Genomic DNA, 72,089 nt, shown 5'->3' with positions numbered 1-72,089 from the left:
AGTGTCGTGCCCCGAGATCGTGGGGGCCCTGTGCGGCCCGGCATTCTTGGGGAGCGAGAGACATTATCGACCCCCTGGGGCCAGTGAGGCGCGATTTCGCCGGGCTCTGCCCTCCCCCTCACCAACACCAGAAGAGGCCTGCGGCAAGGATTGCGGGGGGTCCTGGACACGGCTCCCCCATCACCACGGGACCCTGGGCATACAGGTGCCCATCGATTGTACACACGCCGGCACCTGAGTTGGGGTCCCTGAAGGGTGGCCGCACGACGCTGTTGGCGACAAGGGCCCACTGCAGAAAGCAGCCCACGAGCCTAGGAGCAACTGGAGCACGAACCCGCAACCAGGGGCCCACGCGTTCGGGGCCGACGCAGTGCGGACACAGGGTCTGCCCGACTTACCGACGGAGGAGGTGGATCGGCGACGCAGAGAGCCACGGCTGTGTCTTACGAGTGAGTCAGCACTGCGGCAGCAAGAGCAGCGAGCCCCCCGGCGTGGGGCTTAGGGCGGCCCGTTGGACCGCAGCGACGACCCTGGTGTGTGACAAAGCGCAGGACGGGAAGTCAGCGCCACTGTCTGTTCGCCCAATCCCGAGACAGGGCGCGCGGAGGGAGTTGCATGGGTCTGGGCTGAGAAGCTAATACACTGCACGCAGCCAACTGCTACCAGAATCACCGGGGGCCCGAAGGGACGAGGGACACTAGGCCCGACTTGTGCTGCAGGCCGGGATGGTGGAGCAGCGACAGGCTTAAGGATCCGCACTAGCAGACACAGAGGGGTCCAGCCACCGACTGGTCTGACCAGGACATCGAGTGACCACCCCCTGGCCAGCGATCTCCTGCCTGGGTGGGCCCGAGACAGGCCAGTGGACACGACATGGCTAACTCGAACAGAAGGGGCAGCCGCACCATCACCGAAATGCTAGCCAAGGGGGCCGCCAAAGGGGAGAAAGCCCGTCCCCACCAACAACAACAACAGACCCTCCGGGACTGGAGGATGGAAGGGCCCCCATTACTAAAGCCTTTCTGGAGTCCCTCTTCAACTCCCTAAGAGATGACCCTCAAACAGGACATGGCAGGAGAACACAGAGAATTAAGGCACGATGTGGATGGCCTGGGAGAACGGGTAGCGGCAATAGAAGAAATGGACCACGCCAGGAGCGAAGAGGTGGAGCAACTGCAACAAGAAGTGGTCCGCCTTCGGGAGCAGCAAGTGGACTTACAGGCGCACGCGGAGGATCTTGAAAACCGCTCTCGCCAAAACAACATTCGGGTGCGGGGAGTGCCATCGAAATCGGAAGGGACTAGCGTGGCCGGCTTCCTACAGCAGTTATTCCGAGAGATCCTGGGGGAGCAGGAAGACTTCGAGATACACATCGACAGAGCCCCCGTGGTAGGCCTGGCACGCCGGGCACCAGCCCCCCCACCCCGCCTGACATCCTAGCCTTCCTTTCTGACTTTCTCCTGAAAGAAAGAATCCTGCGAGAAGCCCGCCGAAAGCAACCCCTGCGGTTTCAGGCCACCCGGTGGCGTAATATCAGGACCTCTCTGCCATCACTTTGCAGAAAAGGAAAGCTTTCAGAGTAGCAACGAAGTTCCTCCGGGTTAACGAGATCCCTTACTCGTGGGGTCACCCTTTCCGACTCTTTTTTAAATGGAAGGGGGCTCTACACCAACTTCGCTCCCTATGGGACACATGCGCTCTATTAGGCATTGACCCTGAGGATGATTAGTACACGGAGGGGGCATTAACACAACCGTCTCAGGACAAGCCTCCAAACACCGCCCGCCTGGGGTGGTAAAGAGTGGGGCGCCACCGCTCGCCCAAAACAGTCCTCCGACCGGAGCCAACAACGATGGCGCAAGAACAGGCGGCAGCCGTCCAGGAAGTGTCCAGGGACACAGCTCAACCGAACTGATATACCACAGTCAGAAGGGGTTTTCATTATTGCATTGCCTCTTAGTGGGCACAATGGGGGAAGGGCGGGGGGCCAGCGGGTCGCCATTGCCACAGACTCCTCTACTTCTATGGTAACACTACCACAGGCCTGGACTGAGTTTGTATAGGCCTGGGACTATGACTACTAGTTGGGAATTCACAGTTGGGGTCAGGGAGGGGGGTTGTTGGGAGTTGGGAGTTGGGGGGATGGATGGGAAAGGGGGAGGGGGACATCCAGTGCTCTTACGTTTACGATTGGTCCCTCTATGGCCCTAATGAGGGCCAGGAACAATTTCTCCACTCAGTCCTTACAGACATCACAGACACATCGGATAGGTATATTATACTGGCGGGGATTTCAACATGGTCTTCGACACGGTTCTGGATAGGTCCGCCCAAAGCACTCACCAAACCGGAGCATTTTCATCCAGTTGCACTGACCGGATGACAGAGCTGGATCTTCATGATCTTTGGAGCCGCACACATCAACACGATAGGGAATACTCTTACTATTCCAATGCACACAAAACCTATGCCAGGCTGGACCATCTCTTAGTCTCTAGTCCAGTTTGCGCGTTGTCCACCTCAACAGAGATAGGGGTAATCTCACTCTCGGACCATGCACCAGTCACTACCACACTCACTTTGCCACCGGCGTCATATCCTCCCAGGGTCTGGCGTCTTCGAGACACGTTACTACACAGGAAAGATGTGGTGAAACACATTCAGGACACTATCCAAGACTACCTGTCTCACAACGCAAACTCTGACACGACTCTGGCGATACAATGGGTGGCCATGAAGGCGGTCATCCGGGGGGAATTTTTGACTCTTTCCTCCGCTGTGAATAGGGACCGGCAAAACAAGCGTGATGAGCTCACGCAGCGTGTGGATGAGCTTGAGCAAATGCACCAATGAACTGGGGCACCCAGAATTTGGAAGAAACTCAAAGTCGAACGGCAACTTCTGGGAGCTCTGTACACAGACCGGGCGGAGTTCGCAGCCCTGCGGCTGCAACATGCCTATTACACTGGCGGGGACAGATGTGGCCGCCTCCTGGCGAATCGACTCAGAGTTGCGCCAACAACAGAGGGTTAAAGAGCTCTCCCGCCCCGATGGGTCCGCAGTCACAGAGGACGCCCAGATCGCGGAGGCTTTCTGCAGCTTTTACGCTACTCTTCTTACAAGCAGCCCATTGGCCGAGTCGGCAGCGGCTAAATACCTGGACTCAGTCACACTCCTCTCTCTTGCACCTTCACAATCGGAATATCTTGAAAGTGATATCCGCATTGAAGAAGTGATTTCCGCCATTGCCAAACTCAAACCGAGGAAAGGTCCGGGTCCGGATGGCTTTACAGCCATCTTTTACAAAACGTTTTGCACTACGCTAGTACCGATTCTCACCTGCCTTTTTAACACCTTTTCTGAACCCGGCGCCATCCCGCCTGACCTCCTGCGTGCGTCCCTTACGGTCATCCCCAAACCAGGGAAAGATAGTGCCAAATGCGGCTCCTACAGGCCGATATCGTTACTAAATGTGGACCTTAAATTATACACGGGAATTCTAGTGGCCCGGTTGGACCCCCACCTGCCAGGCCTTATAGACCCAGACCAAGCGGGCTTCATCCCCGAATGCCAGACAGTAGATAACACCAAAAGTATCGTCCACCTCATAGAAAAAGCCTCCCGAATCCCTGGGGAGAGAATGATGCTGGCGGTAGACGCCGAAAAGGTGTTTGACCAAGTTCACTGGCCTTTCCTAGAACTGGTCCTGGCGAAGGTCAGAATTGGGGAAAAGTTCAGCACTCTCATTTTTAATTGTTAGAAATTCCCCACGGCAGTGGTGCGAGTGAATGGTTATAGCTCGGAGAGTCACGATATCGAGAGGGGCACGAGGTAGGGATGCCGGATATCACCACTATTATTTGCCCTATATATGGAACCATTCGCTCAGAGGATTCGCCAAAACCGTGTAGCAACGGGGATAGTGTTAGGTGGCTTTGCACACACCATCAGTCTCTATGCGGACGATGTCCTGCTTTCACTAGAGAATCCGCGGAAGGCCCTACCGGCTTGCATAGCGGAGGTGGATACCTTTGTTGGCGTGGCCGGGTTCAAAATGAATGCAGACAAGTCAATAGCCCTCGATTTGTCCCTAGCCCCCTCCACAAAAGCCTATTTACAACACCTCTTCCCCCTCCAATGGTCACCTGGCACAGTGCTGTATCTGTCCCCCACATTTTCAACTATGACGACGGCCAACTATGCTACACTCCAAGGGAAGATACGTGAGGAGTTAGGACGCTGGAAACACTTCCCCCTCTCTTGGTTGGGCAGGATCGCAGCGGTCAAAATGACCGTCTTGCCCCAAATCCTTTACCTCTTCCGGGCGTTACCGCTGCAGCCACCAGCAGGGTGGATCCAGCAAGCACAGGCGGACCTCTCCCACTTTATTTGGCGAGGCTGGAAGCCAAGAATGAAGAAGGCACTGGCCATGTTGGGCCCAAAAGCTGGGGGCTTGGGGATACCGGATTTGCGCAAATACTTTCAGGCGGCGCAACTGCGCTACTTAGTGGAATGGAGTAAGTGAGAGTCGGAGAGGCACTGGCTCTTTCAGGACCAGGCAGTTGCAGGGCCCACTTCAGGAAATCCCCTTTCTTCGTAAGGCCCACCGGCCCGCTAACCTTTACACCTCGTTTGTCACACGGGTCTCCCTGAAACTGTGGGACGCCACTACCATCACTCACGAACTTACCACTTTCCCCTCGCCACTTACGTCATTGGTCGACAATCCAGACTTCACTCCAGGCCCACTCTTTAAACAGGAATATAAACTCCCTGAGACTCCCTGAGGCGGAATAGATGCGTTACATGCAAGTCCGACACAGGGCACTCCAGCCACAAGTGAGGGAGACAGCAGATAGGAAACTCCAGCCGTATGAAAGGTAGCTTCTATTCCACACCAAATTAATATCCGACCTTTACAAATTTTTACAACCACCAACAACACATCTCTACAATCCAGGCAGGGAACGCTTGGAACGTGAACTAGGCAGGACCCTGAGCCATAAAGAATGGGCCACTCGGCATACCATACCGGGCTTACGGAGACACTAAGCGATACAAAGCGATACAAAAGGGGATGATGGACGGAGCGTTTGAGCAAATCAAACAATCACCCCCAGTCAACTGATCTGGGTTTAATCCATCACCATTCTTTAGCCCACGGAGGAGACACTAACCAAGATATCCACATATTGGTATAACACCCCATAACGGATACATGAGATGGACCGCAGCCAAGCCATGTCTTTCCTGGACCGGAATCAAGCATCCTAGGACCGGTTTCGGGGTTTCACTCCTCTTCAGCCAGGATAGCTTGACTCCAGTGGTGTGGAGAGCATGGGACTCACGTCTGAGCATACCCATCCCACTCGGGGTGACAAATGCAAAACAACAGTTAAAGGACAGAATGCAGAACAATGTCATACATTCACCCCAGTACAGGTTGGGTTGCGAACACGATCCACAAACTGGCATGTAGACACTAACTTCGGGATTCTTGCTGCCTGGCAGCTCCTGCCACCCAACGAGCAGGACTTTTATAGCTGAGATGTGTGCGCCCTGCCAGGCTGTTCCAGTTGTGCTGGCATCACCGAGCTGCACTAGATGAGTGCGGGCAATGGAGCAGACCACCTGAGAGAGCGACAAACCTGGAGGTTCACGGTGACAAAGAGTAAATCTTTTTAAGATTACTGTGAGAGTGTTACCAGTACTTCTTTAAAGCGGTATTTTCAGGGAAACCTTAAAAAAAGGTTAACACTAGCTACAGTATGATTGCGGTTACTAAAAATGTAACATCTGATAGCACAGTAAGAATTTACACGTTTTCTCTATTTGCAAATTATGCTCGACTGATCTTATACTCATCCTATAATTTGTGTAGCCTATTTTATATTTTGTTTAATTCTTTCTTTAAACTATTGGCTTTCCTATTCAAAGTGCTGTCTCTCATGGGCAGACGTCACAGCACTGTGAAAATATACAAGTCACTATTCCCTAGTGCAACAACCAGGATTCAATTTAGCGGCCCTCCAGTTTGAGACAAAGACATCAGAAATTATAACACTAAGCCCAGTGCCCCAGGCGATCTGAATGGCGTCTGAGTTGAGCCCATTTACATAAACGCAGGCTATAGGATGTGTGTCCAGCAGCTTCAAACGTGATCTCAAACTCCCTGACATACCAAGCCGCCTAAACGTCTCGATCATAAAAGGCTACTCCAGGGAGTCAAACGCCTTATCAGCATCAGCTGACTTCATGTTTGGGTTTACCTGAAGCAGCACTGCGAATACTGCAAATACCGTCTGTAAATGAACCGTTGTGGAATTATGTGGGACAGATCCCAACTGTACAGGGGAGACTATTTTCTCTAGTAGGAGGGATGGCCGAGTCGCATCACCTCAGGCAGGAATTTATTATCACTGTTACGCAGTGGCAGAGGGCGATAAGATGTACACTTACAGGGTCTTTTCCAGGCTTAGGGGGCACTGATATGACTGCATCACTTATAGACGCCAGCGACACACCGTCCTTTAATGCCTCAGCATAGACCTCCTGGATAGGCCGCACCTACACTGCACCCCCGGCCCAGGACAGGCCTCAACTTCTCTGCACCCCCTGAACAGGTCTCACCTCCTCAGCACAGTACACGCCTCACCTCTTCTGCACCCCCTGGACATGTGTCAGGGTGCAGGAAAAAGGAATCAAAGCTCTTCTTTGTCTCGCAGTATTTGCCATTGAACCGGCATTGCAAAGATCACGCGCTCGCAAAAGGTCGCGGGTGATTATAGCACGGAACCGGGCATTCTCCCCTGTACTACCAACAGGGAGCACCGTGGTGGAAGTTGCCGGTCTAGTCCTGAGTTCCTGGACATGGGCGTGAGGTCTAGACCAGCTGTGAAGTGCGCCGGTTGATTTTAGAACCAAGGCACTTCACCAACGGATTTTCAGAGATTAGTCACGTTCTTTCAGTAGTCTAGTTAGATAGAAAGAGTGCAATTTTGTGCCAGGTTTAGGCGCAGGTTAGAGCACTTCGGTGCATCGGTTAGTTAGTTCGGTAATTTAGAACTAGAGAGAAATACCAATTTAAAGTAAATAGGAAAAAAGAAATATAAAGAGAAGAATTAATACTTACCCATTGAATACTTCAGTTCCTGATTTCTTCGTTGCTTGGTTGATGCCGGAGGCTCCAGAAGGTTTCTAAGGGAGAAGTAAGAAGAATTCAGAAGATAAGAAAGAAAGGCAGAGAGTGAATGAACGAATGAGTGAAAAAGAATAAATGAACTCACAGAGTTAAAGGGTGCGAAAATGTTGTTTATAATGCAGGTTACCAATGAATAAAATACTTATATTGAAGAATAGATGAGGAGCAAAAGCCATAGGCACTCTGGGTACGGAAATAGAGAGAAAGAGAGTAAGAAAGTGGAGAAGGAATTGAAGGAAATTAGTAAGGTGTGCTTTTCTTTTACAGCGATTTCCACTCATACTTGAAGATAGAGAGGGAGTAAGAAAGGAATAAAACGGAGTAAGGCAGAAAGGAAGAGTAGAGTGGAAGAGCCAGAAGGTCAGGCAGTCTCTTCTCTGTCCCATTACCCTTTCCCCCGGCTGGGTTCGCACGGCCACTAGTTAACTCTTCAGTTGGTGGCTATGGGAAAACCAGTGGTGGAATTTGAAAAATCTCATCATTCTGCTCCTGGGATTGTCGGCACTGTCAGTAAACACAACCCTTGACAACAGGCCTCACCTCCTCTGCACCCCCTGGACAGGCCTCACCTCCTCTGCACCCCTTTGGACAGGACTCATCTCCTCTGCACCCCCTTGGACAGGACTCACCTCCTCTGCACCCCTAGACAGGCCTCTCCTGCTCTGCACCTCTGGACAGGCCTCACTTTTTTTTTTTTTTTTGCAGAGTTTTATATAGCGCGAACTAGACCCGAACCGAATCAGGTGTCAGAGCGCTTTACACATTTTCCAGTTACGTTACATTTTAGGCACGGGGAGATTAAGTGATTTGCCCAGAATCACAGGAGTTTTTGGCGTTGTTACCGAGACTCGAACCCAGTTCCTCCAGGTCCGAGGTCGAGCGCCCTAGCCGTTAGGCCAACTCCTCTCCCCCGCTTCTGCTGCACCCCTGGACAAGCCTCTCCTCCTCTGCACCCCTGGACAGGCCTTACCTCCTCTGCCCCTCCCCTTTACAGGCCTCTCGGTGAAGGATTCTCTTTAAGGACAGATGAGCCCAGAGTTCATTCCACCCCATACAGCGCCTCTGACTTTACCCCGAGCCTAGGGGCGCTATGCACAGGCCCCGAAGAGAAACACTGCTCCTCTGGACAGGCCTCACCTCCTCTGCATCCCTGGACAGGTCTCACCTCCTCTGCACCCCTGGACAGGCCTCACCACCTCAGGACAGACCTCAACTCCTCTGACCCCTGTACAGGCCTTACCAACTCTGACCCCTGGACAGGCCTCTCTTGCTCTGCACCCCTGGACAGGCCTCTCCTCCTCTACCCCCCTGAACAGGCCCTCTCCTCCTCTGCCCCCTGGACAGGCCTCTTCTCCTCTCCTCCTCTGGACAGGCCTCTCCTCCTCTGCACCGCTGGACAGGCCTCACCTTCTCTGCCCAGTGGACAGGCCTCACCTCCTCTGCACCCCTGGACAGGCCTCACCTACTCCTCCTCTGACCCCTGGACAGGCCTCTTCTCCTCTGACCCCCGGACAGGCCTCACCTCCTCTGCACCCCTGGACAGGCCTCACCTCTGCTGCACCCCTGGACAGGCCTCTCCTCCTCTCCTCCTCTGGACAGGCCTTTCCTCTTCTGCACCCCTGGACAGGCCTCTCCTCCTCTCCTCCTCTGGACAGGCCTCACCTCCTCTGCACCCATGGACAGGCCTTTCCTCCTCTCCTCCTCTGGACAGGCCTCTCCTCCTCTCCCCCTTCTCTGGACAGGCCTCTCGGTGAAGGATTCTCATGAAGGACAGAGGAGCCCAGAGTTCTTTCCACCACATACAGCGCCTCTGACTCCACCCTAAGCCTCGGGGCGCTAATCACAGGCCCCGAAGAGAGACACTGCTCCCCTGGACCTGCCCAGAGACGCCCCCCGGGGGCAGGACTGTGGCTCGGACTGAGGCGCTTTAATCCCACTCCCCAGAATCGAGGCGCTACACACGAGGCACGTGTTCATATTCAGAATGAGGGAATGAGGGGAATGTCCTGATCCATTTCCATCTTTCAGCCCCTTTAATGTATGGAATAGCGTCACTTGACCAGGTGAATCTATAATCTATAATCATTTTGCATTTTTCACCCCTCCCCTCCACCACACAGACAGGAGTAAGAGTTCATACATCACCTACTTCCCAAAGTTCTCTACATTATTTCATGTAAGGCAATAAACTGCTTCCATCTCAAATTTCGAATTACAATAGAATTGACTAAAAAAGACTAAAATAATCCCGGAAAAAGATTTATCCTAATGTGATTTGTGCAGATTCAATAAAGTGCAAATTCTTACTCCATTTTCAATCTCTACTTTGAGTGTGAATCCAGACACGTAGAGGGTCCCAGATTTTCATACCTTTATTACACTGATTCCTCCCTTTTCGCCTATATATGGCTGTTTCTAGACACTGCTACTTACCAAGCCATTGTTGAAAAGTCGGTGCATTAGCATCCACCCAGGCAGCCGCAATACACATTCGTAAAACCGCCATAGAAATAAAAATCAGTTCATGCCCTGCCCTACGCCGATTAGTCTCAAAAGTCCCGAGCAGGATTACACACTCAGGGGCTGATTCTGATGCGGGTTGGAAATGCTTCCCGACCGAATCGGGTTGGAAATGGTTTCTGACCCACTCGGATCGGGAGAGTCCGACCGACCAAGTACGATGCATCCGGATGCCTACAGATACGATTTGGTAGGACTCCCATTGACTTCAATGGGAGCACATGTTCCTAACCGCATTATAATTGGGCACTGGGTCGCTCCCGATACTTTTTGGAAGGAGCAAATGTCATTGACCGCTGAGCCTGTTCAGTGACCGCTGAGCCTGTTCAGGCGAGGTCACCCCCATCCCGCTGCTCCTGCCCGCTACTCTGCTGCCTCGCTGCCGCCTCCTGGGACTTCCCCTCTCGGCTGCCTCGTTGCTGGCTCCAGTACCACCTCAGTGTTTTTCCCCGTGTTAGCCTTTTGTCCTGTGTGTTGCCTTTTGCCTTCTGCCTCCTGTACTGCCCTTCCTCTGTGTTGCCGTTTTTCCTTTTTCCTTTTGCCTCTGCACTAGCCTTGCCCCTCTGCCCCCTGCTTCCCCCCCCTGCTCACCTCCCCCTTCCTTGGGTGCCGCTCCCTGCCGCCAAGCCGCCCCAGTCCCCCCTTCCCGCCACAGACCTCCGTCAAACCCGCCCCCCCCTGCTCATTGGTCGCCCCGCTCCCGCCACCCAGCTGACCCGCCCTCCCGGCTCCTTCTTAAGGGGACCGTGCACAGGGACAGGGAGTGACCGCTGAGCCTGTTCAGGCGAGGTCACCCCCATCCCGCTGCTCCTGCCCGCTACTCTGCTGCCTCGCTGCCGCCTCCTGGGACTTCCCCTCTCGGCTGCCTCGTTGCTGGCTCCAGTACCACCTCTGTGTTTTTCCCCGTGTTAGCCTTTTGTCCTGTGTGTTGCCTTTTGCCTTCTGCCTCCTGTACTACCCTTCCTCTGTGTTGCCGTTTTTCCTTTTTCCTTTTGCCTCTGCACTAGCCTTGCCCCTCTGCCCCCTGCTCCCCCGCCTGCTCACCTCCCCCTTCCTTGGGTGCTGCTCCCTGCCGCCGAGCCGCCCCAGTCCCCCCATCCCGCCACAGACCTCCGTCGAACCCGCCCCCCCCCTGCTCATTGGCCGCCCCGCTCCCGCCACCCAGCTGACCCGCCCTCCCGGCTCCTTCTTATGACGCCCCCAGAGCGACCGCGCAGCGGACGCGCGCAGCGGGAGCACCGAATGAGCACCGAAGGTGCGCCAAAGGTAAGCCCGTCTGTGCCCGTCCGCGCCCAGTGCCAGGACCCCTGGCCCCCGCAGACACCAGCCCACCCGCCGAACCTACGACGCCGCCGAACTCCGTGCACTGAACGCTGGTCGAAGCCCGGCCTGCTATCGAGCCACCCCGAGACGCACCCACGGACCCTTCTGCTGCCACTCCTGCAAGTTCACCTGCATCCGGACCTGCACTACACCAGCACCGAGCACCAAGACGAACAACAGCAGCAGCCACCTGAAGTGCATCCTGCTCAACACCCGCTCCGTCCACAGACACGTCGTTGAACTCTGGAACCTGCTCGACACCACAGCCCCAGACGTCGCCTTCCTCATGGAAACCTGGATGAACGCCTCCTCAGCGCCCGACATCGCCATCGCCGTCCCAGACGGCTACAAGATCATCCGGAGGGACCGCATCAACCAGACTGGAGGAGGCCTCGCCATCATCCACAGGAACACCATCCGCATCACGACCAACACCGACGACACCCTCGCACCCGCCGAGCACCTGCACTTCCAGATCCACACCAACCCCAAGACCACCCTCAGAGGCACCCTCATCTACAGGCCCCCGGGACCATGCACACAATTCAGCGAGGACATCACAGACTTCGTCAGCCCGCACGCCCTCCCCTCCGCTGACTACATCCTCCTCGGGGACCTCAACTTCCACCTGGAGAACAACAACGACCGCAACACCACCACCCTGCTGGACAACCTCGCCAACCTCGGACTCAAGCAACTGGTGACCATCCCCACCCACTACGCCGGCCACACGTTTGATCCCGTCTTCTCTTCCAGCAAGGACATCGCCTTCAGTCACGCCACGGGACTCCACTGGACGGACCACAGCTGCGTCCACTTCAGCTTCAGAAGGACCACGATCCACCTCCACCAGCAACATGTCGCACGCAGAAGCTGGAACAAGATCACAGCCGACCAGCTCGCGACTTCCCTGAGCAAGAACCCACCCACCAGCACAACGAACCCCAGCCAAGCGGCCACCAACCTCACGAAGTGGATCAGCAACTGCGCAGACGACCTCGCCCCTCTGAAGACCCCGCCAAGCAGACCCGGCAGCAAGAAAGCCCCATGGTTTAACGACGAACTCAAGAGCTCCAAGAAGAACGGCAGAGCACTCGAGAAAGCCTGGCGCAGAAACCCAACACGGGACAACATGACTGCCCTCAAGCTCGCTACCCGAAAACACCACCAACTAATCCACGCCACCAAGAAAACTACATTCAAGGAACGACTGGACAACAACGCACACAACAGCAAGGAACTCTTCAACATCGTTAAAGAGCTCTCCAACCCCAACGCCGGAAACAACGACGTCACCCCTTCTCAAGGCCTCTGCAACTCCCTCGCCTCCTACTTCCACAACAAGATCGTGGACATACACAACAGCTTCAGCATTCAACCAACGCACGCCACGACCGAACCACCGCCCCCCTCCACCACCCTCCACGCCTGGACCCCGGTCAGCACCGAAGACACCATCCGTACGATGAACTCCATCCACTCCGGATCTCCGACCGACCTCTGCCCTCACCACATCTTCAACAAGGCCGACGTGGTCATCGCACCCCACCTGTGGGACATCATCAACACCTCCTTCGACACCGCCACCTTCCCGGAGAGCTGGAAGCACGCCAAACTCAGCGCTCTACTAAAGAAGCCATCAGCCCACCCCACCGACCTCAGGAACTACCGCCCCATCTCGCTGCTCCCGTTCCCAGCAAAAGTCATCGAGAAGACCGTCAACAAGCAGCTGGCCGCCTTCCTCGAGACGAACGGATCCCTCGACCCCTCGCAGTCTGGCTTCCGGGCCAACCACAGCACCGAGACCGCCTTGATTGCAGCAACCGATGACATCCGAGCCCTGCTCGACAACGGAGAAACAGCGGCCCTCATCCTCCTCGACCTCTCCGCGGCCTTCGACACCGTCTGCCACCGTACCCTAGTGCAGCGCCTCAGCAACGTCGGAATCCGGGAAAAGGCACTGGAGTGGATCTTCTCCTTCCTCGCCGGAAGGTCACAGAGAGTCCGCCTCCCCCCGTTCAGATCAGAAGCCACCGAAGTCATCTGCGGCGTTCCTCAAGGCTCCTCGCTCAGCCCAACCCTCTTCAACATCTACATGAGCCCCCTCGCAGCCATCGCACGCCAGCACAACCTCAACATCATCTCCTACGCCGACGACACCCAGCTGATCCTCTCCCTCACCAACGACCCCGCCACCGCCACAGCCAACCTTCACGAAGGGATGAAAGACGTAGCCGAATGGATGAAGAACAGCCGCCTGAAACTGAACTCGGACAAGACAGAAGTCCTCATCCTGGGATCCTCACCCTCCGCTTGGGACGACTCCTGGTGGCCCCCCGCCCTAGGCAGCGCACCCAAACTAACAGACCACGCACGCAACCTGGGCTTCATCCTGGACTCCTCCCTCTCCATGACCAGACAAGTCAACGCAGTCTCCTCGTCGTGCTTCAACATCCTGCGCATGCTACGTAAGATCTTCCGGTGGATCCCCACCGAGACAAGGAAGACGGTCACCCAGGCCCTCGTCACCAGCCGTCTGGACTACGGCAACTCCCTCTACGCCGGAACCACCGCCAAACTCCAGAAGAGACTCCAGCGGATCCAGAACGCCTCAGCACGACTCATCCTGGACATCCCCCGTCGCAACCACATCTCCAGACACCTGAGAGACCTGCACTGGCTCCCGGTCAACAAGAGAATCACCTTCCGTCTCCTCACCCACGCACACAAAGCCATACACAACCAAGGCCCAGGATACCTCAACAACCGCCTCAACTTCTACGCTCCCAAACGCCAGCTTCGGTCGACCGGCCACGCCCTCGCCGCCGTCCCCCGCATCCGTAGAGCCACCACAGGGGGAAGGTCCTTCTCCTACCTCGCCGCCAAGACCTGGAACTCCCTCCCGACCCACCTCCGCCTGACCCAGGACCACCTCGCCTTCAGGAAGCAGCTCAAGACCTGGCTGTTCGAGCAGTAGCAGTCCCCCCACCCCTAGCGCCTTGAGACCCCCCCTGGTGAGTAGTGCGCTATACAAATGCTCTGATTGATTGATTGATTGATTGATTCCTAACCGCATCAGAATAAGGCCCTGGGTGGGAATGCTTTCCAACCCGCATCAGAACCAGCCCCTATGTGTTATTTCAGTTTTTAACGCTTCTGATAAAAACTTTGTGATATCTTTATAACATTTCTGCAAAACCTGACATGATGCAAAAATATGAACACTATCTGCATTACAGACTGCACAGCGAGGACAACATGTTCCCTTCCCTCAAACCCATTTCGAGATTTTGTCAGGTGTATCATACAAAAAGAAACACGTTTTATAAAACTGTGCCTGTGACCTAGCAGATATCAAAACCGTATGCAATAACTCATGAGCATAAAAAATGTCTCGTCGGACACTCCTACCTTCACCTTTCATTTTTTGGAGGTTTGTCCATATCATCCGGGATAGCTGCTTACTTTATTTTAGATTATCCTTTCAATAATTTGAACTTTCCTAAATTTAGCCTGTCCCCTCCTTTCCGTTCAAGAAGATCTCTAATTTGTAGACATTTTAAAAAATCCCACCATTTCAAAGTAAAATCTTCTTTCAGTTCTTCGAAGGATCGAAGACCAGTGGGGGAAAAGGAACAGACAATTCTATTTACTCCCACTCTCTTGCATTTTCCCATACAAGTGTCTCTAAATACTTCTGGGAGAGTAAAGTTATTATTTACGGGTGTGTGGAATGATAATCTACCAATGCCACATGCTCTCCGTGAAGCACTCCATGCTTTAAAAACACTAAAGATGGTCTTGAGCCGGACTGTCTTGCAGTAGCTGTCATGCAACTGATGCCACCGACAGCCACTGGTTTCTTTCCTTAATATAAGTTTAAAGGGGGAGGGGATCTCATGCATCTTACCATTGTCCATCATCATTCTTTAGCTCACTCCGCCACCCCAGTGCAGACATGGCCATATGCAAATCAGTCTGACCCTGTGCCTCATGGGAACAGTCCAGCCCGAACTGCAAAGCCATGTCTTCCCTGGACCGGAAGCAAGCATCCTGGGACCGGTTTCTGGCTAATCAGCCGTCATCAGCCAGGCTATCTTGAATTCAGTGGCAAAGTGAGCACGGGACCCACGTCTGGGCATACCCTGCCAACTTAGGGCCAACAAAGCGATACCAAAGGGGATGATGGACGGAGTGTTGAACATTGCAAGCACTCAGCCCCAGTAAACTGATCTGGGTTTATTCCATCATCATTCTTTAGCTAACTCCGCCACCCCAGTTCAGACATGGCCATATGCCCTGAAGGCATGCCAAAGGCAAGTCAGTCTGCGCCCATCCATGTATGGACGATGCCCAGTGACAGGAACCCTGGTCCCTCCACTCTCACTACTACCTACTGCGACCCTCCGCAACCTCAATCCCAGCCACCCTTCCACATGCTGGTGCCTCACTGCCCCACACAACATCGAGGGAGCGTTCTCTTGCGCTTCCTGCAAGTTTTCATGCACTTACCCACACCCAACACTCACCGCATCCGCACCAGCAGCAACAAACATCCCACTCTCTCGCACACACAGTCTCCCAACTAGTCACACAACACTCCGCACTCAAATGCAAGTTCATCAACATCCACTCACTCACTCACCAAGCCACAGAGATCTGGGACCTACTGCACAACAAAACACTGACCTACTTTTCCTCACGGAAACCTGGCTGAACCCTGCATCGGCACCTGGCATCTCCACAGCCACCTCCCCCCCAGGTGTAAGATCACCAGGAAAGACAGACTTCACAAGCTCAGAGACGGAATCCCCATCATCCACAAGAACTCCATTAGCGGCACCACCTCCAAAGACACAACATCACAGCCAACTTCACCCTAAGCGGCATTTTCATCTGCAGACCACCTGGACCGCACACAAACTTCATTGGCTCCATAACGGACATCGTCACACCACTAGCCCTGGACACTAGCAATATCATCCAACTCGGAGATGAGAAGTTCTATCTGGAAGGCTAAGACAACTCCAACTAAAAATAAGACTTTGCAAACATGGGTCTAACCCAAAGAGTACAGGGACCAAACCAAGTCGCTGGACACCTCCTGAATCCTATTTTCACCACCTTTAACAACATCAGATTCGAGGAGCCCTCACCAGTCTCCTGGACAGACCAAACCCTCATCAAGTTCAGCATCCTGGTCCAACACACACACCCCCACCAGACCAGCCCGCAAAAACAAGAACAGCCTCACTGACAAGGACTGGAACAGTGCTCTCACTTACAATTACTATTCCAGGAAATGATCGGAGTAAGCCCTTCTTTCCTGAGCTCCCGAGTTAAACTGGATTACTCAGTTTTGTTGACGGAGTTTGTTGGCCAACGTTTCTTCAGCTGAGCTCTTTGGTGGTGAGTACGCTCACGCTGTGAGTGATCCAGCCTTCACTTGGGACAGAGTGGATGCCCCCTAGTACGGCTGAGAGAGGCAGAGAGAGCTGATTCCTTGGCGTTTCAAGCCTCGTCATAGTTTTGGTTCTTACTCGAAGTAAGAGACTAAATGTAACCTAATTTCTTGTGCTACCACTAAAGACCATTAGCAGTCGAAACAATTCTAGGGAAGGCAGCTCCATAGAGACAAACCCGTTTGACTGAAGAGTAAGGAACATGATTCATGAATATTATTGTTCAGTTCATATAACTATCTTTCGCAGCCAGATGACTTAAGTTAAATATTCATACACTTCACTTTTTATCACCATCTGATTAAATCCATTACGATTCATAACAAGAAAACACTATGTTCACCCGAGATACTTTGTTGAAGCAAGAAAACACACCTGAAACAAAAGAAATTTTCTCCAAAAGTGTAACCTTCCTAACGTCTCGGGGTTGTATAAAGACACTAACAAAGTACGAAATAGGGAGATACACAGGTAATCCGAGAATACGGCTTTATTTAGTCTGAGGATTGTAAATAATAAGGCAAAAAGAACACAATAAAAATCCGCTAATTCGCGGCAGTATTTCAGTCTTGAACACAAACAATAAGGAAAGTTATAACGATACCCATAAGCAGGCAGCTACGCAAGTCTTGTGCGTTCCAACCATCCTCCGCATGAATACCGGTCCAGTTATCCGCCAACGGAGGGCACCGTGCTGAGTAACGGCCGAAAATGCAGTTTGAAAGCTGTAACCACTATGGTGCATTGTATTGCCTAAGGCGTATCCCCCAATGCAAAAGCGGACACAAGAATGCCCAGCAGGAATTAAGGCTGCTTGACTAGGGAGCCGCCGCTCTACCCAGGAAAAAGGAACCTCAGGACAATGCTCCTCTTGCGTTTGTCTAGTGCCTAATAAACAAAGGGTATAGGGCATAGACGCTGCAGACACCCCCTTGGTGTGCGTCTAAACTTCTGAGCAATTGCCCAAAACATCTTTGCAGACGCGGAAACACCTCCTCGGTGTGCGTCTGTACGTTGCGGGAAACTGCTTCCGCGATACTGGACCAAGACGCTGCTTTCACCTCTGTGGTGAGCGTCGAAGCAATGCAGAGTTTCAGTGTTGAGAGAGTGCTTTCACCTCCGTGGTGAGCGTCGGAGCAATGCAGGGTTTCAGCGTAGAGAGAGCAGCCGCTTCTCGTCTACCAGGTTCCGCACAAGGATTACAGGAAACGCGGCGCTCAACGGACGGCGTGGAGTCAAAATATCCGACGCCTTTCCTCCATCGGCCATTCTCTTTATGGGCGGGTCAGTGAGCGTCCTAGCGCTATGCATGCTGGTACATGTGGTCCAGCGCGCCGCTTGTGCTTTCTTCGCGGTGCTCTCACGCGCTCCGGGAGGCGAGGAGATCATGACAAAAAGCTAGTAGATTCTCTTATTCACTATACATTTACAAAAAGCATTGAATTTTGTACAATGTAAGAAAACACAATTATTTACAAGACGGGGTTCATTTGTCACAAAGGACCTGCACAGATGAGAAAGAAAGTACGTGCTTGTGTGTGAGAAAGCGACCAAAGAGGTCCGTGAAAAAATAAAATACAGTAGAGTACTTTACACCACGTTTTAGGTTTAAGTCCTTGAACTGGTGGACATGGGTCTGCCCTCGATGTTAATTTTAGCAAAAAAATGCAATTCTTTCTTGCTGGTGATTGATTGAAATATCCTCCGTATTCAAATCAATGTTTTGGAGATAAGGGCGTGGGAAAAAAGGGCAATACAGGTACAGGCTCCAGGAGAATATGTCGACGTTTCGACCCTAAGACAAACAGGGTTGCTGACTTCCTCAAGAGTGGGTCTTCATCAGGACGGGGGAAAGGGTGGGAACTCAATATGCACGAAAACAAAGTGACCCCAAAGGTGGGCACCTGCAACAACAAATAAATATCCGGGCTAAGTATTTTCACAAGTGACACATATCTAGTGTCAAACAACCATCAAAAAGGTGCATTAACGGCACTCACCCAACAATGGTGTGCCCCTTGGTGTGTAATCAGTCAGCACCACACAGCTTGGTAAGGCTTAAGTAATTCAGATGTGCTCCATCCGCACTGTGAATGCAGAGGAAAAATAGCCATAAATTAAAAACCAGCCATACACATATGCCAATTATTACTCTAGAAAGATACTATTAAACAGAATGCACAACCGCAATGTTAATTTGCGGCGTGTGAGTAGTACACTTAAGAACCAGCCATATATACATGGCAATCATTGCTCTAGAAAGATACTATTAATCAAAATGCACAACCGCAATGTTAATTCACGGCGTTTGAGTAGTGTATACGCATCTTCTATTGCTTAACCTAGAATGATACATAAAAGACATAACAGCAAATGTTGTAGCGACCACAACATAGACCAACATTCTCTCTATCAGCTTCATTGATACCAAAAATACGAGTGTTACTCACCCATGATTAAAGTCACTTGCATTACTCCGGTAGTAGATTTTAAAACGATGTGGCTGTAATTAAAAATGTACTCATGTCAGAACACAGGAAACGACGTGCACGCTGCAGATAAGGAAACCTGTCAGCGCAGTCATCTACGTCACTGCGGTTCGTGGATACTACGTAGGTTGCCTAGCAACCACAACGCATCCACCATCTTAAAAAACAGGGTGAATCACGTCCAAGGCCTACGTCGTCTTTGGCTGTAAATAGCCCCTCCTTTTTCAGATCGGACTCAGATAGTTGTAGCCATTCCTCTAAATTAAAGTCCCTACTCTTCAGTGAATGATCGGGAAACGTCAGCGGTCACCATATTGAAAGGAGAAATCATCCGGTCAGGTTACTGTTAAAAACATCCCGGGCAGTGTTAAGTGCACAGAAAATGTAGGGAAATGTGATATTTAAGAAGGTGCAAATATGAATAACAACAGCATAAATCATTATTACAGGTGCATATATCGTTATCTAATCCATTGCCAAACATATGTGTTTCACAATAGACATCAGGTAATTAGAAATGAGTCACATTCGTGTTTCACAATTTACATCAGGTAATTGGAAATGAATCACATTCCATGTATAAAACATATATACACATATAAGTGCACTAGGTTGTATCAGATTATACAAAAGAAACCAAAAGGGATTACATTCCATGTAAATAGTACGTCAATAGTGTCGTGAAACAGAAGCATTGCAGTTACCATATTGCCTGACGGTAATGGATTAGCATGTATGTCTAGACATTTTAATTTGGAAATTCCAGGTCAACCATTATGCAAGCTTGCCATTTGTCTTGTGGTTTCCTCATACTCGTTGAGGCCCCTATTGACAGTGTCATATATGTGCATCCATTCGCATTCTTGCACACTTAATGTGCTTGCAAAATCGCCACCCCTCACATTCATAGTGACGTTTTCAAGAACCCATCATCTCAGGCTTTCTGGTGGGTGGCCGAATTTCAAAAAATGTTCAACCATCGGAGCTCCCTGGACCCCACAAAGGATCCTGCTGCAGTGTTGCAGGATCCTGCTCTACACCCTTTGTATGGTTTGGCCTAAGTACATGAATCCACAAGGGCATTAGATGGCATATATCACACCAACCGAATTACAATTGGTGTGTTGGCTCATTGTGTGCTTATAGTTATTTTGTGTGCAGTGTTTCAGCTCCAACGTTAAAGGGCACGCTTTACGTGTGCCGCATTTAAAGTGGCCTAACACGGGTGGAATATTCCAGAGAGTGGTCTGAGTATCTTTAGGTTTGCTTGGAAGTAGTGATTGGACTACATAATCCCTGATGCTTCTTCCTTTTTTGAATACATGCATCAGTGGATCAGGGATTCCTACCTCATCCGCCACTAGATGCCAATGGCTGTTAATTACTTTTTTAATGTCACTGCTCCTAGTGTTAAAAGTAGTGACCCATGTCATACGTTCATTGTTTCAACAAAAGAGAGGGGGGGGCCGAGGAGCCAATAAAGGCCCAGTGTCCATGCTCCTAAACCAAATCTGTTCGCAAAAAGAAGACAAAGTTCCTATACCAGGGTGCTGATGTCTTTGCAGGTCTGATAATTGACTAATGCTCTTCCCATAATCATTGCAATTGAATGGTTTTTCCCCTGTGTGTGTTCGCTGATGATACCTTAATGCTGAAGAGCTGCAAAAACTACTGTCACATTCACTACAATGATAGGGTTTTTCCCCCGTGTGGGTTCGCTGATGACTTTTTAGGTCTGATAACTGACTAAAGCTCTTTACACATTAATTGCACTTGAATAGTTTTCCCCCTGTGTGTGTTCGCTGATGTCTTTGAAGGTGTGATAACAGACTAAAGCTCTTTACACATTCATTGCACTTGAATGGTTTTTCCCCTGTGTGTGTTCGCTGATGTATTTGAAGGTGTGATAACCGACTAAAGCACTTTGCACATTCACTGCACTTGAATGGTTTTTCCCCGGTGTGTGTTCGCTGATGTCTTTGAAGGTGTGATAACAGACTAAAGCACTTTGCACATTCAGTGCACTTGAACGGTTTTTCCCCTGTGTGTGCTCTCTGATGTTGTTGGAGGCTTGATAAGTGACTAAAGCACTTTGCACATTCATTGCACTTGAATGGTTTTTCCCCTGTGTGTATTCGCTGATGTTTTTGGAGGGTTGATAAGTGACTAAAGCACTTTGCACATTCACTGCACTTGAATGGTTTTTCCCCTGTGTGTGTTCGCTGATGTCTTTGAAGGTGTGATAACCGACTGAAGCACTTTGAACATTCACTGCACTTGAATGGTTTTTCCCCGGTGTGTGTTCGCTGATGTCTTTGAAGGTGTGATAACAGACTAAAGCACTTTGCACATTCAGTGCACGTGAATGGTTTTTCCCCTGTGTGTGCTCTCTGATGTTGTTGGAGGCTTGATAAGTGACTAAAGCACTTTGCACATTCACTGCACTTGAATGGTTTTTCCCCTGTGTGTGTTCGCTGATGTCTTTCAAGGTCTGATAACTGACTAAAGCTCTTTACACATTCATTGCACTTGAATGGTTTTTCCCCTGTGTGTGTTCGCTGATGTATTTGAAGGTGTGATAACCGACTAAAGCACTTTGCACATTCACTGCACTTGAATGGTTTTTCTCCTGTGTGAGTTCGCTGATGAACCCTTAATGCTGAAGAGTCACGAAAACTACTGTCACATTCACCACAATGATACGGTTTTTCCCCCGTGTGTGTTAGTTGATGACGTTTTAGGACTGATAACTGACTAAATCTCTTCCCACATTCAATGCACTTGAATGGCTTTTCCCCTGTGTGTGTTCGCTGGTGTATTTGCAGTTCTGATAACCTACTAAAGCTCTTGACACATTCACTGCACTTGAATGGCTTTTCCCCTGTGTATGTGTGCTGATGAAGCTTGAGTAGTGATGTTAAACTAAAGCTCTTGCTGTATGTGTATGATTCTTCTTTCTTGGTTAGTGTCTGTGGGTCGGGTATATATTTGTCTACATCCCATGACTGCATTTCCTGATGGGCCGACATGGCTGATAAAGCACTTGTGTTTTTCTCCCACACTTTATATGTGTGCAGTACTTTGCACCTTTGATTTCTGTTTTAACAATAAAATGCGATAGCCACCAAAAATTTGCCACACTCCTAATATGTGGAAGGTGTCTTTGTAGGCGATTGTGCCTTTAGATTTGCGGGTAAAGATGTATCTTCCTTCTGACCGGTGCAAATCGGGACAGTCTGTTGTATTGTAGATACAAGAACTCCTCTTTCCTTTACCCGTCAGTTGTCTGGCTCTGCTCTGTTGTGCTCTTCTCTGGTTACTGTGGTTTGGCCAGAAAGAGTTTACAATTCTCCTAGAGCACGGAGTGATGGTTTGTCATCATTTTATAAAACAGAGCACTGTGGTTATCACATCATACCGATCCGATGATCCAAGCTGGTGTTGGACACTTGTTTATACAGGAGGCGGTTTGTTATTGTTGTTGCCTTAATTTTCCTAAGGTCATTTCTTCGTCTTGTGGCGTGGAGGTGCAGAGCTCAGCCTCTTACAATCACTGAACTGCCCTTGATGCTTGATCCGGGATCTGTCAGTGTGTGTGCAGGTTCCTCTGTCGCCGACTGCTCTGATGTTTTTCTGAATACTGTAGCTCAATATTTCTGCTATTATTGAAGATTTACCGCATTAGCTTCATTATTGATGTTCATTTCACACATTCAAGGCTTGTTTTCTGTTGGATGTAAAGATATTTAAAATTACTAAATGGAAACATAATTGAATGAGAATTCACAATGTTTAACTGGTTGTAAAAGAGATTTCAGGGGAGATTTACCAAATCTCCACACAATGCAGCGCAGCCCTCCCCCGCGAGGCTACGCTGCGTGGCGCGACAGGAAGGGAACAGGAGAGCACCATATTTTCAGAGATATTGCTCTCTCCTTCCCTTTCCCTTGCGTCGGCACTGATTACAGAGGGCCTGCGCCATGCACACACCTTAGCACCAGAGCGCTAGGGTGTGTGTGTGAGTCCAGCATCGGTTTTGTACAGGAAGGACACCCTTCCTGTACAAATTACTAGGCCTCGACACGAGGGAAAGCTTTTACCATTTTGTATACGTGTTGCACAGTTCAGCACACATGCAAAGTCAGAAAAGGAAGGAGAAATGAAAGCATTTCTCCTTCCTTGCACCTTGTTTTGTGGTTAAACAGGAACGCCCATGCACCACCCTTGGCAGGTCCCATGGCACAAAGTAATGCGAAACAATGCTCACATTACTTTATTGTTATTTCGAAAGTAAATTAGGAAAAAAGATTTTGCGCCATTTTGTGCCACTTTTGTGACGCAAACAGTGCAAAATCTTAGTAAATCTCCCCCTTCTTCTTTATCGCTTTTGAAACTTAGCAAGGAATATTTCATCATACACAGATATTTAACTAAAAGTTCTGTTGCTCAGGTGACATCTAATTACTGTCTGAAAAGGAGGTGATTTACCAGTGTTTACACAGTAACTTAGCAAAGTAAGGGCGCTCACAGAGCACCCAAGTGCTAGAGGTATAGCTTAAGATAGACGCATATGGTCAAGATTTCATTTAAACAACAATAGAGTTTAGAAAAAGAGCTGGATCAGGCTGGGCTGTCAAATTTCCAGTAACTCTTTACGAAGTATACAACAAAAGTAACTCCATTTACACACTTTTTCTCAATCTTTCCGATTCATTCAAGATCATCTCAAATACCAACTCCTGTCTTTACCTCACCGTTCATAGGTCACCTTTGACACTTTCAACAGCTCCCTTGGTTCAAGCATTTCTGGTTTCTTTGTACTTGGAAGATTGGAACATTATTGTGAGCTGAGGGGGGTTTCCTATCACCATAGCATCTGTCCATCTCCCTGAAACTAGTGCCGCTTACAGAGCCTGGTTCTGGCCCTGGAAGACAACTTTAAAAAGCAAGTCTTTAGTTCTTCCTAAAGTAGATAAAGTTCTGTAAGATGCAGCTCCGTCCGGGGCTTTTGTGTAAAACAGAACGAGGGGTTCAATGTAAGCCCCATCCTTTACATTATAGGCGCAGATCAGGCAAACAAACGTTGATTCGTATAATTTAATATTCAATGAGATCAGTCATTTAGTACTTATAGAGAATCCATCGCAACCAATAATTTACCTGATATAACCCTGCATCAGATGTGTGCATATTACTCTTTTCCCCCCTTTTCCAACATTACATGGCATCTGGCATGACGTTGTCCTTTTGGGGCCCAGGATGCCATTTGTGACCAGATGGGCATTTGGAAGAGCGGGAGGAGGTGTCAGTTATCCACAGGTGATGCAGCATTTCTACCTTTCCATATTTCTCATATTCAAGTTGACCTAATTTCATGTCCTTCAGCCCCCCCTACTGCCCTCTGGCTGCGCACTCACTCTGTGGGGTTCATCAGAAGTCAGATAATTGCCTCATACTCACAAGGCCATGGATCTCACTTCTTCTACAGCATTTATTGCAGACAAAGGGCCTAGTTAGGAGTTTGTCCAACAGATTATTGCCTCAAAACTAGGGGTGGGTGAAGAATTCCGCTCTGCCAGCGGAGCTCACGAAGGTTGCCCACTGGTCCAAAAAACTCCATGTAGAACGGAGTTCTTTTCTCAAGCGGTTCGCCAACAGTACCGTGACGAGCGCTTGTGAGAAAATAGAATACGCTAGACCTCCTCCTGGCGAGATTTCTCATTGCGGGAGGTCACGGCAGGTCGAGACAACTCGAGTGTTAAAATCTGCCATTCTTGTTGATGAAGCTGCCATTCGATTAGAATATCAATTAGAGCGGCAGACAGCAGCAGTGCCCACTGGCACGATGCGTAGTGCTGTTCGTGCTGATTTTACAGCGGGGGTTAAATTCCTGGCACTAAAAATCTGTACGAGCAGTGCAACTCAACAAACTCTGCCACTAGCAGAAGTCTGCAGAGTGCGACGGAGTTTCCCTGACACTTCATGGAGTTCCGCGGGGTAAACTCTGCAAACTACACCAAGGCATTATCAAAACGTGACAGATATCCTGTCTGCCTTATTATAATTGCCACAGGATGTAATGCATTTTTAATGGGGCGGTCAGGATACCTGTCACATTTGTGATGGAATAAACCATCCGCTGAAATCTAAATCAGGCCTTTGGTGTACATTGCGTCCAGTGTGGCTAGCTGGGCTTGAAGGATCTTGTGATTTGTGGGTCTCACACTGCGTTGAGGTCACCGCCAGGCAGACCTTCCATCAGCTACGTCCTGTGCAGATCTTCCTTCCAGGCAGGACGTCTGTCAGCTGACCCTTGTGCAGATCTTGCATCCAGGCAGGACCTCCGTCAGCCGCGCCTTGTGCAGTTCTTCCTTCCAGTCAGGACTTCGGTCAGCTGATGTAAACAATGCAATAACACCGGCCCGGCACAAGGAAAATCTGATGTAAACAATGCAATAACAGGCCAGGTGTTGGGAAAATCTGATGTAAACAATGCAATAACACAGGCCAGGCTTGAGGAGAATCTGATGCAAACAATGCAATAACACAGTCCAGGCACTAGGTGAATCTGACACAAACACTGCAATAACACAGTCCAGGCACAAGGAAAATCTGATGTAAACAATGCAATAACACGGGCCAGGCGTTGGGAAAATCTGATGTAAACAATGCAATAACACAGGCCAGGCACAAGGAGAATCTGATGTAAACAATGCAAATACACAGGCCAGGCAGGAAGGAGAATCTGATGTAAACAATGCAAAAACACAGGCCAGGCGTTGGGAGAATCTGACGCAAACAATGCTAATAACACAGGCCAGGCACGAGGAGAATCTGACGCAAACAATGCAATAACACAGGCCAGGCACAAGGAAAATCTGGTGTAAACTATGCAATAACACTGGCCAGGCGTTGGGAGAATCTGACGCAAACAATGCAACAACACGGGCCAGACACTAGGAGAATCTGATGTAAACAATGCATTAACAGAGGCCAGGCACAAGGAGAATCTGATGTAAACAATGCAAAAACACAGGCCAGGCGTTGGGAGAATCTGACGCAAACAATGCTAATAACACAGGCCAGGCACGAGGAGATTCTGACGCAAACAATGCAATAACACAGGCCAGGCACTAAAAGAATCTCCCACAAACAAAGCAATAACACAGGCCAGGCACGAGGAGAATCTGATGCAAACAATGCAATAACACAGGCCAGGCATAAGGAAAATCTGATATAAACAATGCAATAACACAGACCAGGGGTTGGGAGAATCTGACGCAAACAATGCAATAACGCGGGCCAGACACTAGGAGAATCTGATGTAAACAATGCAATAACACAGGCCAGGCACTAGAAGACCTACTTTTCCTCACGGAAACCTGGCTGAACCCTGCATCGGCACCTGGCATCTCCACAGCCACCTCCCCCCCAGGTGTAAGATCACCAGGAAAGACAGACTTCACAAGCTCAGAGACGGAATCACCATCATCCACAAGAACTCCATTAGCGGCACCACCTCCAAAGACACAACATCACAGCCAACTTCACCCTAAGCGGCATTTTCATCTGCAGACCACCTGGACCGCACACAAACTTCATTGGCTCCATAACGGACATCGTCACACCACTAGCCCTGGACACTAGCAATATCATCCAACTCGGAGATGAGAAGTTCTATCTGGAAGGCTAAGACAACTCCAACTAAAAATAAGACTTTGCAAACATGGGTCTAACCCAAAGAGTACAGGGACCAAACCAAGTCGCTGGACACCTCCTGAATCCTATTTTCACCACCTTTAACAACATCAGATTCGAGGAGCCCTCACCAGTCTCCTGGACAGACCAAACCCTCATCAAGTTCAGCATCCTGGTCCAACACACACACCCCCACCAGACCAGCCCGCAAAAACAAGAACAGCCTCACTGACAAGGACTGGAACAGTGCTCTCACTTACAATTACTATTCCAGGAAATGATCGGAGTAAGCCCTTCTTTCCTGAGCTCCCGAGTTAAACTGGATTACTCAGTTTTGTTGACGGAGTTTGTTGGCCAACGTTTCTTCAGCTGAGCTCTTTGGTGGTGAGTACGCTCACGCTGTGAGTGATCCAGCCTTCACTTGGGACAGAGTGGATGCCCCCTAGTACGGCTGAGAGAGGCAGAGAGAGCTGATTCCTTGGCGTTTCAAGCCTCGTCATAGTTTTGGTTCTTACTCGAAGTAAGAGACTAAATGTAACCTAATTTCTTGTGCTACCACTAAAGACCATTAGCAGTCGAAACAATTCTAGGGAAGGCAGCTCCATAGAGACAAACCCGTTTGACTGAAGAGTAAGGAACATGATTCATGAATATTATTGTTCAGTTCATATAACTATCTTTCGCAGCCAGATGACTTAAGTTAAATATTCATACACTTCACTTTTTATCACCATCTGATTAAATCCATTACGATTCATAACAAGAAAACACTATGTTCACCCGAGATACTTTGTTGAAGCAAGAAAACACACCTGAAACAAAAGAAATTTTCTCCAAAAGTGTAACCTTCCTAACGTCTCGGGGTTGTATAAAGACACTAACAAAGTACGAAATAGGGAGATACACAGGTAATCCGAGAATACGGCTTTATTTAGTCTGAGGATTGTAAATAATAAGGCAAAAAGAACACAATAAAAATCCGCTAATTCGCGGCAGTATTTCAGTCTTGAACACAAACAATAAGGAAAGTTATAACGATACCCATAAGCAGGCAGCTACGCAAGTCTTGTGCGTTCCAACCATCCTCCGCATGAATACCGGTCCAGTTATCCGCCAACGGAGGGCACCGTGCTGAGTAACGGCCGAAAATGCAGTTTGAAAGCTGTAACCACTATGGTGCATTGTATTGCCTAAGGCGTATCCCCCAATGCAAAAGCGGACACAAGAATGCCCAGCAGGAATTAAGGCTGCTTGACTAGGGAGCCGCCGCTCTACCCAGGAAAAAGGAACCTCAGGACAATGCTCCTCTTGCGTTTGTCTAGTGCCTAATAAACAAAGGGTATAGGGCATAGACGCTGCAGACACCCCCTTGGTGTGCGTCTAAACTTCTGAGCAATTGCCCAAAACATCTTTGCAGACGCGGAAACACCTCCTCGGTGTGCGTCTGTACGTTGCGGGAAACTGCTTCCGCGATACTGGACCAAGACGCTGCTTTCACCTCAGTGGTGAGCGTCGAAGCAATGCAGAGTTTCAGTGTTGAGAGAGTGCTTTCACCTCCGTGGTGAGCGTCGGAGCAATGCAGGGTTTCAGCGTAGAGAGAGCAGCCGCTTCTCGTCTACCAGGTTCCGCACAAGGATTACAGGAAACGCGGCGCTCAACGGACGGCGTGGAGTCAAAATATCCGACGCCTTTCCTCCATCGGCCATTCTCTTTATGGGCGGGTCAGTGAGCGTCCTAGCGCTATGCATGCTGGTACATGTGGTCCAGCGCGCCGCTTGTGCTTTCTTCGCGGTGCTCTCACGCGCTCCGGGAGGCGAGGAGATCATGACAAAAAGCTAGTAGATTCTCTTATTCACTATACATTTACAAAAAGCATTGAATTTTGTACAATGTAAGAAAACACAATTATTTACAAGACGGGGTTCATTTGTCACAAAGGACCTGCACAGATGAGAAAGAAAGTACGTGCTTGTGTGTGAGAAAGCGACCAAAGAGGTCCGTGAAAAAATAAAATACAGTAGAGTACTTTACACCACGTTTTAGGTTTAAGTCCTTGAACTGGTGGACATGGGTCTGCCCTCGATGTTAATTTTAGCAAAAAAATGCAATTCTTTCTTGCTGGTGATTGATTGAAATATCCTCCGTATTCAAATCAATGTTTTGGAGATAAGGGCGTGGGAAAAAAGGGCAATACAGGTACAGGCTCCAGGAGAATATGTCGACGTTTCGACCCTAAGACAAACAGGGTTGCTGACTTCCTCAAGAGTGGGTCTTCATCAGGACGGGGGAAAGGGTGGGAACTCAATATGCACGAAAACAAAGTGACCCCAAAGGTGGGCACCTGCAACAACAAATAAATATCCGGGCTAAGTATTTTCACAAGTGACACATATCTAGTGTCAAACAACCATCAAAAAGGTGCATTAACGGCACTCACCCAACAATGGTGTGCCCCTTGGTGTGTAATCAGTCAGCGCCACACAGCTTGGTAAGGCTTAAGTAATTCAGATGTGCTCCATCCGCACTGTGAATGCAGAGGAAAAATAGCCATAAATTAAAAACCAGCCATACACATATGCCAATTATTACTCTAGAAAGATACTATTAAACAGAATGCACAACCGCAATGTTAATTTGCGGCGTGTGAGTAGTACACTTAAGAACCAGCCATATATACATGGCAATCATTGCTCTAGAAAGATACTATTAATCAAAATGCACAACCGCAATGTTAATTCACGGCGTTTGAGTAGTGTATACGCATCTTCTATTGCTTAACCTAGAATGATACATAAAAGACATAACAGCAAATGTTGTAGCGACCACAACATAGACCAACATTCTCTCTATCAGCTTCATTGATACCAAAAATACGAGTGTTACTCACCCATGATTAAAGTCACTTGCATTACTCCGGTAGTAGATTTTAAAACGATGTGGCTGTAATTAAAAATGTACTCATGTCAGAACACAGGAAACGACGTGCACGCTGCAGATAAGGAAACCTGTCAGCGCAGTCATCTACGTCACTGCGGTTCGTGGATACTACGTAGGTTGCCTAGCAACCACAACGCATCCACCATCTTAAAAAACAGGGTGAATCACGTCCAAGGCCTACGTCGTCTTTGGCTGTAAATAGCCCCTCCTTTTTCAGATCGGACTCAGATAGTTGTAGCCATTCCTCTAAATTAAAGTCCCTACTCTTCAGTGAATGATCGGGAAACGTCAGCGGTCACCATATTGAAAGGAGAAATCATCCGGTCAGGTTACTGTTAAAAACATCCCGGGCAGTGTTAAGTGCACAGAAAATGTAGGGAAATGTGATATTTAAGAAGGTGCAAATATGAATAACAACAGCATAAATCATTATTACAGGTGCATATATCGTTATCTAATCCATTGCCAAACATATGTGTTTCACAATAGACATCAGGTAATTAGAAATGAGTCACATTCGTGTTTCACAATTTACATCAGGTAATTGGAAATGAATCACATTCCATGTATAAAACATATATACACATATAAGTGCACTAGGTTGTATCAGATTATACAAAAGAAACCAAAAGGGATTACATTCCATGTAAATAGTACGTCAATAGTGTCGTGAAACAGAAGCATTGCAGTTACCATATTGCCTGACGGTAAAGGATTAGCATGTATGTCTAGACATTTTAATTTGGAAATTCCAGGTCAACCATTATGCAAGCTTGCCATTTGTCTTGTGGTTTCCTCATACTCGTTGAGGCCCCTATTGACAGTGTCATATATGTGCATCCATTCGCATTCTTGCACACTTAATGTGCTTGCAAAATCGCCACCCCTCACATTCATAGTGACGTTTTCAAGAACCCATCATCTCAGGCTTTCTGGTGGGTGGCCGAATTTCAAAAAATGTTCAACCATCGGAGCTCCCTGGACCCCACAAAGGATCCTGCTGCAGTGTTGCAGGATCCTGCTCTACACCCTTTGTATGGTTTGGCCTAAGTACATGAATCCACAAGGGCATTAGATGGCATATATCACACCAACCGAATTACAATTGGTGTGTTGGCTCATTGTGTGCTTATAGTTATTTTGTGTGCAGTGTTTCAGCTCCAACGTTAAAGGGCACGCTTTACGTGTGCCGCATTTAAAGTGGCCTAACACGGGTGGAATATTCCAGAGAGTGGTCTGAGTATCTTTAGGTTTGCTTGGAAGTAGTGATTGGACTACATAATCCCTGATGCTTCTTCCTTTTTTGAATACATGCATCAGTGGATCAGGGATTCCTACCTCATCCGCCACTAGATGCCAATGGCTGTTAATTACTTTTTTAATGTCACTGCTCCTAGTGTTAAAAGTAGTGACCCATGTCATACGTTCATTGTTTCAACAAAAGAGAGGGGGGGGCCGAGGAGCCAATAAAGGCCCAGTGTCCATGCTCCTAAACCAAATCTGTTCGCAAAAAGAAGACAAAGTTCCTATACCAGGGTGCTGATGTCTTTGCAGGTCTGATAATTGACTAATGCTCTTCCCATAATCATTGCAATTGAATGGTTTTTCCCCTGTGTGTGTTCGCTGATGATACCTTAATGCTGAAGAGCTGCAAAAACTACTGTCACATTCACTACAATGATAGGGTTTTTCCCCCGTGTGGGTTCGCTGATGACTTTTTAGGTCTGATAACTGACTAAAGCTCTTTACACATTAATTGCACTTGAATAGTTTTCCCCCTGTGTGTGTTCGCTGATGTCTTTGAAGGTGTGATAACAGACTAAAGCTCTTTACACATTCATTGCACTTGAATGGTTTTTCCCCTGTGTGTGTTCGCTGATGTATTTGAAGGTGTGATAACCGACTAAAGCACTTTGCACATTCACTGCACTTGAATGGTTTTTCCCCGGTGTGTGTTCGCTGATGTCTTTGAAGGTGTGATAACAGACTAAAGCACTTTGCACATTCAGTGCACTTGAACGGTTTTTCCCCTGTGTGTGCTCTCTGATGTTGTTGGAGGCTTGATAAGTGACTAAAGCACTTTGCACATTCATTGCACTTGAATGGTTTTTCCCCTGTGTGTATTCGCTGATGTTTTTGGAGGGTTGATAAGTGACTAAAGCACTTTGCACATTCACTGCACTTGAATGGTTTTTCCCCTGTGTGTGTTCGCTGATGTCTTTGAAGGTGTGATAACCGACTGAAGCACTTTGAACATTCACTGCACTTGAATGGTTTTTCCCCGGTGTGTGTTCGCTGATGTCTTTGAAGGTGTGATAACAGACTAAAGCACTTTGCACATTCAGTGCACGTGAATGGTTTTTCCCCTGTGTGTGCTCTCTGATGTTGTTGGAGGCTTGATAAGTGACTAAAGCACTTTGCACATTCACTGCACTTGAATGGTTTTTCCCCTGTGTGTGTTCGCTGATGTCTTTCAAGGTCTGATAACTGACTAAAGCTCTTTACACATTCATTGCACTTGAATGGTTTTTCCCCTGTGTGTGTTCGCTGATGTATTTGAAGGTGTGATAACCGACTAAAGCACTTTGCACATTCACTGCACTTGAATGGTTTTTCTCCTGTGTGAGTTCGCTGATGAACCCTTAATGCTGAAGAGTCACGAAAACTACTGTCACATTCACCACAATGATACGGTTTTTCCCCCGTGTGTGTTAGTTGATGACGTTTTAGGACTGATAACTGACTAAATCTCTTCCCACATTCAATGCACTTGAATGGCTTTTCCCCTGTGTGTGTTCGCTGGTGTATTTGCAGTTCTGATAACCTACTAAAGCTCTTGACACATTCACTGCACTTGAATGGCTTTTCCCCTGTGTATGTGTGCTGATGAAGCTTGAGTAGTGATGTTAAACTAAAGCTCTTGCTGTATGTGTATGATTCTTCTTTCTTGGTTAGTGTCTGTGGGTCGGGTATATATTTGTCTACATCCCATGACTGCATTTCCTGATGGGCCGACATGGCTGATAAAGCACTTGTGTTTTTCTCCCACACTTTATATGTGTGCAGTACTTTGCACCTTTGATTTCTGTTTTAACAATAAAATGCGATAGCCACCAAAAATTTGCCCACTCCTAATATGTGGAAGGTGTCTTTGTAGGCGATTGTGCCTTTAGATTTGCGGGTAAAGATGTATCTTCCTTCTGACCGGTGCAAATCGGGACAGTCTGTTGTATTGTAGATACAAGAACTCCTCTTTCCTTTACCCGTCAGTTGTCTGGCTCTGCTCTGTTGTGCTCTTCTCTGGTTACTGTGGTTTGGCCAGAAAGAGTTTACAATTCTCCTAGAGCACGGAGTGATGGTTTGTCATCATTTTATAAAACAGAGCACTGTGGTTATCACATCATACCGATCCGATGATCCAAGCTGGTGTTGGACACTTGTTTATACAGGAGGCGGTTTGTTATTGTTGTTGCCTTAATTTTCCTAAGGTCATTTCTTCGTCTTGTGGCGTGGAGGTGCAGAGCTCAGCCTCTTACAATCACTGAACTGCCCTTGATGCTTGATCCGGGATCTGTCAGTGTGTGTGCAGGTTCCTCTGTCGCCGACTGCTCTGATGTTTTTCTGAATACTGTAGCTCAATATTTCTGCTATTATTGAAGATTTACCGCATTAGCTTCATTATTGATGTTCATTTCACACATTCAAGGCTTGTTTTCTGTTGGATGTAAAGATATTTAAAATTACTAAATGGAAACATAATTGAATGAGAATTCACAATGTTTAACTGGTTGTAAAAGAGATTTCAGGGGAGATTTACCAAATCTCCACACAATGCAGCGCAGCCCTCCCCCGCGAGGCTACGCTGCGTGGCGCGACAGGAAGGGAACAGGAGAGCACCATATTTTCAGAGATATTGCTCTCTCCTTCCCTTTCCCTTGCGTCGGCACGGATTACAGAGGGCCTGCGCCATGCACACACCTTAGCACCAGAGCGCTAGGGTGTGTGTGTGAGTCCAGCATCGGTTTTGTACAGGAAGGACACCCTTCCTGTACAAATTACTAGGCCTCGACACGAGGGAAAGCTTTTACCATTTTGTATACGTGTTGCACAGTTCAGCACACATGCAAAGTCAGAAAAGGAAGGAGAAATGAAAGCATTTCTCCTTCCTTGCACCTTGTTTTGTAGTTAAACAGGAACGCCCATGCACCACCCTTGGCAGGTCCCATGGCACAAAGTAATGCGAAACAATGCTCACATTACTTTATTGTTATTTCGAAAGTAAATTAGGAAAAAAGATTTTGCGCCATTTTGTGCCACTTTTGTGACGCAAACAGTGCAAAATCTTAGTAAATCTCCCCCTTCTTCTTTATCGCTTTTGAAACTTAGCAAGGAATATTTCATCATACACAGATATTTAACTAAAAGTTCTGTTGCTCAGGTGACATCTAATTACTGTCTGAAAAGGAGGTGATTTACCAGTGTTTACACAGTAACTTAGCAAAGTAAGGGCGCTCACAGAGCACCCAAGTGCTAGAGGTATAGCTTAAGATAGACGCATATGGTCAAGATTTCATTTAAACAACAATAGAGTTTAGAAAAAGAGCTGGATCAGGCTGGGCTGTCAAATTTCCAGTAACTCTTTACGAAGTATACAACAAAAGTAACTCCATTTACACACTTTTTCTCAATCTTTCCGATTCATTCAAGATCATCTCAAATACCAACTCCTGTCTTTACCTCACCGTTCATAGGTCACCTTTGACACTTTCAACAGCTCCCTTGGTTCAAGCATTTCTGGTTTCTTTGTACTTGGAAGATTGGAACATTATTGTGAGCTGAGGGGGGTTTCCTATCACCATAGCATCTGTCCATCTCCCTGAAACTAGTGCCGCTTACAGAGCCTGGTTCTGGCCCTGGAAGACAACTTTAAAAAGCAAGTCTTTAGTTCTTCCTAAAGTAGATAAAGTTCTGTAAGATGCAGCTCCGTCCGGGGCTTTTGTGTAAAACAGAACGAGGGGTTCAATGTAAGCCCCATCCTTTACATTATAGGCGCAGATCAGGCAAACAAACGTTGATTCGTATAATTTAATATTCAATGAGATCAGTCATTTAGTACTTATAGAGAATCCATCGCAACCAATAATTTACCTGATATAACCCTGCATCAGATGTGTGCATATTACTCTTTTCCCCCCTTTTCCAACATTACATGGCATCTGGCATGACGTTGTCCTTTTGGGGCCCAGGATGCCATTTGTGACCAGATGGGCATTTGGAAGAGCGGGAGGAGGTGTCAGTTATCCACAGGTGATGCAGCATTTCTACCTTTCCATATTTCTCATATTCAAGTTGACCTAATTTCATGTCCTTCAGCCCCCCCTACTGCCCTCTGGCTGCGCACTCACTCTGTGGGGTTCATCAGAAGTCAGATAATTGCCTCATACTCACAAGGCCATGGATCTCACTTCTTCTACAGCATTTATTGCAGACAAAGGGCCTAGTTAGGAGTTTGTCCAACAGATTATTGCCTCAAAACTAGGGGTGGGTGAAGAATTCCGCTCTGCCGGCGGAGCTCACGAAGGTTGCCCACTGGTCCAAAAAACTCCATGTAGAACGGAGTTCTTTTCTCAAGCGGTTCGCCAACAGTACCGTGACGAGCGCTTGTGAGAAAATAGAATACGCTAGACCTCCTCCTGGCGAGATTTCTCATTGCGGGAGGTCACGGCAGGTCGAGACAACTCGAGTGTTAAAATCTGACATTCTTGTTGATGAAGCTGCCATTCGATTAGAATATCAATTAGAGCGGCAGACAGCAGCAGTGCCCACTGGCACGATGCGTAGTGCTGTTCGTGCTGATTTTACAGCGGGGGTTAAATTCCTGGCACTAAAAATCTGTACGAGCAGTGCAACTCAACAAACTCTGCCACTAGCAGAAGTCTGCAGAGTGCGACGGAGTTTCCCTGACACTTCATGGAGTTCCGCGGGGTAAACTCTGCAAACTACACCAAGGCATTATCAAAACGTGACAGATATCCTGTCTGCCTTATTATAATTGCCACAGGATGTAATGCATTTTTAATGGGGCGGTCAGGATACCTGTCACATTTGTGATGGAATAAACCATCCGCTGAAATCTAAATCAGGCCTTTGGTGTACATTGCGTCCAGTGTGGCTAGCTGGGCTTGAAGGATCTTGTGATTTGTGGGTCTCACACTGCGTTGAGGTCACCGCCAGGCAGACCTTCCATCAGCTACGTCCTGTGCAGATCTTCCTTCCAGGCAGGACGTCTGTCAGCTGACCCTTGTGCAGATCTTGCATCCAGGCAGGACCTCCGTCAGCCGCGCCTTGTGCAGTTCTTCCTTCCAGTCAGGACTTCGGTCAGCTGATGTAAACAATGCAATAACACCGGCCCGGCACAAGGAAAATCTGATGTAAACAATGCAATAACAGGCCAGGTGTTGGGAAAATCTGATGTAAACAATGCAATAACACAGGCCAGGCTTGAGGAGAATCTGATGCAAACAATGCAATAACACAGTCCAGGCACTAGGTGAATCTGACACAAACACTGCAATAACACAGTCCAGGCACAAGGAAAATCTGATGTAAACAATGCAATAACACGGGCCAGGCGTTGGGAAAATCTGATGTAAACAATGCAATAACACAGGCCAGGCACAAGGAGAATCTGATGTAAACAATGCAAATACACAGGCCAGGCAGGAAGGAGAATCTGATGTAAACAATGCAAAAACACAGGCCAGGCGTTGGGAGAATCTGACGCAAACAATGCTAATAACACAGGCCAGGCACGAGGAGAATCTGACGCAAACAATGCAATAACACAGGCCAGGCACAAGGAAAATCTGGTGTAAACTATGCAATAACACTGGCCAGGCGTTGGGAGAATCTGACGCAAACAATGCAACAACACGGGCCAGACACTAGGAGAATCTGATGTAAACAATGCATTAACAGAGGCCAGGCACAAGGAGAATCTGATGTAAACAATGCAAAAACACAGGCCAGGCGTTGGGAGAATCTGACGCAAACAATGCTAATAACACAGGCCAGGCACGAGGAGATTCTGACGCAAACAATGCAATAACACAGGCCAGGCACTAAAAGAATCTCCCACAAACAAAGCAATAACACAGGCCAGGCACGAGGAGAATCTGATGCAAACAATGCAATAACACAGGCCAGGCATAAGGAAAATCTGATATAAACAATGCAATAACACAGACCAGGGGTTGGGAGAATCTGACGCAAACAATGCAATAACGCGGGCCAGACACTAGGAGAATCTGATGTAAACAATGCAATAACACAGGCCAGGCACTAGAAGAATCTCACACAAACAATGCAATAACACAGGCCAGGCACTAAGAGAATCTGGCACAAACAATACAATAACACAGGCCAGGCACTGGAAGAATCTGATGCAAACAATGCAATATCACGGGCCAGGCACAAGGAGAATCTGAGGCAAACAATGCAATAACATGGACCAGGCACGATCAGAATCTGATGCGGACAATGCAATAACACAGGCCAAGCACTAGAAGAATCTGATGCAGGTGAGCATGTAATAGCTGGTGGGATCTAGTGTGAAGGACAGGACTCTAACAGGATAAACTGATTCAACACAAATATGAGGCCAATGTATTATTTATCGCCTTAATGGTGCAAAAGTCACTCTGGAATTAAATCAATACTATTCGAATAATCAATGTTCGATTAATAATAGAGGCATTGCTGTGCTGCAATAAAAGAAATCAGCAGCAACAATAGCTATTCTCACAACAAAGTGTACTTATTTCAAGTTTGGTTTGCATATTTTACAAGAAGGGGATAAAGCGATAACTGGTAGACAACATTATAAAGCTTACCAACTTGCCTTATAAAGGTTACTGTTACTTTTAGAACAACACAAAGGTTAAGGAAAAGCCGAAGTATCAAGGTAGACAGTGTATCTGCAATGGCGGACAATAACCCCTTATTAATAGTGACCACATACCCACCATCTCCAGGTAGGAGCGCCTAATTACAAAAGACCTGCTAATACGGTGAACGACTACAGTGCATCAAACTGTGACTATGACATTGTTCTATCAAAACATTTGAATTCTGCGTTTGTTCTTCTCGTTAGGTCTTGATTCTGAAAGATATAGGCTGATGGGTTTCGGGCTTGTGCTTTGTGAACGCTTCAGGACTTCGCGGAACGAATGTCACCCAAACATCGCACCATTTGAGGAGGCCATTGGGGTGAGAGTTGGTCACTTAAAATGAAGCGCCACGATAAAAGAACTGTTCGAAGAAGCACTGGGGTCACCAGCTTCTCAAAAGGGCATGGCCTCTGTTTAGATAGCTGTCCAGAGGGCCAGAGACCTGGGTGGGGCCATCAATGTAAGCAATGGGCCGGAGCCGCCATGGCTAACTTGTAACTCCTAGGTGATCACGAGCTGCACTAGATGAGTGCAGACAATGGAGCAGACCACCCGAGGGAGCGACAAACCTGTAGGTTCAGGGTGACAAAGAGTAATTCTTTTTAAGATTCCTGTGAGGGTGTTATCAGTACTTCTTTAATGCAGTATTTTCGTGGAAATCTTAAAAAAATTAGCTACAGAATGATTGCGGTTACTAAAAATGTAACATCTGATAGCACAGTAAGAATTGACATGTTTTCTCTTTTTGCAAATTATGCTCGACTGATCTTATACTCTGTAGAGCCCATCCTATAATTTGTGTAGCCTATTTTATATTTTGTTTAATTCTTTCTTTAAACTATTGGCTTTCCTATTCAAAGTGCTGTCTCTCACAGGCAGGGTCGTCACAGCACTGTACAAATATACAAGTCACTATTCATAGTGCACCAACCAGGATTCAAATTTTTGACCCTCCAGTTTGATACAAAGACATCAGAAATTATAACACTAAGCCCAGTGCCCCAGGCGATCTGAACGGCATCGGAGTTGAGCCCATTTACGTAAATGCAGGCCACAGGCTGTGTGTCCAGCAGCTTCATACGAGATCTCAAGCTCCCAGGCGATCTGAACGGCATTGGAGTTGAGCCCATTTACGTAAACGCAGGCCACAGGCTGTGTCCAGCAGCATCATACGAGATCTCAAACTCCCAGGCGATCTGAACGGCATCGGAGTTGAGCCCATTTACGTAAACGCAGGCCATAGGCTGTGTGTCCAGCAGCTTCATAGATCTCAAACTCCCAGGCGATCTGAACGGCATCGGAGTTGAGCCCATTTACGTAAACGCAGGCCATAGGCTGTGTGTCCAGCAGCTTCATACTAGATCTCAAACTCCCAGGCGATCTGAACGGCATCGGAGTTGAGCCCATTTACGTAAACGCAGGCCACAGGCTGTGTGTCCAGCAGCTTCATACGAGATCTCAAACTCCCAGGCAATCTGAACGGCATCGGAGTTGAGCCCATTTACGTGAATGCAGGCCACAGGCTGTGTGTCCAGCAGCTTCATACGAGATCTCAAACTCCCAGGCGATCTGAAGGGCATCGGAGTTGAGCCCATTTACGTAATGCAGGCCACAGTCTGTGTGTCCAGCAGCTTCATAGATCTCAAACTCCCAGGCGATCTGAACGGCATCGGAATTGAGCCCATTTACGTAAACGCAGGCCACAGGCTGTGTGTCCAGCAGCTTCATACGAGATCTCAAACTCCCAGGCAATCTGAACGGCATCGGAGTTGAGCCCATTTACGTAATGCAGGCCACAGGCTGTGTGTCCAGCAGCTTCATATGAGATCTCAAACTCCCAGGCGATCTGAACGGCATCGGAGTTGAGCCCATTTACGTAAACGCAGGCCATAGGCTATGTGTCCAGCAGCTTCATACGTGATCTCAAACTCCCAGGCGATCTGAATGGCATCGGAGTTGAGCCCATTTACGTAAACGCAGGCCACAGGCTGTGTGTCCAGCAGCTTCATACGGGATCTCAAACTCCCAGGCGATCTGAACGGCATCGGAGTTGAGCCCATTTACGTAATGCAGGACACAGGCTGTGTGTCCAGAAGCTTCATACGAGATCTCAAACTCCCAGGCGATCTGAACTGCATTGGAGTTGAGCCCATTTACGTAAACGCAGGCCATAGGCTATGTGTCCAGCAGCTTCATACGTGATCTCAAACTCCCAGGCGATCTGAACGGCATCGGAGTTGAGCCCATTTACGTAATGCAGGCCACAGGCTGTGTGTCCAGCAGCTTCATGCGAGATCTCAAACTCCCAGGCGATCTGAACGGCATCGGAGTTGAGCCCATTTACGTAATGCAGGCCACAGGCTGTGTGTCCAGCAGCTTCATATGAGATATCAAACTCCCAGGCGATCTGAACGGCATCGGAGTTGAGCCCATTTACGTAAATGCAGGCCACAGGCTGTGTGTCCAGCAGCTTCATTTGAGATCTCAAACTCCCAGGCGATCTGAACGGCATCGGAGTTGAGCCCATTTACGTAAACGCAGGCCACAGGCTGTGTGTCCAGCAGCTTCATACGAGATCTCAAACTCCCAGGCAATCTGAACGGCATCGGAGTTGAGCCCATTTACGTGAATGCAGGCCACAGGCTGTGTGTCCAGCAGCTTCATACGAGATCTCAAACTCCCAGGCGATCTGAAGGGCATCGGAGTTGAGCCCATTTACGTAATGCAGGCCACAGTCTGTGTGTCCAGCAGCTTCATAGATCTCAAACTCCCAGGCGATCTGAACGGCATCGGAATTGAGCCCATTTACGTAAACGCAGGCCACAGGCTGTGTGTCCAGCAGCTTCATACGAGATCTCAAACTCCCAGGCAATCTGAACGGCATCGGAGTTGAGCCCATTTACGTAATGCAGGCCACAGGCTGTGTGTCCAGCAGCTTCATATGAGATCTCAAACTCCCAGGCGATCTGAACGGCATCGGAGTTGAGCCCATTTACGTAAACGCAGGCCATAGGCTATGTGTCCAGCAGCTTCATACGTGATCTCAAACTCCCAGGCGATCTGAATGGCATCGGAGTTGAGCCCATTTACGTAAACGCAGGCCACAGGCTGTGTGTCCAGCAGCTTCATACGGGATCTCAAACTCCCAGGCGATCTGAACGGCATCGGAGTTGAGCCCATTTACGTAAACGCAGGCCACAGGCTGTGTGTCCAGCAGCTTCATACGAGATCTCAAACTCCCAGGCAATCTGAACGGCATCGGAGTTGAGCCCATTTACGTGAATGCAGGCCACAGGCTGTGTGTCCAGCAGCTTCATACGAGATCTCAAACTCCCAGGCGATCTGAAGGGCATCGGAGTTGAGCCCATTTACGTAATGCAGGCCACAGTCTGTGTGTCCAGCAGCTTCATAGATCTCAAACTCCCAGGCGATCTGAACGGCATCGGAATTGAGCCCATTTACGTAAACGCAGGCCACAGGCTGTGTGTCCAGCAGCTTCATACGAGATCTCAAACTCCCAGGCAATCTGAACGGCATCGGAGTTGAGCCCATTTACGTAATGCAGGCCACAGGCTGTGTGTCCAGCAGCTTCATATGAGATCTCAAACTCCCAGGCGATCTGAACGGCATCGGAGTTGAGCCCATTTACGTAAACGCAGGCCATAGGCTATGTGTCCAGCAGCTTCATACGTGATCTCAAACTCCCAGGCGATCTGAATGGCATCGGAGTTGAGCCCATTTACGTAAACGCAGGCCACAGGCTGTGTGTCCAGCAGCTTCATACGGGATCTCAAACTCCCAGGCGATCTGAACGGCATCGGAGTTGAGCCCATTTACGTAATGCAGGACACAGGCTGTGTGTCCAGAAGCTTCATACGAGATCTCAAACTCCCAGGCGATCTGAACGGCATTGGAGTTGAGCCCATTTACGTAAACGCAGGCCATAGGCTATGTGTCCAGCAGCTTCATACGTGATCTCAAACTCCCAGGCGATCTGAACGGCATCGGAGTTGAGCCCATTTACGTAATGCAGGCCACAGGCTGTGTGTCCAGCAGCTTCATGCGAGATCTCAAACTCCCAGGCGATCTGAACGGCATCGGAGTTGAGCCCATTTACGTAATGCAGGCCACAGGCTGTGTGTCCAGCAGCTTCATATGAGATATCAAACTCCCAGGCGATCTGAACGGCATCGGAGTTGAGCCCATTTACGTAAATGCAGGCCACAGGCTGTGTGTCCAGCAGCTTCATTTGAGATCTCAAACTCCCAGGCGATCTGAACGGCATCGGAGTTGAGCCCATTTACGTGAATGCAGGCCACAGGCTGTGTGTCCAGCAGCTTCATACGAGATCTCAAACTCCCAGGCGATCTGAATGGCATCGGAGTTGAGCCCATTTACGTAAACGCAGGCCATAGGCTGTGTGTCCCGCAGCTTCATACGAGATCTCAAACTCCCAGGCGATCTGAAGGGCATCGGAGTTGAGCCCATTTACGTAAACGCAGGCCACAGGCTGTGTGTCCAGCAGCTTCATACGAGATCTCAAACTCCCAGGCCATCTGAAGGGCATCGGAGTTGAGCCCATTTACGTAAACGCAGGCCATAGGCGTGTGTCCAGCAGCTTCATACGAGATCTCAAACTCCCAGGCGACCTGAACAGCATCGGAGTTGAGCCCATTTACGTAAACGCAGGCCACAGGCTGTGTGTCCAGCAGCTTCATACGAGATCTCAAACTCCCAGGCCATCTGAAGGGCATCGGAGTTGAGCCCATTTACGTAAACGCAGGCCATAGGCGTGTGTCCAGCAGCTTCATACGAGATCTCAAACTCCCAGGCGATCTGAACAGCATCGGAGTTGAGCCCATTTACGTAAACGCAGGCCACAGGCTGTGTGTCCAGCAGCTTCATAGATCTCAAACTCCCAGGCGATCTGAACGGCATCGGAGTTGAGCCCATTTACGTAATGCAGGCCACAGGCTGTGTGTCCAGCAGCTTCATACGAGATCTTAAACTCCCAGGCGATCTGAATAGCATCGGAGTTGAGCCCATTTACGTAATGCAGGCCACAGGCTGTGTGTCCAGCAGCTTCATACGAGATCTTAAACTCCCAGGCGATCTGAATAGCATCGGAGTTGAGCCCATTTACGTAAATGCAGGCCACAGGCTGTGTGTCCAGCAGCTTCATACGAGATCTCAAACTCCCAGGCGATCTGAACGGCATCGGAGTTGAGCCCATTTACGTGAACGCAGGCCACAGGCTGTGTGTCCAGCAGCTTCATACGAGATCTCAAACTCCCAGGCAATCTGAACGGCATCGGAGTTGAGCCCATTTACGTAAATGCAGGCCACAGGCTGTGTGTCCAGCAGCTTCATTTGAGATCTCAAACTCCCAGGCGATCTGAACAGCATCGAAGTTGAGCCCATTTACGTAAACGCAGGCCACAGGCATTGTGTCCAGCAGCTTCATACGAGATCTCAAACTCCCAGGCGATCTGAACGGCATCGGAGTTGAGCCCATTTACGTAAACGCAGGCCACAGGCTGTGTGTCCAGCAGCTTCATACGAGATATCAAACTCCCTGGCGATCTGAAGGGCATCGGAGTTGAGCCCATTTACGTGAATGCAGGCCACAGGCTGTGTGTCCAGCAGCTTCATACGAGATCTCAAACTCCCAGGCGATCTGAACGGCATCGGAGTTGAGCCCATTTACGTAATGCAAGCCACAGGCTGTGTGTCCAGCAGCTTCATACGAGATCTCAAACTCCCAGGCGATCTGAACGGCATCGGAGTTGAGCCCATTTACATAAATGCACCCCACAGGCTGTGTGTCCAGCAGCTTCATAGGAGATCTCAAACTCCCAGGCAATCTGAACGTCATCGGAGTTGAGCCAACTTACGTAATGCAGGCCACAGGCTGTGTGTCCAGCAACTTCATACGAGATCTCAAACTCCCAGGCGATCTGAACGGCATCGGTGTTGAGCCAATTTACGTAAATGCAGGCCACAGGCTGTGTGTCCAGCAGCTTCATACGAGATCTCAAACTCCCAGGCGATCTGAACGGCATCGGAGTTGAGCCCATTTACGTAAATGCAGGCCACAGGCTGTGTGTCCAGCAGCTTCATGCGAGATCTCAAACTCCCAGGCGATCTGAACGGCATCGGAGTTGAGCCCATTTACGTAAATGCAGGCCACAGGCTGTGTGTCCAGCAGCTTCATACGAGATCTCAAACTCCCAGGCGATCTGAACGGCATCGGAGTTGAGCCCATTTACGTAAATGCAGGCCACAGGCTGTGTCCAGCAGCTTCATACGAGATCTCAAACTCCCAGGCGATCTGAACGGCATCGGAGTTGAGCCCATTTACGTAAACGCAGGCCACAGGCTGTGGGTCCAGCAGCTTCATACGAGATCTCAAACTCCCAGGCGATCTGAATGGCATCAGAGTTGAGCCCATTTACGTAAACGCAGGCCACAGGCTGTGTGTCCAGCAGCTTTATACGGGATCTCAAACTCCCAGGCGATCTGAACGGCATCGGAGTTGAGCCCATTTACGTAAATGCAGGCCACAGGCTGTGTGTCCAGCAGCTTCATACGAGATCTCAAACTCCCAGGCGATCTGAACGGCATCGGAGTTGAGCCCATTTACGTAATGCAGGCCACAGGCTGTGTGTCCAGCAGCTTCATTTGAGATCTCAAACTCCCAGGCGATCTGAACGGCATCGGAGTTGAGCCCATTTACGTAAACGCAGGCCACAGGCTGTGTGTCCAGCAGCTTCATACGAGATCTCAAACTCCCAGGCGATCAGAACGGCATCAGAGTGGAGCCCATTTACGTAAACGCAGGCCACAGGCTGTGTGTCCAGCAGCTTCATACGAGATCTCAAACTCCCAGGCGATCTGAACGGCATCGGAGTTGAGCCCATTTACGTAAATGCAGGCCACAGGCTGTGTCCAGCAGCTTCATACGAGATCTCAAACTCCCAGGCGATCTGAACGGCATCGGAGTTGAGCCCATTTACGTAAACGCAGGCCACAGGCTGTGTGTCCAGCAGCTTCATAGGAGATCTCAAACTCCCAGGCAATCTGAACGTCATCGGAGTTGAGCCAACTTACGTAATGCAGGCCACAGGCTGTGTGTCCAGCAGCTTCATACGAGATCTCAAACTCCCAGGCGATCAGAACGGCATCAGAGTTGAGCCCATTTACGTAAACGCAGGCCACAGGCTGTGTGTCCAGCAGCTTTATACGGGATCTCAAACTCCCAGGCGATCTGAACGGCATCGGAGTTGAGCCCATTTACGTAAATGCAGGCCACAGGCTGTGTGGCCAGCAGCTTCATACGAGATCTCAAACTCCCAGGCGATCTGAACGGCATCGGAGTTGAGCCCATTTACGTGAATGCAGGCCACAGGCTGTGTGTCCAGCAGCTTTATACGGGATCTCAAACTCCCAGGCGATCTGAACGGCATCGGAGTTGAGCCCATTTACGTAAATGCAGGCCACAGGCTGTGTGTCCAGCAGCTTCATACGAGATCTCAAACTCCCAGGCGATCTGAACGGCATCGGAGTTGAGCCCATTTACGTAATGCAGGCCACAGGCTGTGTGTCCAGCAGCTTCATTTGAGATCTCAAACTCCCAGGCGATCTGAACGGCATCGGAGTTGAGCCCATTTACGTAAACGCAGGCCACAGGCTGTGTGTCCAGCAGCTTCATACGAGATCTCAAACTCCCAGGCGATCAGAACGGCATCGGAGTTGAGCCCATTTACGTAAACGCAGGCCACAGGCTGTGTGTCCAGCAGCTTCATACGAGATCTCAAACTCCCAGGCGATCTGAACGGCATCGGAGTTGAGCCCATTTACGTAATGCAGGCCACAGTCTGTGTGTCCAGCAGCTTCATACGAGATCTCAAACTCCCAGGCGATCTGAAGGGCATCGGAGTTGAGCCCATTTACGTGAATGCAGGCCACAGGCTGTGTGTCCAGCAGCTTCATACGAGATCTCAAACTCCCAGGCGATCTGAACGGCATCGGAGTTGAGACCATTTACGTACATGCAGGCCATAGGCTGTGTGTCCAGCAGCTTCATACGGGATCTCAAACTCCCAGGCGATCTGAACGGCATCGGAGTTGAGCCCATTTACGTAATGCAGGCCACAGGCTGTGTGTCCAGCAGCTTCATATGAGATATCAAACTCCCAGGCGATCTGAACGGCATCGGAGTTGAGCCCATTTACGTAAATGCAGGCCACAGGCTGTGTGTCCAGCAGCTTCATACGGGATCTCAAACTCCCAGGCGATCTGAACGGCATCGGAGTTGAGCCCATTTACGTAAATGCAGGCCACAGGCTGTGTGTCCAGCAGCTTCATACGAGATCTCAAACTCCCAGGCGATCTGAACGGCATCGGAGTTGAGCCCATTTACGTAAACGCAGGCCAGAGGCTGTGTGTCCAGCAGCTTCATACGAGATCTCAAACTCCCAGGCGATCTGAAGGGCATCGGAGTTGAGCCCATTTACGTAAACGCAGGCCACAGGCTGTGTGTCCAGCAGCTTCATACGAGATCTCAAACTCCCTGACATACCAAGCCGCCTAAACGTCTCGATCATAAAAGACTACTCCAGGGAGTCAAATGCCTTATCGGCATCAGCTGACTTCATGTCTGGGTTTACCTGATGCAGCACTGCGAATACCGTCCGTGTGAGAAAGTGGCTCTATATATACTGGACCAAAGTAAGGTACAGGGTGTATAGAATCCACAATCCCCAGAGGTATAACAAAGGTTAAAGTCAGGGCTGACCTTACTCTCTAAAGTGCTAGCTTGGTCAAGCAGTAAGGCAGTTCAAGAGGACAGTGTAAAGCATTTGTTGTACACACTCAGTCAGCAAAAGGTTTCACACACTCAAGGACTGAACTCCAGGCCAATTGTTTTGTATCAAAAGATATTGTTGTTTTATTTTTAGAACCAACAGGTGTCAAAATATAATTTTCTCAATATGAGTGATCTCAGGTAATTACTTTACAAAGAGGCAGTAAACTTTGTAAACACAATAGGTACAGGGGTTGCAGTAGGCAACACAATTCTAAACACACTATAGCATTGACCTCAATGTGTTCTTCTACATAAATGCAGCTGATTACTTTATTGATTACTTTTGTAACTCCAGGACTGGATCCTAGATTCCAAGTCTCTATGAACAGTTCTGTAGGAGAACAGGATCCCTGCTACAGTCTCTAATATCCGACGTGGCTTTAGCCAGCACGGTCTCTGCAGAGAGCTCTGTGGGAGCCCAGAATGGACTTTGTGCAGAAGTTGGTGGGACTCAAGGTATTTGGTGAGCTGCTTGTTCACCGTGGCCTCAGTTACTTTGGTGAACATCAGGAGAAGAGAGACAGGCCGATCCTTAGAGTTAGAACTGCTGTGACTACTGGAGCAGACATCTGGAAGTAATGTTGGGTGAAACACTATGAATGGCTGCACGTTGAGGTGCGATGGACAGCAAGAACAAGAAGGTTGGGCAAGGATGTGTCCCAGAGTAATTACCAGAACTGCGATAAACTCAAACATTCCACCCATCATTTATCTTATTCCTACATACGACAGGTGTGCATAGATGTGGGTACCGTGCTCGCTGCAGCGCTGAAATCAAGCTGCACCCTAGAGTCAGGGCCCATATGCGGGGCCCTTGCTCGCTGCACCGCTGGAATCAAGCCGCACCCTACAGTCAGGGCTCAGGCATGGTCCCGTGCTTGCTGCACCGCTGGAATCAAGCTGCAGTCTACAGTCAGGGCCCAGATATGGGTCCCATGCTCGCTACACCTCTGGAATCAAGTAGCACCCTAAGGTCGAGGCCCAGATAGGCTGAAACCAGTCTTGTGAGATGTGAGCCGGAGTCTAGTGAGGGCCAGGACGTGAGCTGGGGCCTGGTGGGGACCAGGATGTGAGCCAGGGCCTGGTGGACCAGGAAGTGAACCAGGGTCTTGTGAGGGCCAGGACGTGAGCTGGGGCCTGGTGGACCAGGCCATGAGCCAGGGTCTTGTGAGGACCAGGACGTGAGCTGGGGCCTGGGGAACTAGGATGTGAGCCAGGGCCTTGTGAGGGCCAGGACGTGAGCCGGCGCCTGGTGGACCAGGATGTGACCCAGAGGCTGGTGAGGACCAGGACATTAGCCGAAGTATGTTGAGGACCAGGCTGCTGAGCCGGGGGCCTGGTGGACCAGGATACTGAGCCAGCTCTCGCTCCCTTTGTGAGGTCAGACTAAACACCCGGTCCTTCCTCTCTTGCAGGACCAGGCACGGGCCAGCACAGTGATCCGAGGACACCAGAGCCTGGGGCTCTGGACTTGCACCCCCAGTTTTTCATTGTATTTCTCCCTGAAACAGATAAAACTGTGTGAAATCTCCTTGAGAGAGATCCACGTTATCTCTGATCTCACTGGACTCACAATCTGCAGAAAGAGGTTGAGAATGAAAGTCCTTGCACATTAACTGTTCTACTCTTCTCTGCCACGATGCCCAGAGAGGTACCAAATATTTCTGTAGAGTGATCCCCGAATATTCATGCCTGTACTTTCATAGAATACATAAGTGCATTCTGGGGGTTGTAGTATCCGTTACTTCACTAAAGACAGTGGTTTAAAAAATAAACTCCATGCTTGGAGGAGATGTGTGCCTTTGTCAGGAGCCATCTGGGGCTCAATAATAACTCCGGATACTTTTCAAAAACTCGGATTATGAGCTCTTAAAATAAAATTATATGTCTGAAAAGGAGCATCTCTGGACGGTGAGAGCAGCGGCTGAGGCATTCCACACTCCTCCTACCCAAAGGGCAAGCCAGGACAGGCCTCTCCTCCTACCCCAACATGGCAGGTTTCATAACAACACAGGACAGGCCTCACCTCCTTTGCATCACCCCACTAGGACAAGACAGGTCTCTCCTCCTACCCGCGCAGGACAGGTTTCACCTCCTCTGCATTCCCTTGGACAAGACTCAGCTCCTCTGCACCCCTGGACAGGATTCACCTCCTCTGCACCCCCTGGACAGGCCTCATCTCCTCTGCACCCCCTTGGACAGGCCTCACCTCCACTGTAACCCCAGGACAGGCCTCACCTCATTTGCACCCCTGGACAGGCCTCACCTCCTCTGCACCCCTGGACAGGCCTCACCTCCTCTACACCCCCTGGACAGGACTCACCTCCTCTGTACTCCCTGGACAGGCCTCACCTCCTCTGCACCCCTGGATAGGCCACACCTCCTCTGAATCCATTGGACAGGACTCACCTCCACTGTATCCCCTGGACAGGCCTCACCTCCAATGTAACCCCTGGATAGGCCTCCCCTCCTTTGCATCACCCTCACCAGGACAAGACGGGCCTCGCCTCTTCTGCACCCCCTGGACAGGCTTTACCTACTCAGTACCCCCTGGACATGCCTCACCTCCTCTGCACCAACTGGACAGGTATCGCTTCCTCTGCACCCCCTGGACAGGCATCACTTCATCTTCACTCCTGGACAGGCCTCACCTCCTCTGCACTCCCCTGGACAGGCCTCATCCCAACTGCGCCCCCTGTACACACCTCACCTCCTCTGCACCTCTCTGGACAGGCCTCAACTCCTCTGCACACCCTGGACAGGCCTCACCTCCTCTGCACCCCTTGGACAGGCCTCCCCTCCTCTGCGCCCCCTTCACACACCTCATCTCCTCTGCACCCCCATGGACAGGCCTCACTTCCTCTGCACCCCTTGGACAGGCCTCAACTCCTCTGCACACCCTGGACAGGCCTCACCTCCTCTGCACCCGCTTGGACAGGCCTCACGCCTCCGCACCCCTGGAGAGGCCTCACCTCCACTGCACCCCCAGCCCAGGACAGGCCTCAACTCCTTTGTACTCGCCTGGACAGGCCTCACCGCCTCTGTACGCCCTTGGACAGGACTCACCTCCTCTGCACTCCCTTGGGCAGGCCTCACCTCCTCTGCACCCCCTTGACAGGCTTCACCTCCTCTGCACCCCTCCTGGATAGGCTGCACAGCCACTGCACCCCCAGCCCAGGACAGGCCTCAACTCCTCTGCACTCCCTGAACAGGTCTCACCTCCTCCGCCAAGTACAGGCCTCACCTCTTCTGAACCCCCTGGACAGGTGTCAGGGTGCAGGAAAAAGGAATCAAAGCTCTTCTTTGTCTCGCGGTATCTGCCTTTGAACCGGCATTGCAAAGATCACCCGCTCGCAAAATGTCGCGGGTGATTATAGCGCGGAACCGGGCATTCTCCCCTCTACTACCAACAAGGAGTACAGCGGTGTAAGTTGCCGGCCTAGTCCTGTGCTCCTGGACACAGGCGCAAGGTCTAGACTAGCTGTGAAGTGCGTCGGTTGATTTTAGAACCTAGGCACTTCACCAACTGATTTTCAGAGATTAGTCATGTTCTTTCTGTAGTCTAGTTTGATAGAAATAGTGCAGTTTTATGTCAGGCTTAGGCGCAGGTTAGAGTGCTTTGGTGTGTCGGTTAGTTAGTTTGGTAATTTAGAACTAGAGATAAATACCTATTTAAAGTAAATAGGAAAAAAGAAATATAAAGAGAAGATTTAATACTTACCCATTGAATACTTCAGTTCCTGATTTCTTCGTTGCTTGGTTGACAGCGGAGGCTCCAGAAGGTTCCTAAGGGAGAAGTAAGAAGAATTCAGATAAGAAAGTAAGGCAGAGAGTGAATGAACGAATGAGTGAAAAAGAATAAATTAACTCACAGAGTTAAAGGGTGCTAAAATGTTGTTTATCATGCAGGTTACCAAAGAAAAAAATACTTATATTAAAGAATAGAAGAGGGGCAAATGCCATAGGCACTCTGGGTAAGGACATATATATATATATATATATATATATATATATATATATATATATATATATATATATATATATATATATTTATATAATGCGATTTTATATAGCGCGAACATTACCGGAAGGTGTCAGAGCTCTTTACATAAGAACCAGTAGCGATACATAAGGACTTGGAATTACATGAGTTACGTAGTGGAGTGCTGTGGCTCACTGGTTAGAGGCGGCAGACCCGGAAGCAGAGAACAGCCCGGGACCAGGGTTCAATTCCCGACGCGGCAGGGTCGTGGACCTAGGTCAACGGACTCGATAATTCTCGCCTCGGTGCCTACTCTAACCAGGGATCACACTCGGCAACTCTGGGCATTAAGCTTGCCTCATCTCTACAACCGCCCCCCACATACGCCGGGGATGCCTGGTTTCACCTTGGAGATACCCAGAAGGGACCATCTCACAGGGAAAGCCAGGACGGGTTCCCCAGCGGTCTTCAGCGCCAGGACACCCCGAGATGGGGTAACAGTGCGCTTTACAAGTATCATCATTACATTATAAAAGATACACACAGAAAAAATTGCAAATGTACAAGATGTAGAGTCACACACGGAAGAGATAAACACAGAAAAAACTGCAAACGTAGAAGTTGCAAGTCACTCAAGGAAGAGATACAAATGGATATACTCTAAGAGTCACATAGGAATGGTAGAGACTACAAAGGTCTACTGCACATACTAATGATTAGAGTTATCTCTATATACATAGGGAAGGGATACGAATGGATATACTCTAAGAGTCACATGGGAATGGTAGAGAGTACAAAGGTCTACTGCACATACTAGTGATTAGAGTTATCTCTATAAACATAAGGAAGGGATACCAATGGATATTCTCTAAGAGTCACATAGGAATGGTAGAGAGTACAAAGGTCTACTGCATATACTAGGGATTAGAGTTATCTCTATATACATAGGGAAGGGATACGAATGCATATACTCTAAGAGTCACATAGGAATGGTATAGACTACAAAGGTCTACTGCACATACTAGTGATTAGAGTCATCTCTATACACATAGGGAAGGGATACGAATGGATATACTCTAAGAGTCACATAGGAATGGTAGAGAGTACAGGTCTACTACATATACTAGTCGTTAGAGTTATCTCTATATACATAAATATACAAATAGTAGATTTTCTCAGGTCAAGACCCAAAATACCAGGAGAACAGAGTTTCATTAAGGAGGGGGGACGTAATCACAGCACCAAGGGAGGGTGGGAGGGATACAAGGGAATGGAGAAAAGGCACATCAGAGGATCTTCAAAGGGGAAACGAGGGACAAAGGGTTAAAGGACGCAGGAATGGACAAGATGGCGGGTCAGGGTCTAGAGAAAAGCGGCCGAGAACAGCAGCAAAATGGCGGGCAGGACAAGAGTAAAGAAGTCCATGAGAATGACCCAGTAAGTATGAATCAAAGTGCCAGAAGAAGTCCAGGGGGGTACGCAGTCCAGAAATCAAATTAGTAATGGTGTGCTTTTCTGTTACAGCGATTTCCACTCATGATTGAAGATAGAGAGGGAGTAAGAACGGCATAAAATGCAGTACGGCAGAAAGGAAGAAGTAGAGTGGAAGAGCCCGAAGGTCAGGCAGTCTCTTCTCTGTCCCATACCCCTTTCTCCCGGCTGGGTTCGCACGGCCACTAGTTAACTCTTCAGTTGGTGGCTGTGGGAAAACCAGTGGTGGAATTTGAAAAATGTCATCGTTCTGCTCCTGGGAGTGTTGGCACTGTGATTAAACACAACCCTTGACAACAGGCCTCCCCTGCACCCCCTGGACAGGCCTCACCTCCTCTGCACCCCATTGGACAGGACTCACCTCCCCTGCACCCCCTGGACAGGCCTCACCTCATCTGCACCCCCTAGGACAGGACTCACCTCCTCTGCACCCCATTGGACAGGCTCACCTCCTCTTCTCCCCAGGACAGGCTTCACCTCCTCTGCACCCCTGGACAGCCCTCAACAACTCTGGACCCCCTGGACAGGCCTAACCTCCTCTGCACCCCATGGATATGCCTCACCTCCTCTGCACCACGGGACAGGCCACACCTCCTCTGCTCCCGCTGGAGAGGCATCTCCTCTGCACCCCTCAGGACAGACCTCACATCCTCTGCACCCCTGGACAGGCCTCACCTCCTTTGCACCCCTAGACAGGGTCACCTCCTCTGCCCTTAGGACAGGCCTCACCTCCTCTTCTCCCCATGGACAGGCCTCACCTCCTCTGCTCCCCCTGAACAGGCTTCACCTCCACTGCTTACCCTGGACAGGCCTCACCTTCCCTGAGAAGTGTGGCTCAGGGGTTAGAGGCGGCAGACCCGGAAGCTGAGATCGGCCCCGGACCAGGGTTCAATTCCCCGCCCCGACGGGGGTTGGGCTCAATAATTCCACGGACTCGATAATTCTCGCTCCGGTGCCTACTCGACTCACGGGTTCACACTCTGCGACTCTGGGCAATAGCTTGCTTAATCTCCACAACGGCCCCTCACGGCGGGATGCCTGGCTTTCACCTTGTGGATACCCTGCCAGGGTATCTCACAGGGGAATACCAGGACGGGTTCCCTAAGCAAGCGCATAGATGCCTGCGATGTGGGCGATTTGCGCTATATAAATACATGTACATTTACATTTACATTTCCCCAGGACAGACCTCACCTTCTCTCCTCCCCCTGGACAGGCCTCACCTCCTTTGCAACCCCTCCCCCCTAAAGGAAATGCCTCACCTCCTTTGCACCCTTTGGACAAGCCTCACCTCCTCTGCAAACCTGAAATGGCCTCACCTCTGCACCCCCTAGTCAGGTCTCACCTCCTCTGCACCCCTCTGGACACGTCGCACCTCCTCATCACCCCCTGGACATGCCTCACCACCTCTTCACACCCTGTACAGGCGTCAACTCCTCTCCACTCCCTGGACAGGCCTCACGTCCTCTACACTCCCTGCACAGCCTCACCTCCCCTAAGCCACCCACCCACACCAGACAGGCCTCACCTCCTCTGCACACCTCTGGACAGGAAAGGCCTTGCCTTCTCTGCACCCCCTAAACAGGGCTCACCTCCTCTGCACCCCCTGGACAGACCTCACCTCCGCTGTACCCCTGGACAGGCCTCACCTCTTCTGCGCCCCTGGACAGGCCTCACCTCCTCTGCACCCCTGGACAGGCCTCAGCTCCTCTGCACCCCGGGACAGGCCTCACCTCCTCCGCACATCCTGGACAGGCCTCAGCTCCTCTGCACTCCTGGACAGGCCTCACCTCCTCTGCACCCCTGGACAGGCCTCTCCTCCTCTGCCCCTCCTCTGGACAGGCCTCTCTTTGCCCCTCCTCTGGACACGCCTCTCCTCCTCTGCACCCCTGGACAGGCCTCTCCTCCTCTGCACCGTAAGTGAGCAGCAATTGGGCCAAACCATACTCTAAACCGTAATAGGTAAACATTTGATGTTCTGAAGGCGAGGAATCTTGGTTTTTTGTCTGACATGTATGGTTCAGGACACACTCTGGGCAGTGATCTGAATTTTCTTTTTTTTTAAAACAAATTTTTATTGAATGCATAATAAGTATATATTCTGTAATGCTCTGTCACCCAGAGTCAATCACCATCATCATTAAACTAAGCACAAATGCAGTCATTTTCTTTTGTTACAATATGGAAAAAGAAAAAAAAATGAAAATCAATTGTACATCAAACTGGTCCCCCCCCCTCCCCATCCCCCCACCACCCACAACTCCCACCCACCCTATGCGCTGCTGCCTGCTCTGTTCAAGTAAAGCACCTTCAGTGCACAATACATCACATGCACTGATAAATATACAGTATTGCCAAGATTGTCCGGCTAAATCCGAGGCTGGTGTGTACTGTCCTCGGGTGGTGGGTCTAGTTCCAGTCCGCGATAGTCCGCCCACCTTTTCCAAATCTTATAATGTTTGCGCAGGCATCCCCTGGCCACAAAGACAGGCTGCTCCATCCCCATGCAGAAGTCCATACCCTTCTTCCATGCCACTAGTGAGGGAGCCTGGGGCGCTTTCCACGAACGCGCAATATCTCTCTTCGCCAATGTTAATCCCAGTAGAAGTAAATGGCGCTTGTACCTATTACCTCCCACCCCAGCCATAACATGTAGTAGAGTCAATTTAGGGTCTCTTTGAAGTACCCAGGCCAGGACTTCGTCCAAACACCGGAGCACCCCGTCCAGAATCTCTGCAACGCCCTGCATTCCCACACTGTATGTAGTAACGTTCCAACCTCCGTCCCACACCTAAGGCAATCCGGGGACGCAATTAGACCCGCCTTCCATAAGCGCTGCCTAGTATAATATGTGCGGTGTAGGTACCTAAATTGTATGAGTCGCAGGCACGTGGATATTGCAGCTCCCCTAGGGCTCTCCAGTGCCTCCACCCAGTCCTCCTCATCCAAGTCCCAACATCTTGTTCCCATGCTGTTCTAAGGTGCTGCAGATCGGTGGTGCAGTGTTGTACTACGGTTTGGTAGATTCGGGACAGTTTCTTGTCGGGTTGCTCCCCCATAAAAACTTTGGCCTCTATCGGGCTAAATTCTGGGAGGTCATCCAACCCCACTATATATGGCGTCAGAGCATGACGGAATTGAAGATATTTATAGAACTGAGTTCTCGGCATCTCGAATTCTACTCGCAGGTCGTCAAAGGACTTGAGCACGCCCCCGACATAACGTCTCCTAAGGTAGAGATGCAGATCGCGTCCCATCCCCGGAAGCCCAGCAATGTGTCCAACTGAGGTAGTCGGCCATTGTGCCACAGTGGGGTCTCCTGGGTTAGCACGTTCCACCAACCCATCCTACGTAGCGTCTGCTTCCAAACCTGAAAAACCACCTGTGTGATGGATGGTAGAGATTTCCTGAGAGGCGCCCAGTATAGTAGTGTGTGGACGGACGCTGTGCCCATCAAAGCCCTCTCTACCGTGTAGGCAGGGTCATTTCTGTCTGCATACCACCAGTCGTTCAAAACCAATAGATGGGATGCCTGGGAATAGGATAGAACATCTGAGGTGGCCAGGCCCCCAGTGTAGGTTGACCGGAAGCAGGTCCGCAGGGCAACCCGTGCCGCGCCCCCCTCCCACAGGAACTGGCTGAGCGCCGAATTAAGGCGCCTGAACCAGTTCTGCGCAAGCAGGACTGGGTGATTCTGCAGTTGGTAGATCAAACGTGGGAGTGCCACCATCTTAAAGATGACCGACCGACCATGAATGGAAAGCGGCATTTTGGACCAAACCTTAAGGTCTTCTCGGGTGCGCTCCCACACCGGGGTAATGTTATGCTCCATAACAGCGGTCGCGTCCTCGGACAGGAACACTCCCAAATATTTCACGCCGTCTGTGGCTATCTGGAGCTCTCCCGCCCAGTCCCCCACGGGCTGCGGGCCGCCCAGGATCCAGAGTGTAGATTTCCTAGGATTCATATATAATGATATATGTTTCACCAAAAATTTGCAGGATTCGCAGGAGCCGGGGCCCCGAGCGCTCCAGGTCAGTGAGAAAAAATAACACATCGTCGGCGTATAGCGCTATTCTATCCATTACACCAACTGCCCACTGGAATCCCCTGAGCTGAGCGTCTATCCGCACCCACGCCGCAAGGGGCTCCATAGCAAGGGCGAACAGATATGGAGAGAAGGGGCAACCCTGCCTCGTCCCACGCTCGAGTCGAAAGGAGCGGGAAATCCCCCCCCCCCCACTCGCACCGCTGCCGTGAGGTCCGCATATAGGAGTCGCACATACGCCAAAAAACGAGGGCCCAGGTTCAGATGCCCCAGCAAAGCGAACAAATACTTCCAGCTCAGAGAATCAAATGCCCTATCCATGTCTGCTAAAACAGTGCCGCCTGTTCCCCCAGCCTTCGCCACGCCGACACCGCGACCTGCGCCCGTCGTATATTATGACGAGTGGCCTGCTGTGGCATGAAACCGGCCTGGTCCGGATGCACCCGGTCGGTGAAGTATGGCTTAAGTCGATTGGCGAGGGCCTTAGCCAGTATCTTGGCCTCAGTATTGAGCAGGGATATCGGGCGGTAGGACGCGTGACTCTCAGGGGGTCGCTCTGGCTTTAAAAAAAACACCACCTCTGCATGTCGCCAGTCCGGTGGTAGCGAACCATTCTCCCGTGCTTCTTCTATAACCGGGCGGAAATGTGGGCTCAGTTGGGTCACAAAGCGTCGAAAGAACTCACTAAGGAACCCATTTGGCCCTGGAGCTTTCCCCGGGTTCAGTTCACACAGCGCTGTGGCTAGCTCCTCATCTGTCAGGGGGCGGTCTAATATGTTGCGTGCCTCGTCTGAGACGGCCCTAGGTGGATGGTCATCAATAAAACATTGTACGACCTCTGCTTCCAAACACTCCTGTGGCATGTAGAGGGCCTCATAATATGTAGCAAAGCTTTCGGCCATCGCTGCCGACTCCAATAGAGGCTCCCCATCCAGTCCTACTATCTGGGGCAGGGGTTGGGCGTGCATGACGCCCTGGCATAAGCGATGCAGCATCTTGCTGGACTTATCGCCCCATTGGTATATACGACTACGCGTAGCCAGCCACGCCTGCCTGGCTTCGTCCAGAAGCACTGCAGTGTATTGTTGCTGTGCCGGCCCCCCGTCTTCCTGATCTGTATTTTCTTACAAAGCAGACGGCCCTTACTGAAGGACGACTATTATGACAAATGCTGGCCACTCAAGATGGATCATTGGGCCAGATGCATCAAAGAGTTTTGCCCATTCTGTGTCTATGGGAAAATGTGTTCATGCATACGGCCCATTGTGGTAAAGCTGCTGCCGAAGTCTAATTCTGTCACAGCACTGTGGTAAGTATTAGCGGTGAAACCTCGCGGCTCCAACCACAACCGTTTTGATGGCACTGCCTTCTTTTCTGATACCTTGTTCATAATGATGACGCAGGATTCATCCAGCGGTGTATCATAAGCATATAAACATTTCCAAACACAGAATTCCTTACAGTTTGTACCAAGGAACAACAAAAGCCTGCTGTGAACATACAAGATTGATAAGAGTTTCCCTTCCTTAGCCCTGATACCAGCTAATCACAAGTGTAGCCCTTCCATATTTGAGCATTGCTACACCGCTTGTTCTCGTATCAGTTGTGTCTCGCTAGCACAGGCGATGGAAACGGCTCGGGGATCTAATCAAGCCCTCCATGACTCTCACGTAGCACTCTCCTTTAGGTAGTTTTATCGCCCTTTTTGTGCCTCTGTAAAAAAAATGAGGTCTTCTTCGTTGAAGATCCTATAAACTCATCACCAAGTATCACTGTAAGTTCTGTTTGGGAATGCTAGTAAGACTGCAATACCTCAGTCATAAACCTGTCTACCCCGCCGCTTGCCTCACGGTGAGGTCAGTCTTGTGTACACCAATGAGTTTTCTATATGGCCATTATGTATTGCAATGTCACAGTCATTCAAATAAGAACCCTGCACACCTTGTGAGATGATACTTTGCTGTAAGTTGAAATGAAATCTTCAGAACTGTCTCCTAAGAAAGGATTCCTCACACCCCTTCTCTTGCCTCATCTATTAGAAAAGCTAACCTTCACGTTGCCGGAGAAAACAGAGCTGTACTTGAGATACACTCAAACATGTATGTCCATTTCTGACTTACGGCTGGATCACAGATGTTTTGTAAATACCAGCTTGGGTTTGAAATGCTGGCTACTGTATTTTATTGCTTTGCAATACCTTATGCAAAATGTACACTGTGTAAATATATGATACTGATTTTCCAGTACAGTGGACACCATGTTATTTTATAGAACTTTTTTTCCTCAAGCGAAAGCTTCACTGTGTAAAGTCAATATTGTCATAGTCTGCACTACACATAAGAGGTACATTTTTTTGGAAGCCCGTATAATTGATTTATGAAGTAGGCCAGGCAAATTGATTTATGTGCAGTGCTAGTAGATTTCTGTAGCTTATTGTCCCTTGGACAACTAGATTTGTAAAATATTTCCACATCCCAGATAGGGTCACACTCTATCTGCGTTGTGCATTTTGTTTCCTTAATTTTCCAGGCCACATATTGCTCTGCATACATTGGTGACATATTCCAGAACGAACTTTTCACGCAAAGCAATTGCAACACCCAACTGAACACATTGCAGCCAATATAATTAAATAACCAGGTTCTGATCGACATGGGGCAACCCCATTATTTTGTAAGGTAACTTTCTAAAAGTGGCATTTTCAGAGTTGTAATTTAAAATTCGACATCAACATGAGTTAGGATTTTAATTCAGGATTCCAGAGGCACCAAACTTAAACCAAACATCTCTTACCATTAGGAAATTACACTTCTAAAATGTAAAACGGCAACTCCAATGTTATCCTATGGGATGACAGGCTGCGCTGTAGTAAAAAACAAATGTAAGAGCTTTTCACTGCCAGGACACGTAAATCATAAAAGTACATGCCCAACTTTGAAAATACTGCACCCTGCTCTTGGGGCTATCCAGGGCATACCTTAGGGGTAACTTACATGTATTAACAAGTACTGGCATAGCCAATAGGTCTCACCAGCTTCAAAAGAGACCTTAAAATACACTTTCTCACTAAATAGTGGGGAAATTAATTACCTGCTCTCCTTTCTGACTACTTTCCCTCCTCCTTCCTCAGGCAACTCCGCCTACCTCTCGCACTCACCCCCCCCTCCTGACACCCTCCACACCCCTCTCTCCTCCCTTACCAACCCATTCTTTTCTCAATCCCTCCACTCTTCGCTTTCCTATATTCTCTCACACCCTACCAAGTCTGTTGTTCTTTTAATTGGTTTTCGTCTACCTTCTACTCACTCATCTCACTACGTACTCTAAATTTTTCTTTTTCCTATGTCAGACCACCTTGTATAATTTGTTTCACTCATAACAATTGTTGCTTTCTTGTTTATAACCTTGCAAATGTAAAGCACTCTGATACCCTCGGGTGGAGCTGGCTCTATATAAAACAGTGAAAATAAACCTTTGGGACCTTATAACTGATTAGCCAGAGCTATTGACTTTGTCAATGTTTTTAAGCTATGTTACCCAAGTAGACAGATATGCTCAAGTAGAAAAGAGAGCGTTTGATGTACCCAGCAGATGGACCGTGAAGTTTGCGAACTTAGTTTGGTGTTGGAGCAAATCCTGCAATGTCCATTTTTGACGTGTTGCACTACTACTGCTGAAACAAGGCCCATGGAGGCACCAATGGGTGAGGTGTACTGGCGTCAAGGGTCCTTTGACCGCAGTGCCAAAGTTACTGTCGCTATAGGGTGTGCTACTCCGTAGGCCTGCCTGCAAGACTGGAGGTGAACTTCAGTATGGATTGTGGTAACCTTTATGGTTAACCCACACCTGCCACTGATAGGGTCCACCTGCTGGTGCCAAGACACCAGGGCTTCGAAGGTCCAGCTGGGCCTCCTAAGGTCTAGCATGGGAATATGCTCCCTCAGGAGAATGGTCTGGTGGTCTGGTAATGAAAGCTGAACCTGGTTCCCCAGTTCCAAATTCGGCATCTCTGGCCATAGTGCCAAACTCTCACCCCCCCTGAACACCACACTGCCCCACTGAGAAAAACTTGCAGTGCCTTCAGCTACAACCCAATTGTGCCCCGCTATAAACACCTGGATGCGACTCATTTCAAATTATGCAACAGACAAGAGTAATATGCTGTTGAAAGAAAAAAAATTAATAACATCCTAGAAAAGCAAACACTTATAGGGAATGCAAGATTAAGTAACACATGTGAATTTTAAACAGGAACAACATGGTTACCTCAACACTTTTACACTCACTATTTAGAAATCAAAGAGAGTTTTGCTTGAAAAGCAAAGGACAGGGCCCGGAAGAGACCCGTTCAATGTCCATTGCTTATAGCCTTATAAAACCTAAGCAGTATGATTTAAAAAGACCACATCCCTGAACACAGAGCTGCGGTCCACATTTTATAAACAAAAATAAAGAAAACAGCCGATAAGGATTGCATTGAACGTTTTCCACTCCACGCACCAACAGAAAGACGAGAAAACGAAAGTACTGTTTCACTGGCAAACTCCGTGAAGTGGCGCTAATGTGTTTAGGTGTGAATAAAACCAATCTGGCCACTTTGCGACCCATCTTTTTTGCTTTACTTTGTTATTTTTCTTATTTTGAACCTTTTTACGTCGAGGACTGCGTCGCACTGCGTAGCAGTGTGGGCGGAGCTCTGAGATTTAATGTTTCTTAGTTAAGGGGCTTGAACCCGCCTCTCTTCTCCATTGGCTGGCTTCCTAAACGGAGGCCAGCCATTGGAGGAGAGGGGCGTCACTCGGTTCAAGCCCCGTCTTTTACGGATTAGGGGGCGCTTTTTAAGCTACTTTCTTGTTTTCTTTCTCTCCTCTTCCCATTGGCTGGAATTTTACCTTCCAGCCAATGGGAAGAGTAGAGAAAGAAAACCACGCCCCCAAATCGGAAAATGACCGTGCTTTCTACGAGGCATTTTTTCCTCGCCTCAGAGAAACATGGTTGGTGTTATTTAACTCATTTGTTTGTTTTTTTGGTCCTCGTCTCTGACCCTGCCTCCACAGCGCTCTGAAGCACAGTAGCCTTACTCGGTTTGGTTGTCAAATGGCTTCAGACAGCAAAACAAAAATGTTCGCCCAATAAATAGCGATCATAAATATAGACGCACTTTCCCCAGTTTTGTAAGGCAAGTCCAAAATCAAACACTCGATCAGTAAAATTGATCGGACGTTTACTTGTTTTATCTACATTAAAAATAATGAAAGAGCGAGTCGGCCCTTGGGCCTCTAATTTTTCACATGCCGGTTGCGCAGACCTCTTTTAAATGGGTGCATTGACCCGCTGAGCTGCCTCGCCAGCCTGCAGGCCAGGAGGTTATTATGTGTCATTAGAGCTGCAACGATGCATTGTTTTACGCCACATCAGCCTCCTGCAGAGGCTCGCGCAGCGTACTGAGGGGTTGTTGAACCGCTCCTCCTGTCAGGATGAGAGGGGGCTGTGTCATGCGCGCGCAGTTTATTTCCCAGATATCTTGCGCTCTCCAGTGACTCCGAATACAGACTGCGCAGCACACATTTTTTAAATTAGGGCCCGGTTGCCATAGAAACGCCGCGACAGCCACGCAGCCTCCAGGCCCAGGGCGGCCATTATGGGCCAGCCCAGGCAGGGTGACCAGGCGGGGGAGCGAGGCCTGGCTGTGGCACCGCCGCTCGGCTTAATGTGTAACTGCTTCGGAGATAGGCGTCTGCCGCAGAGTAGGAGCCGGCGACCCAAGGCAAAGGTGTCCCCCCCCCCTTTTCAGCAGAAATGGTGACTGTAGTCTGGCTTGCTGACTGAAGCAGTTTATAACCGCTGATAGTATCTTAATGCGGAACTCACGGCCTGGGGAGCAGAGGCTGGCGTTTCTGTAAGGAAATGTCGCGATTTCGGTAACATGGTGTCTATGATGTTCTAGCAGGGCTGGTCCGTTCATTAATTCATCATCCCTTTCCCCTGGCCTACTTAAGAAAGATCCCGCTGTACGTTGACAGTGCTGCTAAATGAGCACTGAATAGGAAAACTTTAGGAAATAAAGTTAATTCGGTGTCGTGAAATAATATTTCACTGGGCATATATGCCTGTAGGGATGTTATTTAGACCTTATGTTACAACAACCCCGCTCAGTTCTGCTTATTTTTATAATGGGGTATTCAAATTATCTAACTGTACTTTCGTTGTCGACATCTTCACCCCACAAGGCAAAAACGTAAAGCTCACCATCGTCTCATAATAAAAAAGAATCAGATCCGTATTTATAAAAATAAAAAAAATAGCAATCTTTAAAGTTGACTGAGCTGTTGTTTGTGGCCCCCTTACATGCCACTTTTGGTTGTTGGTGTCCTCCAGAATGGCTATATGTCTTATCAGGTTCATGAATGTGCTGAGGTCTGTGTTTAGTTCATATACTTCCATATATTAAAGAGTTCTCATTTTTCCAAGACTCGCAAGCCTGCTTTGATAATAGGCATCCATTATTTAAAATCAAAGTAATGGCAGATTCTGAAGCCAGAGTCAGATGCCTTAAACATAAATTAACTTCCAGTTGAGCAGGGGTCATTTATTTTATTAAGAAAGAAGTGGAAAAGCTAAACACAAGCATATTTAGTTTGAACAAATATTTTTTCTTCTAACCTGACACCTTTGGTTGGTTTGTATTCGTATCCCAGATAAAACATGCCATTGGCTTTACACAGGGAGAAAATTACAAAAAACAATTTGATGGACAGAATGTAGATCAATGTCTAACATTCACCCCAGTACAAGGATCTGGGCCTAAATCCATCGTTTTTTGCACTCCACACCACCCTGGGTTAGATAATGGCTTTATGCAAATCAGCTCTGACCCTGTGCCCCATGGGAACAGTCCAGTCCGAACTACACAGCCATATCTTTCCCAGACCGGAATCAAGCATCCGAGGACCGGACCGGTTTCGAGGTAACACCTCTCATCAGCCCGGCTAGCTTGACTCCAGTGGTGTGGAGGCTCTGGGACACAGGGTCAGAGCTGATTTGCATATCGCCATTGTCTAACCCAGGGTGGTGTGGAGTGCAAAAAAACGATGGATTTGGGCCCAGATCTTTTGACTGGGATGAATGTGCGACATTGATCCACATTCGGTCCAACACCTGTTTTGTTTGCAATTGGCTTTACACAGTCACACTGTTGAGCAGCTGCCTTTGATATGAGATAACAAATGCACAATATGCTAATCCGGTCCTGCCCTCTATTGACAAAGCATAAAAAAATTGAAGACCACCCATATAGAGATGTCTTTTTGGCTCTGTCTGTCTGAGCACATGCTGTAGTTAGAGACACCTTCTAGCTCAGAAGAGTAGCATCTTGACTTCTGACACAGTGCTCTATTTGTACCTCATAGAAACAGTCTTGCCTGCGACCCGTTAATGTGTGCTTCATGATTTTGTTTTTTTTAAACTCACCCTCCATGTGTTCCACTGCACTGTTTTTTAAAATATTTTTTTACTTCTAATCCTTCATTTGTGTGTGTGTTGCGCTGTGTGTGTGGGGCTGTGTGGGGGGCTCTGTGTGTGTGTGTGGGGGGGGCTCTGTGTGTGTGTGGGGGGACTCTGTGTGTGTGTGTGTTGGGGGGCTCTGTGTGTGTGTGGCTCTCTGTGTGTGTCTGGGGCTCTGTGTGTGTGTGTGTGGGGGGCTCTGTGTGTGTGGGGGGGGGCTCTGCGTGTGTGTGGGGGGGCTGTGTGTGTGTGGGGGGCTCTCTGTGTGTGTGTGTGATTGGGGGCTCTTTGTGTGTGGGGGGCTCTCTGTGTGTGTGGGGGGGGGGCTCTGTGTGTGTGTCTGGCTCTGTGTGTGTGGGGGGGTTCTGTGTGTGTGAGTGGTTGGGGGGCTCTGTGTGTGTGTGGGGGGGCTCTGTGTGTGTGTGTGGCTTTCTGTGTGTGTGGCTCTGTGTCCGCGAATACTCTCTACTACTCTCTAATGCTCACCTATTGCCATTGTAAATGACAATACCATTTATTTGTTTTTAAAAAAAAAATGAAAAAAAATGTCGTGAGCAATGCCAATAGCTCTACCTTTAATAATGCCGAGACCATTGCATTGTAAATGCTTGTTTTCTCTTCATCCCAAGGCTGCACTTTGGAATAGAAAAATTTGAGAACTAGACTACAATTCCAGCAAAAGTGTTTCTTTCTCTTTTGGATCCCTTTCACAGGGGAACAAATGAAGGAAAAGAGAGGGTAAGAACCATGTCATGAAGTCACGCTTCCATTCAGCAAGTGAGGAAGAGCGAGACAGAGAGAAGGAAGAAGAGGAAGAAAGGAGGGGGCTGCTGACCACGGCAAAGCAGGAGAAGTGAACATTCTCCTTGTCAGAGTAGAAGGCGGAAGTGCCTCTTTCTGGCCAGACACACCGAGGCACTGCCTGTGCGTCGATGGGTGCGCGAGTCCAACCTCTCATGGTATAAAAAAAATCAGCAACAATGAGAATGTAAATTTCCCTCAAATGTGCAGGTGAAGAAGTGTGGTGGCAAAGATTTCTCACAGTGCAGTATAAAGCAGTGCAGTGATAATGCATCTCTCCTAGTGTAGTAAACATCAGTGTAGTGTACACATTTTCACTGTGCATGCCCCCCTGTAGTGCAGTACAAAGCAGTCCATTGTGAACATAGTTTCTCATAGTGTGGTAAAAAGCAGTACATTGCACAGAGATTTCTTATAGTGTGGTAAAAGCAGTGCCCTGTGCACAGATTACCTCTTTACGCTGTAAATATCCCTTACAGTGCCATGAAAAGCAATGCAATGTGCACATATTTCTTATAGTTAAGTAAAAACAAGTACAATGTGCACATATTTCACGTAGTGTTGTAAAAAGCAATACAGTGGGCAAACATTTCTAATAGTGTATAAGACAAAGTTTTCTCATAGTGCAGGAACAATTAGAGCATAGTGAACAGATTTCTCATAGCGTATTAAAACAGCAGTGCAGAATTCATACATATTTGCTTTGTGAATGCTGCTTTTAGTGCAGTAAAAAGCAGTCCAGTGTGCAGAGATGTCTCAGTGTAGTAATACGTAGTACAGTTCACATAGATTTCTCATACAGTATTAAAAGTAATGCAGTGTGCACAAATTTAAAGATTAAGCGTTAAATACCTTTGTGTGCAGAGAAATGCAAAGTAACACGCAGGATTTCCCAGAGAGCATTAAAAAGCAGCACAGTATGCACAGATGTTTTATATAGTAGGCTCTCTTCTCCTCCTGGAGAGGGGGTGGGGGTGGGGGTGGGCAGGTTTTGAGTCTGAGGGGGGGGGGGCAGGTTTGGGGTCTGAGGGGGGCAGGGGAAGATCTGGGGTCTAAGGGGGAGCTGGTTTGGGGTCTGAGGGGGGGCAGGTTTGGATTCTGAGGGGGGCAGATCTGGGGTCTGAGGGGGTGCAGGTTTGGAGTCTGGGGGGGGGCAGGTTTGGGGTTTGAGGGGGGGGCAGGGGCAGATCTGGGGTCTGAGGGGGGTAGGTTTGGAGTCTGAGGGGGGGCAGGTTTGGAGTCTGAGGGGGGGCTGAAGCTGAAGATAGCTGCACAGACACCCTGGGAGGGTCCTTGCGCCCCTGCAGTCAGCCGAACACAGAAAGAAGCCGGAAGGTATCCGCACGTCCTGCCTGTGCTGACTCTGTAGACCTTGACCCGGAAGACAAGTTTCACCTTGATTGGGCCGTACACGAGAATTGACCGGAAGTGAAGATGGGATCCGCTGCTGCTGACTCTGCCGTTGCTGACCCTGACGTCCTTGTTCTCACAATGAACGTCGCCCAGTGCGGTCAAACACGGCACATGCGCAGACTGCCGAGACACCGGAAGTGGCTGGACACCGCTCCTCCGCACATGCGCAGACAGCCAAAACACCGGAAGCGGTTTGACGCTGCTCCTCCGCACATGCGCAGACTGTCCTGGTCGAGGGCGATAAAACCGAGTATTTTCACTTAAATAAGCATAAAACACTCAAAAGGTAAATAGACTTTCTCACCAGAAATCAACACCCTGCACTTCACGTGAGAGACACAAACTCAAGACGATGTGGCGTAGCGACCCGAGCTGCCGTCTGTGGGTCGAGTCCCGGCGTCGGCTGACAGACCTGTGAGTGACCCTGAGCGAATCACTCCCTCGCCCGGGTCTGGAACGAGTGGAGGTGACCGGGTGTGAAGTGACTGGGCCTCATGTAAACCCCCCCCCCCCCCCCCAGGAAACGAGGCAGAGCCCCCCCCCCCCCCCCAGGAAACAAGGCAGAGCCCCCCAGGAAACGAGGCAGAGCCCCCTCCCCCCCCGAGGAAACGAGGCAGAGCTCCCCGCCCCCCCAAGAAACGAGGCAGACCCCCCCCCCCCCCCCCCACACACAGGAAACGAGGCAGAGCTCCCCCCCAGGCAGAGCTCGGATCCAAACAGAAATAAACAAAGCTCCAACCTCGAGTTTAACACCTCTATGATTCATACAAAACCGAGGAGGAGAGAAGAATCCCAGAGGAAAGCAGGGCCCTGCCTACTGCACGGCGACTCACTCACTCCCTGACACTCACTCCCTGCCCTGTCACTCACTCCCTGCACTGACACTCCCTTCCTGCACTCACACTCACTCCCTGCACTGTCACTCATTCCCTGCACTGTCACTCACTCCCTGCCCTGACACTCACTCCCTGCCCTGTCACTCACTCCCTACACTGACACTCCCTTCCTGTACTCACACTCAATCCCTGCACTGTCACTCACTCCCTGCACTGTCACTCCCTTCCTGCACTGTCACCCCCTCCCTGCACTGTCACTCCCTCCCTGCACTGTCACTCCCTCCCTGCACTGACACTGACTCCCTGCACTGACACTCACTCCCTGCTCTCACACTCACTCCCTGCTCTCACACTCACTCCCTGCACTGTCACTCACTCCCTGCACTGTCACTCCCTTCATGCACTGTCACTCACTCCCTGCACTGTCACTCACTCCCACCCTGCACTGACACTCACTCCCTACACTGACACTCACTCCCTGCACTGACACTCACCCCCTGCACTGACACTCACCCCTGCACTGACACTCACTCCCTGCACTGACACTCACTCCCTGCACTGACACTCACTCTCCCTCCCTGCACTGACACTCACTCCCTGCACTGACACTCACTTCCTGCACTGACACTCACTCCCTACACTGACACTCACTCCCTGCACTGACACTCACCACCTGCACTGACACTCACTCCCTGCACTGTCACTCACTCCCTGCACTGACACTCACCACCTGCACTGACACTCACTCCCTGCACTGACACTCACCCCCTGCACTGACACTCACCCCCTGCACTGACACTCACTCTCTGCACTGACACTCACCCTCTGCACTGACACTCACCCTCTGCACTGACACTCACTTCCTGCACTGACACTCACCACCTGCACTGACACTCACTCCCACCCTGCACTGACACTCACTCCCTTCACTGACACTCACTCCCTGCACTGACACTCACTCCCACCCTGCACTGACACTCACTCCCTGCACTGACACTCCCTGCACTGTCACTCCCTTCCTGCACTCACTCACTCCCTGCACTGTCACTCACTCCCTGCACTGTCACTCACTCCCTGCACTGACACCCATTCCCTGCACTGTCACTCACTCCCTGCACTGTCACTCCCTTCCTGCACTGAGACTCACTCCCTGCACTGACACTCACTCCCTCCCTGCACTGACACTCACTCCCTGCACTGACACTCACTCCCCCTGCACTGACTCTCATTCCCTGCACTGTCACTCACTCCCTGAACTGTCATTCACTCCCTGCACTGTCACTCACTCCCTGCACTGACACTCACTCCCTGCACTCACACTCACTCCTTCCCTGCACTGACACTCACTCCCTGCACTGAAACTCACTCCCTCCCTGCACTGACACTTCCTCCCTTTCCTTCACTGACACTCACTCCCTATACTGACACTCACTCCTTGCACTGACACTCACTCCCTCCCTGCACTGACACTCCCTCCCTTCCTGTACTAACACTCACTCCCCCCCTGCACTGACTCTCATTCCCGGCACTGTCACTCACTCCCTGCACTGTCACTCACTCCCTGCACTGACACACACTCACTCCCTGCACTGACACTCACTCCCTGCACTGTCACTCACTCCCTGCACTGTCACTCACTACCTGCATTGACACTCACTCCCTGCACTGACACTCACTCTCTGCAATGACACTCACTCCCTGCAATGACACTCACTCCCTGCACTGACACTCACTCCCTGCACGGTCACTCACTCCCTGCACGGTCACTCACTCCCTGCACTGACACTCACTCCCACCCTGCACTGACACTCACTCCCTGCACTGTCACTCACTCCCTGCACTGACACTCACTCCCACCCTGCACTGACACTCACTCCCTCACTGACACTCCCTGCCCTGTCACTCCCTTCCTGCGCTCACACTCACTCCCTGCACTGTCACTCACTCCCTGCACTGTCACTCACTCCCTGCACTGACACTCATTCCCTGCACTGACACTCATTCCCTGCACTGTCACTCACTCCCTGCACTGTCACTCCCTTCCTGCACTGAGACTCACTCCCTGCACTGACACTCACTCCCTCCACTGACACTTTCTCCCTGCACTGACACTCACTCCCTCCCTGCACTGACACTCACTCCCTGCACTGACACTCCCTCCCCCCTGCACTGACTCATTCCCTGCACTGACTCATTCCCTGCACTGTCACTCACTCCCGCACTGTCACTCACTCCCGCACTGTCACTCACTCCCGCACTGTCACTCACTCCCGCACTGTCACTCACTCCCTGCACTGTCACTCACTCCCTGCACTGACACTCACTCCTTCCCTGCACTGACACTCACTCCCTGCACTGACACTCACTCCCCCCTGCACTGACTCATTCCCTGCACTGTCACTCATTCCCTGCACTGTCACTCGTTCCCTGTACTGTCACTCACTCCCTGCACTGTCACTCACTCCCTGCACTGACACTAGTCAAGTCAAGTCAAAAAATTTATATAGCGCGCTACATACCCAGAGGGTCTCAAGGCGCTTGAAGAAGGGTGGGGAATTACTTGTCAAATATCCACGTTTTAAGTTGCTTTCTGAATGCTAGGTGGTTCTGAGTAAGGCGAAGGTGAGTGGGAAGTGAGTTCCAGGTTTTAGCTGCCAGGTAGGAGAAGGATCTACCTCCCATGGTGGTTTTGTTGATGCGAGGTACAGTGGCATGGGCTTGGTTGGAGGATCGTAGCTGGCGGGAGGGGGTGTAGAAGGACAGTCGTGTGTTGAGGCATTCGGGTCCGATTTCGTAGAGTGCTTTGTGTGCGTGGGTTAGGAGCTGGAAGGTAATCCTCTTATTGACGGGGAGCCAGTGGAGGTTTTTCAGGTGACCAGAGATGTGTTCTTTACGCGGGATGTCTAATATGAGCCTGGCTGAAGCGTTCTGGATGCGTTGGAGTTTTTTCTGGAGTTTTGCGGTGGTACCGGCGTAGAGGGTGTTTCCGTAGTCCAGTCGGCTCGTGACCAGAGCGTGGGTGACCGTTTTTCTAGTTTCGGTGGGGATCCAACGAAATGTTTTTTTGAGCATGCGAAGAATGTTGAAGCAAGATGAAGAAACGGCGTTGACTTGTCTGTTCATCGAGAGTGAGGAATCCAGGATGACGCCTAGGTTCCGTGCGTGGTCCGTCGGGATGGGTGCTTTTCCAAGGGCCTCTGGCCACCAAGAGTCATCCCAGGCGGAGGGGGAAGTGCCTAGGATGAGGACTTCTGTTTTGTCTGAGTTCAGTTTCAGACGGTTGTGCTTCATCCAGTCGGCTACTTCTTTCATTCCTTCATGCAGGTTGGTTTTGGCAGTGTTAGGGTCTCTGGTGAGAGATAGGATCAGTTGAGTGTCATCGGCGTAGGAGATGATGTTGAGGTTGTGTTGGCGTGCGATGACCGCGAGGGGGCTCATGTATACGTTGAAGAGGGTGGGGCTGAGTGAAGATCCTTGTGGTACGCCGCAGATGACTTCAGTGGCCTCAGACTTGAATGGTGGGAGGCGGACTCTCTGGGTTCTTCCGGTGAGGAACGAGGTGATCCATTCCAGTGCTTTTCCTTGGATTCCGACGTTTCTGAGGCGTTGTAAAAGGGTGCTATGGCAGACCGTGTCGAAGGCTGCAGAGAGGTCGAGGAGGATGAGGGCGACTGTGTCACCATTGTCCAGTAGAGTTCGAATGTCGTCTGTTGCTGCTATGAGGGCGGTTTCAGTGCTGTGCTTGGCTCGGAAGCCGGATTGTGAGGAGTCGAGGGATTTGTTGGTTTCGAGGAATGCGGCGAGTTGGTTGTTGACCGCTTTCTCGATGACTTTGGCCGGGAATGGAAGGAGTGAGATAGGGCGGTAGTTTTTGAGTTCGGTGGGATCAGCTGTGGGTTTCTTCAGGAGGGCGCTGAGTTCTGCGTGTTTCCAGCTTTCCGGGATGGTTGCGGAGTTGAGGGAGCAGTTGATGACGTCTCGGAGGTGCGGTGCTATAATGGAGTCTGCTTTGTTGAAGATGTGGTGAGGGCATGGGTCTGTGGGGGATCCTGAGTGGATAGAGTTCATCAGACGGATGGTGTCCTCAGTGGAGATTGGCTTCCAGTCATTGAGGATGTTCAAGGGGGGTGGGGGTCCTGCAGGGGGTTGGGTGGGTTGGTCTTCGGGTCGGTTGTCGAAGCTGTTGTGGATGTCTACAATTTTGTTGTGGAAGAATGAGGCTAGGGAGTCGCAGTGGGCTTGAGAGGGGGTGATGTCGTTGGAGTTGGCTGAGGGGTTGGTAAATTCCTTGACGATGTTGAATAATTCCTTGCTGTTGTGGGCGTTGTTATCTAGTCGGTCCTTGAAAGCGGCTTTCTTGGCATTCCGGATCAGTTGGTGGTGTATGCGGGTGGCGTTTTTGAAGGCGTCCTTGATGCTGGTGGTTGGGTCTTTTTTCCAGGCCTTCTCAAGAGAGCGACAGAGTTTCTTGGATTTCTTAAGATCATCGTTGAACCAGGAGGCCTTCTTGCTGCCTAGTTTGATTTGTCATTTTTTCAGTGGTGCTAGGATGTCGGCGCTGTTGGATAACCATTGGGTGAGGTTGGTGGCTGCTTGGTCTGGGTTTGAGGAGTGGGCTGGGGGGTTTTGAAGAAGCGATGAGGAGATCTGGTCGATGGTGATTTTGTTCCAGTTTCTTTGCATAGTGGGTTGGGGGTGGTTGTTGGATGTGGGCTTGTTGTAGGTAAAGTGAACGCAGCTGTGGTCAGTCCAGAGGAGAGCTGTGGTGTGGCTGAAGGAGACATGTTTGCTGGAGGTGAAGATAGGGTCGAGTGTGTGACCTGCGATGTGGGTGGGGGTAGTGACAAGTTGTTTAAGTCCGAGGTTGGCGAGGTTGTCCAAAAGGGTGGTGGTGTTGCGGTCGTTGATCTTTTCAAGGTGAAAGTTGAGGTCTCCCAAAAGGATGTAATCCTCGGAGGGGAGCGCGTGTGGAGTGATGAAGTCCGTGATGTCTTCACTAAATTGTGCGCGGGGTCCTGGTGGCCTGTAAAGGAGGGTGCCTCTGAGTGTGGTCTTGGGGTCGGTGTGGATCTGGAAGTGAAGGTGTTCAGTGTTGGCGAGATTGACGTCTGAGCTGGTTGAGATGCGGAAGGATTTCTTATGGACGATAGCGATGCCTCCTCCTGTGTGGCCGGTACGGTCCTTGCGAATGATCTTATAGCCTTCCGGGATGGCGATGGTGATGTCTGGGGCTGATGTGGCGTTCATCCATGTTTCTGTTAGGAAGGCGACGTCCGGAGAGATGGTGTCTAGTAGATTCCAGAGGTCGATGGCGTGCCTGTGGACTGAGCGGGTGTTGAGCAGGATGCATTGTAGGTGGTTGGGGTCGGATATCTGTTGTGTGTTCGTAGATGAGGAGTTGTTCTTGGTGCCGTTGAACTTGCAGGAGTTGCAGGAGAAGGGTCCATGGGTGTGTCCAGGAGCGGCTTGGACGCAGTTGGGGGAACGGCCGGGGTTAAAGGCTAGGAGGGTGGTGGCATCGTAAGTAATGCGGGAGGGGTGGGCATTACGAGGACCAGGGGGTATGG

The 72,089-nt window shown here is 49.7% G+C and overlaps 1 protein-coding gene across 1 annotated transcript; it reads right to left on the bottom strand.

The window, feature by feature from the left end:
* Positions 1-18,260: 18,260 nt before the first annotated feature.
* Positions 18,261-32,711, bottom strand: LOC147659183 (uncharacterized). Its single transcript, XM_086951916.1, is given in 3 exon segments — positions 18,261-22,091; positions 29,581-29,633; positions 31,068-32,711. Coding segments are annotated over 3 exon segments (3,285 nt in total). The 5' UTR covers positions 32,649-32,711; the 3' UTR covers positions 18,261-20,440.
* Positions 32,712-72,089: the final 39,378 nt, after the last annotated feature.

Source organism: Lissotriton vulgaris, unplaced genomic scaffold, assembly GCF_964263255.1.
Source record: "Lissotriton vulgaris unplaced genomic scaffold, aLisVul1.2 SCAFFOLD_2884, whole genome shotgun sequence".
NCBI classification, from domain to species: Eukaryota; Metazoa; Chordata; class Amphibia; order Caudata; family Salamandridae; genus Lissotriton; species Lissotriton vulgaris.
This window is presented reverse-complemented; position numbering and strand designations above follow the sequence as displayed.